Below are 52,436 nucleotides of genomic sequence, written 5' to 3'. Positions count from 1 at the left end.
TCGGTACTAACCTCCTTACCAATCCGTATATAAGCCAATACCGATTGGTCATAGACCAATCGCTCTCAATCAGCAAAAGTCTACTCGTTGTTACCTTAATAGGTAACGACGACTAGTAGATGATAAATCGCTATAACCCAGCATCATGTAGCGATTGGTTTATTAACCAATCGTCATTTCCCTATCACCCTTTAGCGATTAGTTAACAAATCAATCGTTATAGTCTCACGGGTAAGTAGCAATTGGTTTGTTAACCAATCGCTATAGGGTGTTTGGGAAGTGGCAATTGGTTAATAAACCAATCGTTATATGCTAATATAATTAAAAATATTTAATTTAATAATATTACAATACCTAATATAAAACCGAAAATTAAACCATAACCATAAACACCAAACCATAAATTGAACAAAAATCATAACCAATGTTATTAAACAAACACAATCAAAGTATTACACCAACATTAACCAAAATCATAACAAAAGAAGTTCTTAACACATAATAAAAGTACTACACCAATATTTGAAATCTAACTAAAATCATAACAATAGTTCTTACTTACGCGTCTTCCCTAGAATCATTGTCGTCTTATTGTTGGGACTGCACGGGTGGAATTGATGTTGATGACCCCTTGACACGATGATTGACCGCCAATATTAGTAAATTGGGCAAAGAATATGGGATCTATTGATCCACCACCGGACATAAACTATGGCATAAAATGCATCATCTCGCTCACTCTCTCCATCCTCATCCTCTCTTCCATTTCAGTTTTCCCCCTCCTCATCCTCTCTTCCATTTCAGCCTTCAACTTGTTTTCCATTTTGTCCCTCTCGGCCTTCTCTACGTCCTTCTGAGCCATCATCGTCTCTTCCATATCATCGAGTCTTCTTTGAATTGTCATAGTGTCTTGACGTAATTATTTTTAGGACGGTGTTGGCCCTCGAACTTGGGAAGCTAAAACTGATCACATCCCTATAATCTTTCCCTTGTCTTGAGGGCCAAAAACTCCTTCAACCAAATCGACATCAGAAATGCCGGAACATTTAGTTTGCAAATGTCTTAATTCATCATACAACAAAATATGTTAATGGCAATAATAGATAAAATGTAAAGTAAACATATTTTATATTTACCACTTTCTCTAGTATGTGTGGATCAATAGTTTTATCCTTTTTGGTCCTAGCCGTAAAAAAAAATCTTCATAGGTTGGAATTGATCATTCTTGCACTTCCTAAGATTGTAAATTAAATTTTAATTTATTTGAAAACAAAGTTAAAAAAATAAGTTACATTTCTCGTTACGGCTGTGTAAATGATTTGCTACCAGACCAATGTGCATATTTTGATTTATTTTATTTTCTATGCTAGTAGCGCTTTGTTTCTGCAACTAATATATATAATGTTAGATTAAAAATGTTATATTAAGTACAAAATGAATGAAGAAACTTGAAATTTATCGGTAAAGTAATGGTTTTCAAGTAGTCACTCCCAATCTTGTTGGGTCATTTCAGTAGGCTTATCCGCCCTGGTTGCTTCCACATTTCCTTCGTGCTTCCTTAACTTATTGGCATTTATGTCGTACCTCCAATCCTCCCATCTTGTCTTCATGTGTCTCAAGGCGTTGACTCGATAATTCTCAATATCATTTAAATCAAATTTATCCTGAAATAAAACGATTTATAAGAAACAAATGATTAATTTCAAACATAAATGTATTAAAAATAATTAACTTACAATAACGAACTACCATAGAGTATATAAGGCGGTGGGGGTGAGGTGGCGTCAATGGACTGTGCAATGTGGAATAACATTATTCTCTCGAACAATGACCCCCAAATGCCAAATCCACATGCCCCTATTTTTGTAGCACAATTTTCTATTAATTGGGTCGAATGTGACCCGCACCTTTTCTCCATTAGCTATCAATTTGCCAATTCAAAGTTCTTGTTGCTACACCGCCTTCTCTAGGGGCTAGAAGACTCTATATTTATGCATTCATTAGTCGATGGTGTGGGATCGTCTAAATTTTGCACATTCTCATCAGTGGATGGCCGTGTAGGCTCAACAAATTTTGCTCCTCAGGGAGATCCTCCACGGGAGTATGCGATAAAAAGTCACCCAAATTCCTTTTTTCTTTCTAAGGAATTGAGTTGTGACTGCAAAAATCCTGGCTAAAAGCTCTTTGGAGGTGTCATTTATACCTGAATGAAATATTTAAACATCAACATCTAAACAATAGTGAACAATATTGAAGAATAGTGAACAATAGTAATATCATACATTTGACTGTTTAAGATTTGTCTTTGTTATAATATTTCAACCCGGTTTATTATCAATGTCTTTGGCATAGAATATTTGTTTTGCTTGGGTTGCCAATATAAAGGACTCATTTTAATATTGAGACTTTCGTTAACGATTTAGGCTAACAAATCTATATTTAGCAGTTTGAAGTCTTGTAGCTCTGGATTGCACATCATACCAAATTCACTTAAATACAGTAGAAACTCGATTATTTAATAAACTCTCTAAGATAATATTTTTGGTCGGTCCCAACTCGGGGATAGGGTGTTAAATTAATAATTCGCTAAAATTATAAGATAATACATTTTTGATAATTTCTTTAGACCCCATATAAAATATAAATTAATAATTCCTTATATATAGCATATTACATTAATGATTTATGAAGGTTTTTGATAAATGACTCAATTGTCTTTTGTTTTTTGTTGAAATCAATTTCCCCTTGAATGTCGTCTCTAATTTTCCTTAGCATAGTAATCTTTCATGAACTTTTTCGCCTTCTCGATAACTAGTTCACCTGTCATATTCACGTGTTCTTGATATTGAAGAATCCATTCATAGAGAGATTTTTCTAGGTCAGGAAATTTTGTTGGTTTGTGTCGCTTAACATTGCCTCTTTCGGGAGCAAATGAGAGATACTCTAAAGACCGCTTAACTATATTCGATATTGTTGCTTGACTCACCAATAAAACATAGTTACTATGAACCCATTCTTACAATTGTTTTTGAGTGAGACTTGGATTATCCTTGTTGTGCTTGCATAATGCTCTTCGAATCTCGTCTGTCATTGTTGGTTTTTTTTCACACCTTTAAGATGGGAAAGCCATGTTGTGTGTATGATTTATATGTGTTAACCTACAGTATTTTGATCTTTTTTTATATAAAAAATATTTTTAATGTCCATAAAGTGATACATTGAACACAAGAAGCATAATAAGGTGGGAGATTGAAAGTTTCTTTCAAATTGGGTCATTCATTTGATATACAGTACATGCATTGTATACAATAATTAAGTGGAAGCTTAAAGGTGTTTGTAAACTAAGTATTTTACTATAAATTAATAAAATATTAATTAATATATAAATTATTAATTATTAATTTATCGATTAATTAATGACTCTTTTAATTAATAAATTTTGGTCGTCCCAAGTGTATTATTTTATAGAGTTTCTACTGTACGACAATTCATTTACCACTAAGGTATTGCATTTTAAGTATATATTTGTAAGCACACCATACTAATTTCGTATTTTCATGCCATGATAACCAATCACGAGTATTCCACTATTCTAAGTCTTCAATTCAAGGTCGTGTCTTCTAGTGGTGAATTTATGTTCATTACTTTACACCAAAAGTTAACGCATATTGTGTGGGACCGATTCCTAACATTTGTAGCTCAATATTTAAAATCGTCTTAAGGAAATTGTCAAAGAAATTTCACAATAGTTAACTCACTCTATTTTTGAACCATTTGTTATATTCTTCATCGCATCGACCACTTGAGCATTTTTGGATATACTCGCTACATATTGAAATTGAACACGTAATCAATTTTTTGATAGCATTCATACATATAAAAAACTTGAGAACATTTATACCGATAAAATGGCTCACCTTCTTCACAAGTTCTTAACACATATGAATGAACCAATTCTCAATCATCTGATTCGTAAATGTATGTTCTCCCTGATGATATTTTCTCAACATATGAAAATATGGCAAAAGAACTCGGTGGTTAGGGTGACATGTGCACTGAGGAATCTTGAAAATACGTAGCACATAAACTAATACTTTCATTTACTAGGTAACTCTCATTAATTGATGCTTTAGGATGATATTTATTTTGAACATATCATTTCAAAATTCTCATATATTTTTCTATTGAATACATCTATCTATATTGAAATTGCCCTCAAATCATAGCCTCCATTGTTAAATGAACATGTAAATATATCATAATGTCAAAAAATCCGAGCAGAAACATTTTTTCTAACTTGCATAGTGTTACAACAATATCATTCTGAAGTTGTTATAAGTCGGCTTTCAATAGTGATTTTGAATACAACATTTGAAAGAACTTTGAAAGACCCAATATAGCTTCATATACATCATCCTCAAGTAAACCACGTGTCGCAAGAGGAATAAGATACTCTAGTAAAATATGACAATCGTGACTTTTTAATCCGAAAATCTTTAAATCTTTGACATTTATACATTTTCCAATGTTTGAGCAAAACTCTTCTAGCAATCTTATGTCTTTTAAAAATTTACACAACTTCAATTTTTTTCATTAAGCAATGTATAAGAACCTGTTGGATATTGAAGAACACTCTCACATCAATTTTTGCATTTAAATGATGACGTATATTCATGAGCTTCAAAGCTTGACGTACTTTTAAATTATCTTTGGTCTTTCCTTTTAGATCCATGATGGTTCTAAGGACATTATCACATATATTTTTTTCAATAGGCATTACGTCTAAATTATGTCTCAACAATAAATCTTTCCAATAAGATAATTCAAAGAAAATACTCATCTTATTCCAATTGTCACCCCGATTTTGATGATTCACAATATCTTTTCTAGTGGGATCTCGAGTGAGAACTCTATCTTTCAAATTCCGTACTTGTCTAAGAATCTCACGTCCCGATAATAATTAAGGTGCACTTATCGATTCGATAGTGCCATCAAACAATTCATTTTGTCTACAAAATTTATGATTTGGTGGGAAAAATTGTCGATGACACATGTAACACTCTTTATTACCATTTGTCAATCTCATGGAGCAAGTGTTCTTATTACAATATGGCATGCCAATTTTCTTTTGTACTTCATCCAGACAAGTTTGCATAAGTAGGAAAGTTGTTTATTGTCCACATTAAATTAACACACAATTTAAAGTTCTGAGAAGTTGAGACGTCATAAGTTTCTACGCCGGTATTTCATAACTCATTTAATTTGTCCATTAGCGATTGTAAAAATACATCAACTACATCACCTGAAATCTTTGGACCCGGAATTAACATGGATAGTATAAAATTAGAAAGTTCATGCAAAGTGTCGGAGGAACGTTATAAGGAATGAGGATCATATGATAAATGTTATACGATGTTTTTCCATTTGTAAACGGTTGAAATACATCACTTGTGAGACCAAGTCTTACATTACGAGTTTCAATTGCAAAATCAGGATAATCTTCATCAAATGATTTCCATGCCAAAAAATAAGTTGAATGTCGCAAAACTTCATCATCAACCCTTGTATCTATTGCCACGTCATTAAAGGAGCAGTTTTAGAACACATATAATCTTTGCAATCTCAGTATTAGTGGGAAGTATTGTAGCACCTTATTGGGGATAGTTTTTCCAATCGCTTTCTTTTTAGGTTCTCCACTCGATTACTTAGTTTTCCATCGAGAAACTCCACACATTTTACAAAATTCAAAATTTTGTTATCTTATAATACTGTATACAACTATTTTTACAAGAATCTATCTTTTCATAAGAAAGACCAACATCTGTAAAAAAAACTTCTTACAATGATAATATGAATCGGGAAGATTAGAATTCATCGGTAATATTTATTCCTTTAACAATTTTAACAACATGTTAAATGAAGAATTTGTCCATTTCCCAACATTTTTGAGGTAAAGTAATTTTAATAATGTTGATGCCTTTAAAATTTGAGAGCCTTCATACAATGCTTCATTTGATTCATTTAAGAGTCTATAGAATTTTTTAGCATCCTCATTTACCCCATCTACATTTGCCTCTTCCTCATTTGATGTATCAACACCACATGGATATAAATCGTTTATGACAATTCAAAAATGTATAGCTCTTCCTTATTATATATGCTTTGTTTGTCTAAATATTCTTTATTACCACATTTAACGCATGTACATGCAATGTTGGTAATTCGGACAGAACTCACAACAAAACTAAGAAAAGAATCGACTCCTTGAATGTATTTAGGAAGATGTCGATCTTTTTTCGTATACATCATCCATTTTTTATCATGGATATCCATATTTGAACCTAAATCCATATTAAAAAGTCATATCTCTCAAAAAGTCATATCATAACCTAAATTAATATCTATAAAAAATGCAAATTTATCAAAAAATCATATCATAACCTAAATTAATATCTATCAAAAATCCATATCTATGAAAACCTAAATCAATGTCAAAACCTAAATTCATATCTATAAAAAATGTATATCTATCAAAACCAAAATCAATGTCAAAACCTAAATTTATATCTCAAAAATTCATATCTATCAAAAACCTATATCAATGAAATAAGAATATCTTACTTGGAGGAAGATGATGCTTGCGGCGAAAAGATAGCCTAGAAGACAATGGATGCTAATTTTGTAGTATTTTCTCTCCTTCAATTTTCTAGAAGCATCAATATATAAAATTGAGAGACTAACATTTAAATTAAGTAAATACAAACAAGTTTTAGTTAATCAAGTATGAGAGGTCACATTCAATAGAAGCAACTTGTGAAATTAAGACAATGAAAGAAAATGTGATAGTTATAACATGCTAATCAAAAAAATGTGATAGTCTATGACTACATTTTTTTTCATTTCTTAACCTAAACAAAAACTAAAATTCCTTGAATTTGCATTACATGTAAACCAAGCTTATTGCACATCTAGGGGAAGTTATCCATTTGAAGACAAAAACATAACTAAGTAAAACATTCCTTGTTCATGATTGTAAAATATCACACAGCCTAGTAAAACCACTTCATTGAACAACTACTCACAAGGTATAAGACTACCTAAGTCAGAATGTTATTGCACAACCTAGTAAATACATGTTATTGTACAAAAGAGAGAGGATTGGAGATTTAATTCAATCGAAACAGACTCTTTAATTGCAGAAATAGCTTCACGAGAATAAAATAATCATTTATCCCACAAACTCAGAATCCGCATTAAAACTGCAAGAAAACAAATCAAGAAAACAATCTAGCATTTAGGTATTCCATGGATTTAGCATTTACAAATCTAGCCTTTAATCAAGAAATAGATCTAGGATTTACGGGTCTAGCATTTACACACAATCAAGAAAACAAACAATGTAGGATCAAATCTTGAAACCTAAACAAAGAAATCTAACATAAACCTAAACAAATAAATTTAATTGATCAAATCTAATCTAGACCTAAATGAAGAAGTTCTAACCAATAATAAACTTACCTAGATGAACAACAGCGAAAGAATCGGAGAAATAGGCGATCAGCATCGGCGATCGGTAGGGCGAAACGGCGGCGAGGGGAGGGAGAAAAAATCGGGAGCAGGGGAAGCTCTCGAGTTTTTTTACGTTTATATAGGTAATACTGATTGGTAGCCTAACCAATCGAGAATATAACTTAAGACTTCACCGATTGATAGCCCTACCAATCAACATTATATAACCTTCACCGATTGGATTCCAAACCAATCAGTACTATTAATGCCTAAACGCGCCAAAAGCTATCGCCTTTTATTCGCGCGGTTTTATGGGGGTATACCGATTGGTTTTTCAACCAATTGGCATTATATCGTACTACACCGATTTGTCTAAAAACCGATCGCTATTAGTCAAATAATAGCGATTAGTTTCCAATCCAATCATTGTTGTTTGAACCAATAGGTGGATATCTTGCGATTAACCCTTTTTTTACTAGTGAAAGTTATTATTTATTCAAATAAATTAATTGATATAATTAATTTTTAAGTATAATTTTTTATAGTGTTATTTACTTATTATTATTTTTTAATAAATTTTATATTTAAATATATAAAATTTTAAAATTGATTAATTATAAATACTTAATTATATATAAATAAATAATAATATATAACTATTACTTTTTTTAAATTAAACTCTTACGATTTTAAGTTTTAAGTTTATAATAACCAACGATTTTATGTAAATTCTAAATTTTAAAAGTTTACCACTAACACGATTTTATGTAAATTCTCGATTTTAACCATTTTGATCAAATCCATTGTTCCACATTTCTAGGTTATTTCATATATTATAATTCAAAAGGCAAATAACTCTTTAGTCTAGCCACCACCATTCCTAGTAGGCCTATCATGTTCCGGTCCATTTGTTCTTGTTGACTCTAGTTTTGTTGGTACATATATATTTTGTCATTCTTTTTTATTGTTAATAGTTTTAGAAATTCATTTTCTCTTCATTTTTGTTCATCAATTTCGTTAGAGCTAGAGATGATTACAAAGATTCAATAATATATATTTCATTAAGTTCAACTTTTTTTCAATATAAAAAATAATTACAAAGATTCAATAATATAGCAATAAAATAATATTCAAAAATGGCAGACGACTGAGATGACTATAAAGTATAAATTGTTGACGGCACAAGTCTATGTAATTGAAACTTTGACCAATATTTGGACTCACCATGACATCATAACATACGCATTGAACCTTAGTATCACTACAATTGCATTAATTGAACGTTACATTGCTTTGAATTTGGACTGATAATTGTAAGCTAAATATTTTTAAAATAATGGAGGATCTAATCAATTATGTTAATAATTTTCAACAATTTTGACCATATTATATTGCAATTGTTTGTATATAAATACATGCACAATTGATCCCATTATCATTACCATATTACTATTACAAGCCATAACACTTTGTTTGGTTAAATTTGTGATCTAGATCAAAATGACCAATTCCGAGAGCCTCCACATTTTCATATTCCCATTCTTAGCCCCGGGCCATCAAATCCCTATGTTGGACATGGCTAAACTCTTAGCCGCCCGACCCAACATCAAGGTCAGCATGGTCACCACAACCAAAAACCTCACCCGTTTCCGTTCCGATATTTCCGGTGGTGCCCGAGGCCTTAACATCGATCTCCACGTCCTCGATTTCCCCTCCGAGGCTGCCGGCCTTCCAGTCGGGACCTCCGACAACTTTGACTCCGTTGACCGCGACATTTGTGGAAACTTCCTCGACGCGGTCATGCTCCTCGAGGCTCAAGCCGATGACCTCGTCAGAGTCCATAGACCGGACGCGATCATCTCCGACTTGTACCTCCCGTGGACCGATAACATTGCCCGTAAGTATGGGATTCCACGAGTCGGGTTCAACGTGTCTTCTTGCTTCGCCTTGGCGGTTACTAACGGCGTGCTCAACTTGTTGTATGGAACCGGCAAGTTAGTGGAGCCCACGACCGAACGGTTCCTTGTCCCGGGGTTGCCGGATGAGGTGTTCGTGACCATGGCGCAGCAACCGAGCCGGTTCTTCAAGAATCTAGACGCCATGGAGTTCTTCATGAAGGTGGCCGAGGCTGAAAGGAACACTAATGGTATAATCTTCAACACTTTTGATGAGCTCGAGCCATTGTATCTAGACCATTACAAACGTACCTCGGGAAAGAAGGTAAAACTAACTACAACCAACGCTAAAAAAAAATCATTTTATGAATTCTTTTAAATGAGTTGCAAATGTAATTGTTTAATAGGCATGGGCACTTGGACCATACATGCTCTACAACACGGAACACACTGACATGACCAACCGAGGGCAAGTTTCCAACATCGATAAGAACGAATGCTTAACATGGTTGGACTCGCAAAAGCCCAACTCGGTCATCTACGTTGCCTTCGGAAGCCTATGCCTTTTCAACGAAGCGCAACTCCTCGAAATCGCGTTGGGGCTAGAGGAGTCCAACCATCCCTTTATTTGGGCTATTAGGAACAACAACAAAGTTGGGCCTGAAATATTGGCACTCGAAGAGAGGGTAAGAGGTCGTGGCCTTATAATCAAGGGATGGGCGCCCCAAGCCCTGATCCTCGACCATTCATCCGTCGGGGGTTTCTTAACTCATTGCGGATGGAACTCGGCTTTGGAATCGCTTTGCTTCGGTAAACCTTTGATTACATGGCCACTCTTTGGGGATCAATTTTACAACGAGATATTGTTCGTTGAACGTCTCAAGATGGCGTTTGGAATTGGAATTGACACGGGAATGGTGTGGGGAGATGAGAACGAGGTCGGGGCACAAGTGATGCGAGACCAAGTTGCATCTGCGGTGAATAGGTTGATGAGTCGTGGGGACTTAGCGGAGGAGATTCGTGAGCGGGCAAAGGAACTCTCAAAGTTGGGAAAGAAGGCGGTTACAAAAGGAGGTTCGTCTTGGGATGGCATAGATGATTTGATTGGAGAGTTTATGGATCACAAGAAAAAAAGACAAGAAAATGACCAACTTTAATTTTAATATGGTAATGCAATTAAAGTAATGTAATGTTTTATAGTTAATTTTGATTGTTTGTTGGGTGTATTCTATGAATATGTCTTGTTTTTTATATAAAATATTTTAAAACTATCCTTTTTTAGGCTTATCATAGCAAATACCATTGTCTCTATAAAAAAAATATAAATTATTTAACCACAAGCCTATCCTAATCATAATCCTAGTCCTTTTAAGATTGATTCATAGCTCACATATTTATAACCTTTTGTTTAGTTGGGGTCAAAGAGCTTTAGTATTTTATTTGAATTCTTTGTAGATATTTTGAAAAAACATGAAGCATGTATTCTTTAATGTTTTGTTTTTGTACTCTTGTACATGTATTTTTTGAAAAAACATAAAGCATGTATTCTTTAATGTTTTATTTTTGTACTCTTGTACATGTATTTTTTCAGATAAATTATGATTGAATTTAAGACTTACAAGTTTCATAGTTGCTGGTAAATATTTTATGTATACCAAAGAAGTTGATTGACATATTTTAACATTTTTCAAAATTGTCTCCTTGATACCGAATCATAACTAATAACAATATTCATAATATTCTACAATACATTGTTTCCATTCAAATTATGGATTTTCGAATAGGGAGAAGACATAAAACCATGGAAACACTCTGCCACATATTTTCCAATTTTGATATTTGCCATGGTATTCTCGATGACTATTGCCTTAAAAAATATTTTGAAAAATTCTATAGAATTTGTAAGGAATATATTGCAAATCATCAATTGTTTGCAATGAATTTTCCTTTTTTTTAAACTAAGGATAATGAATTTCTTGTAAAAAATCATTAGTTAAATTCAAAACAAATATCCATCAATTATTTTGTTTAATTTTGTAGTTTTGAATGATTACATCTTAGTTAAAGTGACACAAATTTTGTTTCAATTTCTTTTTTTAGTTTAATAAGTTAAGGGGGAATGAATATGAGATTCTGCCTAATAATTTCAAACTATGAAATATAATATTACATAAATTTAACTATTTGGTTCAAATTCAAATCAAAGAGACGTACACAATATTGCAATTACTCAGTAAGACAAAAGCAAATTTTGAATAATACTAAAACTATTGTCCAATTATTATTTTGGACCTAACTTATTAAATGTCATATATTTGAAATATATAAATTTGAACCTTACATTACGCAATTTAAAGGTCAACCCCATTCAAGAAAAGTTGGCTAAATTAGACCCCACCTTAAGACTAACTGTTGTTTAATGTTCAAAGTTTCTGCACAATGATAATTACGATATTCGATTTTCATTAAAAACGTCTTTCATCCCGCTGTTGCATAAAAAAGACTAAATTCCCAATATTTAAACAGGAAACCCTAATCTTGGTCCTTTCTTTACTAAGATATCAAGTTAAAACCTAAAAACAACAGACACATCACCAAGAACAGAGCGAAAATAAACACAAGATTGAACAACTTCAACAACAAGAACAAGAAACAAGCTTTGTCCATTGTAATCAAAGTGGGATAAAGAAAAATATCAGTTACTAAATTCTTGTCTGCATAGAAAATTCATAGAAAAATCGAGACATGCAACTAAGAAAAAGAATCGTTTTTCAACTAGGACTATGAATTACTTACTTTTAACTCTGATTTACAATTGAGTCAGTTCTTGACGATTCTCCATTGATTGTCTGAGAATTAACTCAGCCCTCCTTTTCTTATCATCCTTCTCATCATCCCTCGGAAACCAACCTCCCATTTTCGCCAAACCTTTCTTCTTCTGAATACTCAAATCAACAGATTTCCCTAATATCTTTTCACCCATTTTAATCTTCAACTTAACAGGCTGCCTAATCTTCACATTCGGAAGACACCTACTTTCCGATTCGCAAATCTCCCCTCCACTAATTGCTTCAATCGCAGGAATAAACATGTTCAAAGCCGAAACATTTCTCAAATCATCACCAACACCGTTTCTCTCTTCATCTTCAATCGGAGGAGCAGCAAGAAACATGTTATTAGTTTCATCTTCATTTTTTGAAGCTGTAACCAGCCTCTGCTGCAAACTAAGAAATGATCTTTCAGCTTTTCTTCTCTGTCTGGCTAACTCAATTTTATCCTCTCTAGGATCTGTTTGTCTTTCAGACCATATTGGTGTCGATTTATAAGTATGTTGGTCAGGAAATGCAGGTAACCAAGACGGGATATGTTTGGAAACAGGAATCTCACCCAATTGTTCAAAACTTGGCGCGGTTCTACAACTTCTACTAATAGGAAATCTCTGCAATGGCTGAGCGAAAGGAATTTCATCGACTGTTTCTACATAATCTATAATCTCTTTAAGCATGCCTGAATTAGCAAAAGAATGACCAATTTCTGATGCACCAGTAAACCCAGTTGATGAACTTAAATCTTCAAGCCCTTGTACAATATCAACTACATTACAATCAGTTCTACCTGATACATTAGCATAAAATTTCGATGTTTTTCCTAGGTCAAGAATGTAACGAATTGCAACATCTTCTAAAGCTTCAAGAGCTGATTCTCTATAACCCTGAAATCCAATACTATCACACAACTGAGCAATTGCGATTTTCGAAACTGCCCTACTGTAATCGTTTGCATTAATTCGTAATGAAGCGATTTCTTCACCCTTACTATCGTTTGTCACACTAACCACTTTATCTCCATCGCTCATGTTCAAATTCCAGTATCATTTATCCCACAAATCGTCAGATCAGAAATCTAGTTCAAAAGTAAAGCACAATTCTTTCTTCGACAAAACCCTAATTGCATTTTTGATAAAACGTTGGAACGCCGTAGAAGAAAGTGATTGGAATTACCTTACGATGATATCTTGCTTCTTCTTCTTCTTCTTCGTTGTTAGATCATTCTCAGAGATTTGAGCTTTCCAGTGGCGAATCAAGAAACAAGACAGTAACTTTCTTGAGAGATATACAATGTTTGAGGGATTAGAGTAGATGAAACAGTGAGAAAATGGGTATGGAATAAGGGTTTGTGAGATTACTTCAGGATTGCGAAGAACATCTTGCAATAGAAATTGAAAGATTGATGATTCGAAATGGAAGAGTCTTTGAGAGTGGTGTAAGGAATTCTTTATTTATAGAGAAGATTGAGAAGAGAAGCGTATTATAACATTTGTTCTGATTTTAAATGTTTATTATCACCCTCTATTTTATTTTAAATATTCAATTTTACCCATATATTATTAAATAATCAAATTATAGCCTATTGAACTTACCTACAAATATAAATTTATAAAAACAATAAATTTAGTTGTAAAATATTTTAAAACTATCCTTTTTCAGATATATATTATAAGAGTGTCAATTTATAATTTCATTTATTTTATTTGGATTTAATTAAAAAATGAAAAATTAAATTAAGTATATTATATATTTTAATTCAAATTATTTTAAATTAATTAGATATTCAAATTCAATCCTAATTAAACTAAATTTAAATTTAATCTAATCCAAACTTCATCTAGTTAATCAATTTTTGTAATTCGAATTCGGTTTGAATTAATAAGTCAATCTCAAATGATCACTTTAAGATAATCCAATTTCATATTTTCTTATCTAATTACTTAATTTTTATTTAATTTAATTATATAATATTTATTATGTTTAATTATAAAAATAATATTATTAAAATTTTAATATTATAATAATTATTTTTTATTTAAATAGTATTTTTATTTTTGCTAAAATATTTAATTAGTTACTTTCTAATCTTTTAATTGATTAAAAATTAGAAATTTAAAAATATATATTAAAAAAAATATATTTTATTTAGATAGTTTGGATAATCTTAATTCGATTCGAATTTAATTCAATCAAAACTTAATCCAATTCAATCTCAGTTTAATTCGAAATATTCAATCTTAATAAATATTTCATATTTGAATAAATATTTCATATTTGAATCAAATTGAATTTAAGATTAATCAATAATCAGGACTAATACTCCTTCCTAAGTGTGACATTTGTAATCATGTATAGCATGAAGTGGAGTAAAAACTGAATTATCCGGTTTAGAGATGGTTTTTCTCCGGTTTAACTAATAATTGGTCATAAATGAGATTATATTTATGTCGCAAATCGAACACTAATAAAAATTATGAATATATTTATTTATTATTCATATTTTATCTTAAAACGTATTAAATTGAAATGAATATTATTTATAGTGGTGGAATATCATACTAGTTTCCAACCTTTAATATTAATAATAACCTAAGTGAATATTTGGCAATTGAATTAGTTAAAAAATATAAGTGTGTTTAGAAACGCATAGTTTAGTTGAACGAACAAATATTATTAATAACATTATTTCATTTAAATTAATATCCAATAAGATATTTAAAACAAAAATAATTTTTATGTTAATTTTTTTTTAAATCGTTAAAATCTAGCTCCAGTTAAGGATTTTAAGGAATCATATAAATAATGAAACTAAATATGACATCAAATCAATTAAAATATTAAAGAAGAAACAAATATTATGGCAAAACATAAAATAAAAATAATGTTTACGAAGATCTTCAATAATCACATATTTTTTCGAACGAAGGTATGACGTTATAAATATTAGGTATCAATCTATTACAATATACAATCACAATGAATTTATTATGGAGTCAATGTTACATTTCTATTTTGTTTCAGTCCGGGTTTTTGGTGTATTTGATGACAAACATTTTTTTTCTTTTATGTTAATTAATTTCTAAAATAAAAAAATTAAACTTATTTATTTATAATAATACAAAATTTGCAAACAAGAAAGGCCGGCCCAGTCCATTTTCATTGGTCCATTTATGAGAAGCGGTTTAACCAAGAAGAAACCTTTGTTTTCATCTCCCCGTCGCCGGAAAAGACTCAGCACCTTCTCCAGTCGTAACCTATAAGCAATCTTACAATGGAATTCTCATTATAGCTTCAAAAACCAGAGATAATCAAAACGATCAAATCGCCGGCGACCGGAAAAGCAATGAATTCTCCTCCGTTCATCTCCATTCTCATCCTCGCCGTCGCTACAACCTTACTCCTATCACAATCCACAGCAGAAATCCGTTTTTCAAAGATACATAACGACGATAGATCAATAATCCCCTTAGATGACTTCGGTTTCACTCACACAGGTCATCTAAACCTCAATTTCTCCATAATCTCTCATTCAAATCCCACCGCCGATCTATCTCTCATCGGATTCTTCCTCTCAACTCGCGACGCCTGGTTTCACGTCATGGATCAGTTACAACAACACGAAATCAATTGCGCAATCAATTCACAATTCATCAAAAAAGTCATCACGTTCAACGAACTCAACCAACTCAACGAAGATCAACAACAACACTACACAAATCTATCAATCTCAGATTCAAATCAGTACACTATCGTATTCTGTAACTGCATCAAACTAAAGATCTCGATGAATATCCACACATCTATGTACAATCTGGATAGCAAATCAAATCGCGATTACCTCTCCGCCGGCAGAACAAATCTCCCTACAATCTACTCATTCTTCTTCATATTATACGTATTCGTTACCTGCATCTGGATTTACATCATCTATTCAAAACTCCTATCGGTTTACCGTATCCATTTCTTCATGCTCGCCGTCGTCATTCTCAAAACATTAAACCTCCTCTGTGAAGCAGAGGACAAATCATACATAAAGAAAACAGGTACATCACATGGCTGGGATATAATCTTCTACATCTTCAGTTTCCTAAAAGGAATCAGTCTCTTTACATTAATCGTATTAATCGGAACTGGTTGGTCATTTCTGAAACCCTACCTACAAGATAAGGAAAAGAAAGTGTTAATGATTGTAATACCATTACAAGTGATGGCGAATGTAGCTCAAGTTGTGATTAGTGAAAGCGGTCCGTATGATCAAGAAGCTTATACATGGAAACAAGTGTTCTTGTTAGTGGATATAATCTGTTGTTGTGCAGTTCTGTTTCCGATTGTTTGGTCGATTAAGAAATTGAGAGAAGCGGCTAGGGTTGATGGGAAAGCGGCGGTGAATTTGATGAAGTTGATGTTGTTTAGACAGTATTATATAATTGTGATTTGTTATATATACTTTACTAGGGTTGTGATTTATGGATTGGAGACGATTACTTCGTATAGGTATCAATGGACGAGTGTTGTGGCGGCGGAAATGGCGACTTTGATGTTTTATGGGTTTACTGGGTTTAATTTTAGACCTAAATCGCATAATCCTTATTTTGCTATTGATGATGATGAAGAGGATGAAGCTGCTAATGAAATTTTGAAGCTTGAAGATGAATTTGAACTGTGAATTTGATAAAGATGGATCTTTGTAGTTCGATTAGCCAGGTTTGTTTTCTTCTTCTTCTTCTTATATTTCAATCGATTGGTAGAAATAAGAAAGGAATTATTCATTCTTCTTCATCTTCATCTTCTTCGTTGGTTCAAAAATTGACTGTGTAAAGAAGTATAAGTGATTTGAAAATGGATTTGTTCTTGCTCAAACATTTTATTTTTTATATTCCTTATAAGAAAAGTTTTTTTTTTTTAAGTTATATTAAAATATGTAAATAAATTCTATAACTTTTTCAAATGAAAAATTGTTAAAAAAAATAAAGTCTGATGAGGATCGGGTCAATGAGATTTCGGAGAGAGATTATTTATTGTTAAAGTTATACTAAACGAGATTTTGTGATATTGAATTTCAGCAAATTAATAATTTAAATACCGAAATTAAGATAATTGATAATAAAAAAACATTTAGTTAGTTGTTAGGATTAAATTAGTAATATTTATATTTTATTTATTTATAAATTTTACGTAGATAATTAATTAGTAGTGTTAACTGAAATTATTAAAACAAAATTTCTCGTTATTTTGGCCAGCTTTTCTTTATTAAAAAAATAAAAATAAAATAATAAGTAATTTAAATTATAAAATTTGAAAAAGGAGTTTGAAATTTGGTAGTTTTAATTGATAAAAGTTAATTCTCAATTAAATCAAATAAGAGTCCCATAACATTTTAAAAATTAATTAGTAAATAAGAGAGGATAACGTCTAAAAAAAATTAATAATGGTTGATTTTGATATCAAATTGCATAAATAATTTATAAAAATTAAACTACCAATAGAAAAGATTAAAGAATTTCGTATTTTTGTTGAGGATTCCTCCAAAGATGAACTCATTTGAGTTTTTGAACGATGACCATTGAAATAGAGCAAGCCGAACGAACTAATAAAACGATATCGGAAGAATCTCTAACAAAAGATTTTGAACAGCAGTTAAAATTATCTTTAACCGAAAGTTGATAAGCAACACTGAAAAAGGTCCGGCCAAATGAAAATAAACAATCTACATATATGAGCAAAATAATGAAAAATTCATACAAATAATTCCTAATGGGAATGGAAATATACTTATAAGAGGTCTCTCATATGAAAAATCAAATCACGTAACTTTTTATTGAAAAAATGAAAATTAACTTAAGATATGATTATTTTGTCTCTTATGTTGCTAAAAAAGGGAAAGACGCGGCATCGAGAAAAGATCAACAACACAATCAAAAGTATGAACAACAAATGACACACCGATGATTGAGAATATTATTAAGACTATAAAAATCCAAAATGAAAAAAACAATATGATTAAATAGGATGTAAAATTAAACAAAATACAACATCAACTCAAATCTGAATAATGAAAAGAAAAACAAGGTTCTACAATGCTTTAAATAAAATTTATTTTTCTAAATAGAGAAAATAATTTTAATTTGACAATTAAGTCTTTATGACATTCAAAATTACTTTTACAACTTAAAACTAAGATTTAATAAATTATATATTATGATTAATTTTTTTTTACCAAACTTTGTAACGACATAATTTAAAACAAATTTGAAACAGACTATTATTTTGAATTGATAATTTTACACAACACTTGTTAAAACAATCTTCATTAAAAAATAATGATACAATCCTTAGTCCTTATCAATACAAATTTGTGAAAACAAAATGTGAAGTGTAGAAATATAGTAGATATAAGTATAACTAGGACTAATAGCAAGATATAATTTTTTTTTTTATAATTTAAATCTAACTTAGATAGGGTCCATCCTTAATTTTGGGCTGCCCAATAGTTAGATCTTATTAAAAAAAAATTGAATAAGTTTATCCCCAATTAGCATAAATAATAGTTTGTCTTTTGAGATTATAAATAAATACAAAATATTTTATTGGGCCTTTCAAATAGTTATTAGTATAAGGTAGGGCTAGGTTCACGGCGTCCCTACTTTAGTAGTTCGATTATTATATCTAAACCCTAATAAATCTATATCGTACTTTATTTTTATATAAAAGTTAGGCTTGAGTTAATTGGAATTAAAATTATATTAAAAATTTTATATTAAATTATAATTCAATTTTTATATTTAAAAAAATATATATTAAAATATTAATTTCACAACATATTATATAGAGTTCAAGTTTTGAGAGATTTATCTACGGTTTGATTCTTATTAATTATCAGGTTAACTTTTTAAATAAAATAAAAAAATCATTTCTATATGTTAACTTCAAATATTTAGAAAAACAAAATATTGTCCGTCATTTTAACTTCTTAAATTAAAAAAAAATTATATAAATTCAAAATGTTAAATTACTAAATTAAAAAGAATATTAGTTTGTTAAAAACCGATTGAACATGTTGTAAATGATAAAATAATATGATATTTTGTTTGAAAAATATAAAAATAAATAAATATTAAAATTACAATTTCGAACTAAGTGAAAATGAGCATTATAAAATTGTAGTTAAACGAAAATATAAAAAATCTAGTTAATCTAGTTTATATATATATATATATCAATGCATTTAATAAATTTAATAAGTTAATAATAAGCATATGAAGAAGGAACAATAGTAAAGATTAACATATAATAAATATGATTTAGCAAATGCAAAATTGGAACCAACTGATTCAATCAATACCATGATTCATTGATGAAGAAGGAAAAAAGTAGCAATTTCAAATCCATTTTAGGATGGATGTTTGTGGAATGAAAAACAACGATAACTAAAAAAACTACACATTTGTATCCAGCCGACTTGAAAAAGACTCAAAACGCCATTCGAAACTATCCTCTTGTGATGAATAACTCATAAGAACCCTTGTCTATAAATATAGATAAATATATGATTTGGGATGATAATATATTAATGATAATCAGCAAAGCTTTCTCAAAGAAATACAACAAACGAAAAGATTTCACTGCATCGGTGCGCGAGGAGGAGCTCGTGGTCTAACAGGAGTCTTCGAAGGGCTCACCCTATATAATTCAATCATCAAATAAGTTATTATCGATAACAAACTATAAACATTTGATCATATTCAGCTGAAAATTAATGAACCTTATTGCTAGTGAACCCAAAACCGCGCCACTGCAATTCAGAGCTGCAATTGCACTTTCGGCCTGCAGAATCAGACCTTATGTTTGTTAATAAGCACAATGAAATCAAAATCACTTTACTTTAATATGGATCATGCTTCAAAAACAACATTTTTTTATACCATAATCTCGAAACAAAATATCAGTTTTCAAATCATCTTTTATTTTACATACTATATAGTATACAAGGATCATATTCCAGGCCAACCATTACTCAAATTTTAAAAATGATCAAGAATGGTAAAAAGCAACTATGGAATGAACACACAATTATATAATTTTTTTTTTAATTAAGGAGAACTAGCATGACATCCCACTGTTATGACTCTACGTTTCTAGTGGGAATCAAACTCGTGACCAAAAGGACTCTTAGGTCGACTATTTCCACTGAGCCACTCTAGTGGGGTCTGGGATGAATACAAAACTATGTTCACAAGTATTTGAAAAAAAATAAACAACTGTGAGAATTGGCTTGTTCCATTCATCATAACTAAGGATATTACACATTACAACATCTCATGATAAATACTGCATAAATTTTTTGAGTTGGCGTAACAGTGACTTAATTCATAGTCTTGAAGATTAATATAACAGAATAAAGCACAAAGGCATAAGAATTATATTCATTTGTCAAATAAATCACTTGGCTGGTGGAATAAAAATGATTTTCCAAATTATTCAAGATCTGCACTATGTAACTCTAGGTTACCAAGGAGAAGCTTACATAAACCAGTATATCATACAAGTGAAGTTTAAAACTTCGAAAGAAAAATTCAAAGCACAAAGATCATGTTCAATCTCTTCAAGTAAATTAATGAAATTATGTACCCATCTCCAAAAGGTTGTAGTTCTTTTAAGTGATTTTAGTCAATAAGTAATCTCTTATTTAGGAATACTATTATGATGTAGTAATTGATTTTGGATAATTTCATGCGATTAGGAATTAACTTTCTACCTAGAAAAGAATCAGTGTTTTCTTTTGGAATATAAGATAATGATACTTAGAGCATATGTTCCAATGATCTCTTCAAATGAGAATCATAAACCAGATCAAGAAGAAACATGACTATGTATAGTGATCTAAAATGAGTATTTTAATTACCATGACAAACTCCACAAAAGCAATACGGGTTGAATGATGATAGTCACCCAGCAGCCTCAATCGATAAACCTGTAGAAAACAAGATATCCCATAACTTACTGGAGATGAAATAAGAATAAAATTAGCTCTAATGTATGAAGTTGTTGTTTGTGCTGATTAGGCTTTATTTGATACTTTTGTATAGAACTGATGAAATCCATGATGTATATTTTGCCTTTATGAAAATGAGAACTGAGCATATTCAACATCTCATTATACGTTTCATTATTAATACAAGGAAAAAACTACTAACCTCGCCACAAAAAGACTCGAAAAAGAGCTTAACATCAGCTTGAGTAATCTGCACCATAAAGAGAAAACAAATTTAAGAGGTTTGCCAAACAACGATGGCTGATAAACTAAGACCTAAGTTAGAAGATGAATGACCTTCTTGTCAATGTTAGTACAATATATGGTCCTAGAGCACATCTCTCTTTCATCTTCAGACTGGGGCATCAAAAATCAGTTAAGCCATGGTTAAATGCAATTATTTGTATTAATCATGAACATGCATTCAATTTCAAACTAACGCTTTCCAATTTCTATCAATAACTTATTAGAAGAAGCAATAACATCATTTTAACATCATACTCGTGGCAAAAATGTTGGATTAACGGGTGCAATTGCAGTTTTGGATGGCAAGATTCTGACTGGATAATAACAAAGCAAAGCACCAGCCATACTCAAGGCATTCCTCGCACCTTCTGCATTTATTGAAAAAATCTATATAAGCCAACATTAATTGCATTTCCATAAACATAAGTAGACATTTAATTTTGCAATGAATGATGTTACCTTCATCAGTAAACTCAACAAAGGCAAAACGTAGAACAGATTTAGGGTCACCACATATACGACAATCTACCACCTTGAAAAAATAGACAAAGCAATTCAGAATCGAATTATCAATCAACATATAGTCTGTCTATATCACAAGATTCAAATTACATGTCCACAGGGAAGGAAAAATGTTGCAAGCTGTTCTTCTGTAACCTGGTAAGATTAGGCAATCGCATTATTATATGTCGAAACACATTTTTTATGGAAGAATATACCTAATTCAGCAACAACAACAACAGTTTACCTGATTATGAATGTCGGATACATATACTGTCTTCCTTATCGCATCTTCTTGCTGAGCCATGCTTGTGCGACTATTCGTAGTGCGTTTTCCATTGCTGTTACTATTCTTCTTCTGATAAATGGAATTGAAAACATGAGCTCAGTTTTTGTTCTTAAGATTCCAATAATCTCAATTTCATACAGTTATCTTGTTCTTACCCGTCTAACAGTGTTTCCATTGACAATAACAGATTTAGGGGATTGCATCAGATAATTGCTAGCGAAAGCGAGATGAACACCGGCAGATGGTTGTGCTCGAGGTGTTGTGAGCGACGGCGGGACAAATTCCTTAGCCAAAGGATTTAGTTTAGAGAACATTTCTTCCAAATTCATCATCTCATTCTTACAATCCTCTCCATTATCATCTCCTCCTCCATTTATCTTCATCTCGTTAACAAGTTGGTGATTCTGAACACCGGTCTGAACTAGATCCACCGGTTTTACATCGCCGTTCGAGTGAGAAGTCGTCTCCGTCTCCAACTCCGGCGGCGGCGATACGTTATCCTGCTGCTGTCGTTTATCCTCCTCCTCCGCCTCAGGAGTAACGATCACGTGAAACTTCTCCGTCTCGTCATTTGATCTCAAAGGAGAACTACCGTTCAACTGCATCACAGTAGTGCGATTTATATGAGCCTGATCAATATCGTTTGATGCGTACGATTCCGCAGGGTTAGATGAAACAACATTGATTCCAGCATTCTCCACAATCGCCATGGATAATGTTTCGACAGTGGAAATCGTTCGAAATTTCTAACTCAAGAGAAAATAAGGAAGAATCGGTCAATCTAACATCATATTTTCGTCTATAAACAATCAAATCAAAATCTATAAACGATGAACAGATTAATTGATATGCATTTTTGCTTAGAATCTTCAATTATAGATTGAAGATTGAAATGAAGATTTCTTACTTACATCTGTTGTTGTTCTTGATGATGAGATGAAATTAATCCATGAACAAAGGCACCGCTTCTTGAAGAAGATCAAAAAAGACAGAGAGAGAATTTCTCAGTTTATTATTATCAGCATTTAATTTTACTGATTCAAATAAAATTGACAGATCAATATTTTAATAAATTAATTCATTTAGAAAAAATAAAATAGTTATTTCACATTCATTTCTATCACTCTCTCACCTATATGAAATTATTTGAAAACTATAAATTATTATTTCAATCAAAATTTGTTATTAAAATTATTCTAAATGATTAAATCATAAAATAGTTTATAATTATTAAAATTATTTGATTACATTGACCATTTTTTAAAATAAAATAATGAATTAAATAATTTCATCAAATTATATTATGAAAAAAATAATTTTTTTAGTTAAATTTATTTGACGTGAGTTGTGTGAATTATTATTAATAATTTCATTTTGTTGAATTAAGAAAAAAGTTAGGCATGATCTAAACTTTAATTTAGAGACTTGTTAGTACAAATCTTAATGATAAGAGATTTTTAATTTTCTGAATTATTAAAATATTTAAATTGTTTAATTATCTACCAAATTATTATAATTTATTTATTCATTTTTTATAATATTAAATAAAATTTTAATTAAACTTTCTAATAAGCTAATGTAACATTTTGGTTATTTGATGATTGTTTTAATGAATTTGTAAAAAATAAAATAAAAAATCATTGAAGTAAGTTATTTGAGTTTTTTATTTGTTAAAGTACTATCATAATCTTTTATATTTAATTTTTTTAAGTTAAATAAAATTATTTTAATATTTAAGTAGATAAAATAAGTGATTTAATGGTTAAAATGATAATGATGTGATAAGAGATAATACATTAAAAAAATAGTAAAATTCCGAAGAGTTCTAAGATATAGTTTGAGATAGGTTTTAAGATGTTTTTAGATATTACTATGATTATTTCATCTATCACGGTATAATCATTCTAACAATCAAATCACCTTCTCATCGACTTAAATACTAAAATAACATTATTTTATCTTTAAAAAAAAAATTTTTTAAACATAGAAGGACATTATAATAATTTAACAAATAAAAAATTTAAATAACTTACTTTTTCATCTAACAATAGTATGTTATTACAGAATTTTTTAAAAAAAAAACACAAATAACCAAAATGTTACAAACCCTAAATCAAATGTCACCTTAACTCCAAAGTCTAAACAAAAACAAATAATGAGAAAAAAAAAAGTAAAGACCTTCTAGAGGGATTGAAATGTCTTTGTTGGTGCATTTAAGTATAATATATTGATTGGTTCTTTCAAGCAGTGGTGCCATTAGATGATTTTGAATCATTTTTCATAAAAAAAAATAAAAATAAAAATAAAATAAATTTTTTATATTATATTTGATATTTATTTATTTTATAAAATAAAACAATTTATAATGATGAGTTTAAATGACGAGCAATCAAATTATTATAGCAACTAAATTAAATTGAAAAAATATTCACTATGCCGGATATAAGGCGGTATATAAATTTTTGTATTATATAATGATCAAACTAATCTTATTTATACTTAAAAATATATTAATTAAAATTATAATGTAATAAACAAATTGATAAATATATTAATTTAATAATAATCTCTTAATAATATTATTATGTTTGTATTTTAATGAATTTTGTTTATTAATAACAAAATTAATTAATTAATTTATATATTTGTAAAATTTTGAATTATTTAAAAAACAAATTATAAAAAAGTTAATGCATTGATATAATTATAAAATAATACAAAAACACTTATATTTGCCTTGTATTCAGACACAAAATACAATAAAAATAACTATTTAAGAGTAATAATAAAAATATAAAACTTTATAAAAGATAAATGAGTTCATCGTCTCTACCAATTTTCAAGAGAAATCACTCTTACCTTAACGATTATAACCGTTGTGGAAAAAATGAATCGGTGACCGCAATCACTAAATTATTTAAAATATAAAAAATATATATATATATATTTAATATATATATATATATATTTAATATATATATATATTTAATATATATATATATTTAATATATATATATATTTAATATATATATATATATGAGGCTAAAATTACATTTATGCTAGAAAGTGACACTTTTTCAAATCACCCCAAACAATTATGATAAAATATTATTTATTTATAAAAAGATGACGGTAATAAATTAGAGTGGTTAAGATATATAACCATACAAATATTATAAAAACACGAGTTTTTACATTGTCATTAAACATACCCGAAACACAACGAAATTAATCATTTAAAAAACAATAACAATGTAAACAAAAAAAATTCACCAACAAATAAACAAACCTGACATAAAATATAACATTATCGAGCTCAAAAATTCTCAATAAGATCAATAAGTTCACCGACTACCTTCACCGATTTTTCAGAAAAAAATCTCTCATATTAGAGTTTATGAACAATTGAAAGAATAAGTAATATGAAAAGAGAGAGCAAATGAAATTTTAAGAGGAAATATACTCTATTATGACTCTGGGCCATTTCATTTATCTTTTATAGTGTTACACTTTTAAGATATGAACAAAAATACTTTAATAACAAATAATAAAATCGCTACAAACAAATTAAACTAATATCAGTTATATAACTTATTTTACGGCTCATTTACAACTCATAACTAAATTTAATTCCTTCTTTATTCAAAAACGAATTAGTTAACCACGGGTCCACGATTATTGAACGTTCTACAATATCATTTTAGTCAAACAATTCAACAAAAAAAAATAAAAATAAACTCAATCAAACCGAACTCATTTATATTTAAATCAAATAATAACATCTTATACCATTTTCATATCTTTAGGTGGAACTAGTTTTGGAAAAGAATCAATTGAAAAACAACAAATTTGTTTGGAAAAATTCGTAGTCCCATACCCAATTATTTGTTATCAATTGACCCACATTCAATCAATAGTATTATCTTTGTTTAAATAATAAAAGTTTTTTTTTTTCTAAAAACACTTTAACCAGTTATATAATTTTAATTAAAAAAATTATATATAAATCATAAATTAAAATTAAAAAAATATAAAATATTCAAGGATATATTTGCACAATTAGAAAAGATAAGGGACTTTCTCGGTTATTTTCATATGAAAATGAATGAACCGGTAGTAGGGTTTACCGGTTCAACATATGCCGACATTATCACACATTCATTAATTAGTATTCAGATAGATTCGATAGGGTTTCACCGCAGATCGAAGATTTGTGAAGAAAGCGTAACCCTAGGTTGACGACGACGACGCAGAGAAGAAAGCCAATCCAAGAGCCGGCGGACGGACTTATCTCTCACTTAAAGGTGTTTCTTTGATCTTTCTCTTTCTCTATATTCTTATCTCTAACTAGGGTTCTTCCAGACTTGATTTGAGGTCTTATATACGAGTTTATCTCGGTAAAGCTTCACAATATCTGGTTATCTATTAAGAATTTGAATATAGAAACTGGATTTGTTCAGAGATGCGGACCATGTGTGTATACATTGCTTGTTCTTATAGATGTATCAGTAGTAGCCCTTGAATACATATGAAATCTTCATGGAATTATTTGAAAAAAATCAAAGATCTTGTTTAATAATAACCTATTTTTTGGGGTAAAACTACTAAAATGTTATTTTATGTTTAAATTTATAAAAAGTAAAATAAGGGTAATTTAGTGTTTTGGATTATGTATTAAGTGATTTGATAGTTGATGTCATAAAGGGTTTTCTTTGCAATCAAGCTGAAGAGGCTAACCGCTAAAGAATTCCAATGTATAATTGTCCGATTTATGAAGCTCATTAATGACTGATTTTAGGCCTTGTTTGGAGTTGCTTGCAACCAAAATCATCTCTTGATTTTAATCAAGGCCATGGCTAATCCCTTAATTGACATGATCAGAATAATAGGTTTGTGTTGTAAAGATCTTGATGTCTTTTATTTTATTATGATGGTGGTGATGGTATTACTCGATAGACAAGGCTATTGTAACATTTGTGGTTATTAATTGTGTCCAAATGTCTTTCGTTAAAATTTCTCTTTGGATGTTTACTGATCAATCTCAAGAGACTTCATTTAATTTCCATCAGAATCATTAAGTGAAAAAATAAGTAAGGATCAGTTACCATTATCGTTGTGCTTGAGATCTTTTATTTTTCAACGAGAAACTATATTCATGATGTTTTAGCGACTTCCTTGAAACTCAGGATACACTGGATACACCTGTATTTATGGTTTTGCATGAATGCAGTTGTATAATGAGTTAACAGTTCTGTAATTCTACAGTCATTGTAGTTCTGTGAGTTCTTTTCATATCAGTCAGTTTTTTTTTTCCGGTTTCATGCAATTCTTCTACTGCATGTGTGTTTGGGATCTTGGTTTGAGCTCTATTTGTCATCTAGGCAATTTTTTCCTAGAAAGTGTCTGAATCCTAGGGTCCTAGAATGTATTTGTGTTGCATGTGGGCTGCATAAGGAGAAGACCTCACCACACTTTCACTCTTTCCCATAATGACTAGTTCTGCTTTGTTCAATAGGCATCCTAGTCTTTTGGACATATTGCATATTTACCCATCATATTGAAAACAAAGATTCAATGGTTGAGGTAGATGCATACATCAATGAGGATCTTTCATCTTCTCATAACACAGATGCTTTCTTTATGATAGATGTCAAGCGCTTGGACAAAAATGAGCTTTTGGAATGAATAGGGAATGTAAATGGGGAGTGGGAGAGATCAGGGTGGAGTTTTGGTTGTTTGTTTATAGTTGGAGGTTCTTGATCACTCTAGAAGATCTCCATCTGCAAAATTTTAAAGATGATGAAGAGATTGATTTTTTTTGAAACAAATTATAGCTGTGGAGCTTTTTGGAGAATATTGCCAATGGAGCTTGTGCAGCACTGCTCACCTAAAGGATTGCTCTCTTGGTTGGCTTAATGGTGTTTGTTTTTCTAAATTCAGTAATTTCAAAAAAATTAAAGGGCTACAAACATTGATATTAATAATATATTTCCAGGAAAATATTAGATTTTTCTTGTTAGGTTTGTGTTTTACGAAGTTATGAATTCTTTGTGCAGGGGTTAATATTTGCTCAATAGCTGAAAATGAGCAGCGGTCGCTTTTCTAGGATGATTTACGTTGGAAATCTCCCTGCTGATATAAAGGAGTGGGAAGTCGAGGACATATTTTACAAGGTTTTGATCAAACAATTCTGTTGTAGTACATTGTTTCATCTGGGCTTATTACTAGTTATGATGTCTTTGTCAAATCAATTCTATCATTTGGCATGGTTGGGATGCAAAGTAACCTATGACCATAGAATAGCATGTCATGTAAATTACATTTTATTAGTTCATCATTGTCATGACATATGTTGTTTAAATATGCATTATTCATACACATAGTTCTGGAATAAAGGATGCAAGTGGTGTCAGTACAATTTTGAATTGTGTTATTTTGAATCAATATTGCATATGGAGTTAGCAAGTACCATTAACTTGTAATTTGAATTAGATAAGATTAACTAGCATCACTAATGAATTTGACCTATTGTTCGGGTAAGTTCCATTATAGTTTATTATATTTGTATCTATGTTTAAAAATCGATCAATATTATTCAAGTAATATTCCTTCCATTGTTCTTAGGGAAACATCTTTGTATATAAATAATTTATTGCAATATAGGATTTTAAAACATATAATATCATTGCTGTTGTCCAATGACTGGAAAAGAAATGTTGTTTTCTTAATCTTAATTTATATTGCAGATGTCACATGTTTGAGAAAATGATAACATGATTTTGGAATTGGATCTACAAAGGAAAGCTATCATTAAGTGTAGATTATGTTATGTATTGTTTACAATTTGTAATATCTATTCTCGGTTGAAATCAACTTCTTGATTTTAGTTCTAACCTTCCATTTTCTTTATTATGTTCCTTTATCCTACAGTATGGCCGCATATTGGAAGTTGAACTAAAAATCCCTCCACGTCCTCCTGCTTATTGTTTTGTGGAGGTATAGCTCTCTCAGTTTAATATTACCTCAGTAGAAGTGCATTTAGACCTATGTGAAAGGGTTTCCTAACTTGAGTTGGCCCCTTGCTTGATAGTTTGAGAGCTCTAGGGATGCTGAAGATGCAATCAGGGGCCGAGATGGCTACAATTTTGATGGTTGCCGTTTGAGGGTAATTATATCTTCAACTGTTTTTTCTTTGTTATTGTTGTAAATTATCTAAGTAGTACTCTTGACTTGTCAATTTCTTGCACCTGTTTTTAAGGTTTGTTCTTCAAAAATCTAACAGATCTTTCTTTAACCTTCATTCTTAATTAGGTTGAGCTTGCTCACGGTGGTAGAGGGCCATCCTCATCGGGCGATCGTCGTAGTAACTATGGTGGTGGTGGCGGAGGCGGGGGTGGAGGTGGGGGTGGTGGAGGCCGTAATGGCATTTCACGCCACACTGAATTTCGAGGTGGAGCAATTGTTAATAATTTGAATTTCAGTTATAATTTTGAATGACCCTTCTCTTTAATGCAATTTTCTATCTTACTATTCATATAGTTATTGTTCGGGGACTTCCTTCATCAGCTTCCTGGCAAGATTTGAAAGTAAGGCTATTTTAATATGTTTCTATGACTAGTATTATTCACATAGTGAACCCTGAGGTTTTTGACATGAATGGGATTATTATTTCAGGATCATATGCGAAAAGCTGGTGATGTGTGCTTTGCTGAAGTTTCTCGTGATAGTGAGGGTATGATGCACTAATTGAGACATTTTTCTAGTTGCAATTATATCTTTCATTCTTCCTGTGTTCCATTTTCTTTATTTTATGAAAAGTATATTTATGGATTAAATACTTTTTCTTTGGACTTCAGTGGTGCCTGATTGACATATCAAACATGTATTTGTTTCCTTTTATTGTTTCTCCAGGAACATTTGGTCTAGTTGATTATACTAATTATGAGGATATGAAGTATGCTGTAAGTTTATACTTCTGTTAATTTCAATTTTTTTTTTCATGTTCCTTGTTTTTTTTAATCATAAACTGTAAGCTCCTTGTTCCGAGCTATTTCACCAGCATGTGGTATGACACTATTAATTTGGTCCATTCTATCGGTTTTGCAGATCAGGAAGTTAGATGACACAGAGTTCAAAAATCCTTGGACAAGGGGCTATATCCGGGTATTCAAACTTCTAAGTCATTTGTTTTGTTCGTCTTCTTATTTTTGTTAGAGTTTGCAATTTTTTCAGCAAAAAGTACAATTACAGCATCTGTTTTTGCTTCCACCTGTTTTCAAACATTCAAAACCTGTTTATTAAATCTAGAGATTAGGATTTGGTTTGATATAGATAAGTAACCCTTGATCTTTACCCCTACTGAGGCAATTGAATCACAAATTCAATCAAAGGGGCTAAGAGATTCTGTATGTGATGGCATGCTTATAGATTCTGGATGATGACAATTTCTTACATAATGAGGTTTTTGTGTGTTGGAAATAGGTGAAGGCATATGATAGAAGTCCATCACGAAGCAGAAGCAGAAGTAGAAGCCGAAGTCCAAGGAAGAAGAGAAGGTATATACAGCACACTTATAAACTTTTTATTTGTCAGTTTTGCGTTGTTAGATTTTATGGAAGTATCTGAAATTTTGAGTGGTGAATATAAATGAATCTTGCAGCAAGTCTTTGGAACGATCGGTTTCTAAGTCACCATCAAGATCTAGATCTGCATCTCCTGTCAAACCGGCCAGGTAAGGAACTTTTGCACAAGTTCAATTTTCACGAAATCTGTTGTTGAAATTTTGGTTCCTTTACAGACTAAGGTCCAAGTCTAGGTCCAGGTCCAGATCCAAATCGAGGTCCGGATCTCCTCGTCAGGTGGCTATCCCAAAACATAACATAATTTATTTCAAATATTGCGATCCATATGATTTCAGATATAATTATGCGGTTTGTTATTGCAGGCTCGGTCAGGGAGTGCTTGATTGATGATTCTAATAATTGAGGTGGTGACAATTTAGCTATTACTTAAATGTGGGCACTTTTTGTGAAACCTCTAATATTATTAGTCTTGTTATTTGTGGTGTTTTGGAGAAACCAGAACTTAGACTACTTAAATTCTTGTTTAGAAAAATATATTTGTTGGTTGAATTGCTAGTATGTTTTGTTTATTGAAGAATTTGAGATTTATCTTTGTTTTTTAACAATTTTTTAGTACCACTAAATTTCTTTCACCATTATTAAAATCACAAATATTATGTTTGGAAACACCCAAATGTGGGCTAAAATAGTTATATTTTTTTTAATGTATTTCGTTTGAATTAGATAATATTTTGAAATATACCCTTTTAAAAATATTTTATGTATATTTGTGTAAAAATTGTTTGTCAATTATTTGTTTTTGTTTTTTACTTGCTCTATTCTACTTAAAATTAATTTAAGTTTTCCTTGTTGAGTTTTTCGTTTTGTTTTTTAAAGACTAAATTGTATTAATATTGAATGATTAAATAATCTTTTTAATTAATGATTTATGTGATTTTATTAATTAAAAATTTGATTAAATAATGTTTTATTATAGTTACATTAAACTTTTTTAATTAAATAAAAAAGATCTCACTTATATTAAGGTAAATATGTTTTAAAAGTAATTTTTTCATATTATTATATTATGTTAAGTTTATCATTTCAAATTTAGATATTTATGCTCACTTCAATGATGGGTGATGTTGATAATTTTTATTTTTTTAATAAATTATTTAAAAATATTAATGTATAATGATAAAAAAAAATATTTTAAATAATAATATTTTAAATAATAAATTAAGTGATATGATTAATAATTTTTTGATGAAATAATATTATGAATTTAAAAAAAATTCTTATTGAACATGTTATCAATCATTTGAATTTATTTTAAAAAGAATTAAACATATTTGCTAAAATTGATTTTAATCCTATAATAAATGCATATATATAAATAAGGAAAATGAATAGATAATCGGTTGGAGATCTATTCGGATTATGAGTTGGGCAAATTGAAAGTTGGATAACTGTTATTAGGTTAGACCTAAGCCTAACAAGATATGATAATGAAATAAAGTGTAAGGATTTTGGTATTAGAGGCAATCAATCAATTAGTGGCTTATGGTTTTGGTATTTGTCTAATCATTTAATTACACCTTTCTTATTCAACTCTTTAATACCCTACCCACATTCTACTATTTATATCACAATCCTAATCTTTTTTTTTATAAATATTTTCGTTAGGAGTTGAACGATGTTTTAAGATGGTACGCAGAGTCGATACTGAGTTTTTGGCTATCTATGTAAATAAAATGTGATTTTTTTGTTGTCCTAGATTAAGTTTAAAAGATTGATAAAAAATTGTTTTTAATAAGATTTGAGCCTATAAACAAATACAAATTCTTAATTTTTATCTTAAAACATTATACTAAAACAATAAATTTAACTAAATATTATATATTTTTATTAAATAGGTTGTCTTAGGGCATGAATTGTCCTGCCCAAGGGTTTGCTAGATCGACCCTGAAAGTATGTTAAGTATAAAGAGTTTTATCTAAGATATCAAAGTCTTTTAACCGCCTTAGAAAAAGAGATACGACAACTATTTAAAAAACGTGGATAAGAATTCACATATTCTTTTGGAGGTGAATGATAAATCGAATTATAGCCACTACATTAAATTAGGCGAAAAACCAATTAAGTGGGTAATTTAATTCTCATTAAGAATGGTTAAAACATGTTTAATTATAAATTTATTTGACATTTAAAGAAAAAGTATATTTCCTTATTCTACTCCCTCTATTGGAAAATAGAGCCAACAAGATTTAGGAAACATGATTGTTATGGGTGGGGGTTTATTAGTGGGCAGGATGACCTAATACATACTATTAATATATTTAATATTTATTCCCTAAGATGAGAATAAGGGTTAAATTAGTAATTAAAAAAAGAAAGAGAAAAGGCTTAGATTAGTATTTAATAGATCATTGCCTCATTGGATTCTAATTACATTATGAATTTTATTTATCTTTTTTTATTATTTATTTACTTATCATATGTTTTTAACAATAATATTTTTCATAAATTTAATATACATTATCTCATGTATTTTTTTAACTAACAAATCCATTTCATTTATTTCATATTTTGGGATATTTTCCTAAGATTGTAAGATTATCTCTAATTATAAAAGTAATATTAAGAATTCCTATAATTAAACATACATTATATTTATATTTGAAACCCAAATGCTAAAAATATCTAAAAATATCTACCACTTGTTGAATTGGTGATTGTGTTATGTTCCTGATGTTACATTTACCTGCCCAAACCCAACTTAATTATTAATTATTGTTATTTCTTTTTTTAAAAAATGTATAAAGATTGTACTTTTATTATTATTAAATATAACTTAAAATTAAGTAAAGAAAATTATAAAAGGTACGTTTCCAAACAACTGAAATTAGAATTAATATTGATAATGAAATTCAAATTTAAATTCAAATTCGACGAGAATTGACATTAACAATTCAATAACATGTTTGGAAAAAATTATAGATTCGTAATTTAATTCAAATTTTTATGTTTACAAAAATATATAAAAAAATAATTTAAATATATATTATTTGTATTATTAAAATATTTATTTGACACAATTTATTATAATAGTTCTAGTATCAATTCTTTTTATTTAATATTTACTCTCATTAAGATTTTTTTTAACCTCATAAATTAATATATATATATTATCGACATTTTAATTTCTTAAATTAAATAAAATAAAATGTCAATATGAGATATTAACCTTCTAAATTAAAAAATACCAGTTTAAAAGGTTAATTTATTAAATTAAAAAAAATATATATACATATCGATTCAAAATGATAACTAACTAAAATTTAAAAAAAAAAGTTCAACATTTTAAAATTTATCAAAAAAAATAAAATTTAAATTATCGGTTGAACACATTTATAATGCTGTAAAATAATAATATATTTGTTGTGAAAAAATAAACCATTAAAATTACCAATTCCTAGCTTAAAGATAAATAATTGAGAATTATAAAATTATATATTTTTAAATTTTATTGGAATTTAAATTTATATTTCAATCCTTAATCTTAAATAATTTATTAAACTTGAAATTAAAATGTATAAATTTGGATATTAAACAGTTGGGACAGACAATATAAAGTTTTAAAAAAATATAATTTTGTTTAAAATATTATATACTATAGGGTAACTATTGTGTTATATTAAATAATAAAAATTAATTTATATTTATACAGCTGCACACACGTGCTAAAAAATGAATTGTTGCCTAACACGTGTACTTTCCATAATAGATACTTCCCCTAATATAATATCTTTCTTTTCCCTCCCTTAATGGGTCCCACTTCTAAGTAATTAATGGCCACAAAATAAATCCAAAAAAATATATTAGACATCTGACGTGGCCAATGTGGGTCCCACTGTTCCAAATTGTTAGGTCTTCCTTTTTTTTACCGCCATTATTTCATTTCACAAATATAGTGGTCCCCACCCCAGTATGAAAGAACGATGAATAAGAAGCCACGTCATCTATTTTTATAAATGGACGGTGGATGACTTTTTTAACCAAAAAAAAATATCTCAGTCCGTTTGGCGAGAGTAAACTGAATCTAAACTGTTCGTCTCTTTCACAAGAGAGAGAAAGAGGAGAGAGAATGCGCTGAAACTGTTTCCTTCTCAAGTTGTTCATCATTCTCTTCATTGGCTCTATTGCTTTTACGATTTGTACAGTTGAAGATATTTCAGTTTCAGGTAGATTTGTAGCGAAGATTGTTAGCTATGGGAGACGGAGTTCTGAGCAGTAATGTAGTGAATTCGGAAGCGTCTGAGAAGCGGGATCAGGTTGAAGTGGATAATATTGGAGGAGGAGGAGCTGCTTTCGAGTCTATGATGCGATGGGAGAGATTTCTTCCTCGTATGGTTATGAGAGTATTGCTGGTTGAAGCTGATGATTCAACTCGACAGATTATCGCTGCGCTTCTCAGGAAATGCAGTTACAGAGGTCAGTAAACGTTCTCTTCTTCTCCAAGTTCATTTGTCATTCTGATCTCTCTAGATGATTCATCGATCACCTAATTTGTGGCGAATTAGATTAGCCGCCGGAGAGCTTGATGACATGTGGAAATTTTGTTTAGATCGGATCGTTTTAAGTACAAAATTCGGTAGAAGGTTTATTATCACACAATATTCTGGATTCAAACTTCTTAAACAACTTGATTCAGTTCTAAATATCAATGTAGTTATATAATTGAAAATCTCCGAGTTCATTTGTGGTTGTGATCTCTCTAGATAATTCATTGATCACCTAATTTGTTGTGAGATATCTAAATTGTCTTTAATTCAAGTCTAGAAATGATTAGATTAGCCGCTGGAGAGCTTGATGACATCTGGAAATATTTGTTTAGACATGACCTAATAATTGAATCGGATCGTTTTAAGTACAAAAAATCGGTAGAATGTTTATATTATCACACAATCTTCTGGATTCAAACTTCTTAAACAACTTGATTCAGTTCTAAATATCAATGTACTTAGTATAATTGAAAATCTCCGAGTTCATTTGTCGTTGTGATCTCTCTAGCTAATTCATCGATCATCTAATTTGTTGTGAGATATCTAGAATGTCTTCAATTAATGTCTAGAAATGATTAGATTAACCGCCGGAGAGCTTGATGATGGAAATTTTTGTTTAGATATGACCTAGTAATTGAATCAGATCGTTTTAAGTACAAAAAATCGGTAGAACGTTTATATTATCATCATCTTCTGGATTCAAACTTCTTAAACAATTGAATTCAGTTCTAAATGTCAATGTAGTTGGTATAAATGAAAATCTCTCAAGCTAATTCATTGATCACCTAATTTCTGGTGAGATATTTAGAATGTCTTCAATTCAAGTCTAGAAATGATTAGATTAGTCGCCGGAGAGCTTGATGACTTCTGGAAATTGTTGTTTAGATATGACCTAGTAGTTGAATCAGATCGTTTTAAGTAAAAGAAATCGGTAGAAGGTTTATATTATCACACAATCTTCTGGATTCAAACTTCTTAAACAACTTAATTCAGTTCTAAATGTCAATGTAGTTGGTATAATGAAAATCTCCGAGTTCATTTGTGTTCTGATCTCTCTAGCTAATTCATTGATCACCTAATTTCTGGTGAGATATCTAATTTTTTTCAATTCAAGTCTAGAAATGATTAGATTAGCTGCAGGAAATCTTGATGACTTTGGGATTTTTTTGTTTAGATTAGACCTTGTAGCTGAATCGGATCGTTTTAAGTACAAAAAGTCGGTAAAAGGTTTATATTATCACCATCTTCTGGATCCAAACTTCTTAAACAACTTAATTCAGTTCTAAATGTCAATGTAGCTGGTATAATTGAAAACTCTCCTAGAGGATAACACAGTACGTTTTTTAAGCAGTTGATGCGGTTCCAGATGGACTGAAGGCATGGGAGATATTGAAGGAAAAACCTCGTAATATAGACCTCATTTTGATGGAAATTGATTTACCATCTATATCAGGATTTGCTCTTCTTACTTTGATCATGGAACACGAAATATGCAGAACCATTCCAATCATAAGTAAGAACTGATATATTCAAATTTCTGTAATTGTGAGCAGGTCTCTAGCTAGTGTTAACTTTTGAAATGAACTTTCATGGTGGTTTATTAGTGATGTCGTCGCAAGATTCAATGAGCATGGTGTATAAATGCATGATGAGAGGAGCTGCTGATTTTCTAATGAAGCCTGTGAGGAAGAACGAATTGAAGAACTTGTGGCAACATGTTTGGAGGAGACGGACTGTATGCGTGCCTACCTTCACATTTTAGATTTCTCGAACTTGAAAGATTGTAATCTTACTCACTTCCCTCTTGTTCATTTTATTAATATCTCATCAGATTAACTGTGGCGGATATGGTCCTCCAGCTGAAAGCGTTGCTGAACAAATCGTCGATGCTGGATCTGAAAGTAAAGATGCTAGCAACGATTCGAGTTGTTATATTACCTCTAATCAGAGAAACAAAGAGCTTGTCGAGAAACTGAGTGATGTTCAGGTTGGTTTCATTTTCAATTGATACTAGATTGTTGCGGGTTTTCGTTATCCAATTACCTATATTTTTCTTGACAGAGCTCTTTTACAAAACCAGACCTACAAGCTGATGAAATGTGCCCCGTAAATATTCATGAACTCCCCAAATCTAGAGAACATTTTCTGTCCAACAAGAAATTACAGACTCTTGATGGTAAAGCTTTTGCATCTTATTAGCCTATTCTGTATCAGGATTCAGAAAACTCGAAAAAAACACTTTCAATTTTGTTTTGTGGAATTTCCAATTATAGCAGTGATCCTAACCTAAATCTAAACCGTGACAAAATAGATGTTTCAGAATAGGCATTATAGTATACATGTTTCTTTTCAATATTTTTACATTATAATATTTTTTTTATTATTAATGATCAGGAGTAGAGGTAGCTGCCAGCAAAAATACCATGATAATAACAGAAGAAAAAGATGAAGCACCTAACAATCTAATATCTGCTAGCCACTCCAAAGAAGCCATTGATTTAATTGGAGCTTTTGATAATTGCTCCAAAACTATTTACAAAAATTCATGTTTTAATAATTACACTGACAGAGTTGAAGATTACTCGATGCTGGATCTTTCCTTGAGAAGGTCTTGTGCAAGTGAAAAAGACAGAAGATTGGATTCCTCTCCCTTTTCAAGGTCAAAATCATACTTCTAAATTCTAGTTCTATCGTTCCATTTGTTCGTTTTTCTCCATCATAAACAGGCTTTCTTTAAAATACTGCAGGTATGCTAACAAAACATCGATAGCGAGTACCAGTCATCCCAACGAAGATCATGAAAGTCAAATTTCCAACCACATCAAATACTGGAAGAATACAGTGGTGGTGGCTCCTCAGAAAGCAATATTTTCTGGTTCAGTTTCATTCAGAGGTGAAAGGCTCAATGATCTAACACACCCATATGAACAATCAAACATTCAAAGAAGAAACTCTCAGGAGGCTTGTAGTAGTAAACCTACAACAGACCAACAACAAGCAAACAACTCAAAGAACCGAACTGAAACTGAAGAAACTCCATCGACGAACCAAAATAGAATCCTCCAAAGGTCTGTTCAGAGAGAAGAAGCCTTAAACAAATTCCGTCTCAAACGGAAAGACAGATGCTATAAGAAGAAGGTATAAATAATACTTGACTTGACGTCGGTTATCTGTATTCGATAATAATTCCAAGGACATAATAAATTTTGAAAAATGAAAATTACAGGTGAGGTATGAAAGCCGTAAAAAACTGGCAGAGAATCGCCCTCGTGTGAAAGGACAGTTTGTTCGTAAAGTTCAAACAGCACCACAAGGTAACTCACTCGACGAAAGTTAACACATTCTTTAATCTTTGACCCGAGTAGGTGCAGGAAACAAAATGAAGATTGTACATGAATTCATTCCAAGTTTTCCTTGCCTTCCATGAATTAGAATATATATAACTAGCTTTATAGATGAAATATTTTCCTGCCTTTCTTAGGTTGAGTTTTATTTAATCTATTGAAACCCGCATACTGATTTTGGTTCAATTGGCTTTTATCATTTAACTTGCAATACTAAATTGAACTAAGAGATGTACATAATCAATTACTTAGATTAGGGGTAGGTGGATTATTCATTAAGAACAATAGATCTTGCAAATCATTAAACAAACAGATATGAATGGATGTTTTCTTTCACTATCATACACAAATGGAGAAGAATGTTCATCTCCTTCCCCCAACCAAGCAAAATATTATCAAACCTTGAGAAGCTGCATTTTGTTAGAGAATCCAATGGCAATCCATTCAGGCAATGCAGAAGACCATTGTAGCTGATTAATCTCGGAACCAGCAGAATACATAGACATCGGATCAATCCCATTTGGACCAGCAACAGTTGGCAATTCCCAAATCAAAGCCTGAGTATCATCTCCAGCCGAACAAATATGCTTACTACTCTGGGGCGCCCAAGCTATAGCGTTCACACTCGCCTTATGCCTCTCAAGCTCCGCCACAGGCATTGTAGGTGAACGTATATCCAATATCACAACCTTATTACTGTCCATCAAAATAGTCGCCATGTAAGTCAAATCCTCCTTATTCCAAGCTAACCTAAGAAGCGGAGTATCTGGTTGAGGACTCTCGTAGATTATCGTCGAGTGTTCCTTATCTCTCAAATCAAATATCCTCACCGATCCATCGGCCGATACAGATGCGAAAACTCCTGCACCAACCCAAGCAATGTCGTATACTTCCTTATCGTGGGCAATAAGCTGCGTTTCCACAACTCCTCTCTCCACATCCCAAATGGTACAAGTCGTATCAATGCTGGACGTACCAATTCTCCTTGGCTCAAGCTCGTTCCAATCGAAGGAAGTAATCGGTGCGCAGAATTCACTTGTTTTACTGTTGTTGAAAAGTGAGACTAGTTCAATTGAAGTCTCACGGACGTCCCATAGACGGAGATAATCACCGGAAGAAGCGAGTAAGTCGGAGGATTTGCGAAGGGAGGATGCAGGATTTGGATGGAACATGAGTTTAGTTGGAGGATAAGGATGGTCGAATGAGAGAGATGGTTGAGATTTGAAAGTTAGGTTTTCGTCATCGAAGGTTATGATATCGACTCGATTGTTGTATTCTTCTATGAAACTGCCGACGGCGATGCGGTGGCTGTGGGCGGAACGTGTGGAGGCGGAGACGGCCATGGCGTATAGTGGGTGAGGAGATTCATAGGTTACGGAGCTTTCGGATCTCAGGTGAGATTCTTGTGATGAATTCTCCATTGGTGTGGAAGAACAAGGTTGATGGTAGTGTGATTAGAAGTCTAGGGTTTTTAGGTGAGGATTTTTATGAGGAAGGGTGGTTGGGAAGAAGAGAGAAATGCAGATCTCAACTAACTAATGAGATGAGAATAAGTCAGATAGCCTGCCATTATTGAAATTGAACCTACCCTCTTCCATTTCAATTAAAATATTCTACCTCTTATAACTATATCTTAAATTAATAAAATATTCTCCTATTGAAATCCATTTTGACTAATAAATCAGCTAAATGAATAATAGAATATATCTAGATATTTAATGTGGATGAAACCACAACGAAAAAGACTTTGAAATTACTTGTAAATGTTAAGATTCATCAAACAAGAGATGAAAATGGGTTGACTAAATAAATTAGCGAATCATGGACATTGAATACTTGATGTTTGTTTTGAATGTTAAGATATATCCGACAATGGGATGATAATAAGTGTCGTTCCGAAGATCGGGATGCCTCAGCTTTAGGGTGGAAAAACTTTTTGGCTGCACTAATCTTATTTTTTAAAATTTTTAATTTTTTTTTTTTAGATTTGAACATATAACTAAATAAAACATTTTACTCTCCACCTTAAGCAACTATGTTACACTTGTATGTTAAAATAATTAATAAATTTAGCTAAATATTTTATTTTGTTTTATTAAATGGGTTGCATAACTCGTGGGTTTGTCGGGCTTATACTAATGCCGACCTGGATGACAATGGGTTGACTATATAACAATTAAAGAAACTAGCAAAAAAAAAGTTTGTGCGTTTGCACGGAGGTAAGTTAACACATATATTAACTAAAAAATATGTAAAAAAAATAAAAATTAACAAAAAAAATTACATTTTATGGTTTTTTCGTCTTAATAAATCGTCGTGTTCGTCAAACAATCACTAAATGCTTGTAGTTGTCCACGCTAATTAAATCTACCATTCAAATGGATTCCTTTGTGTTATTTTTTGAGATTCTAATATCAATAGATATTATAATAGTTAGTCTAAGTTGTAAACATAAAAAAATATATAAGATGAAATAATAAGTGGAATGAATATCGATAATTGGACAATTATTACTATATTTTTTTAAGGTTGTAAGGATCGTAATTGGAAACAACACGAGAAATAAGAAGTTCTAATTTCTCAAAATTTATGACTATAAATATCATTTAAAAGTCCTACCAATTTGAGACTATAAATATTAAACAAAACTCTTATTCATAGTGTCGATTCAATCCAAACTTATCCAAATTAAATTACATAGATCAATAAATACGATTGAAATCATATCTTATAAGGATTTAGTGATTTTACACATTCAAACAATAAAATTGATGTTCGAAATTTCTCTTTTTATGTTATTGTAGATAATTTTATTTTAAATGAAATAGATGAAAAAGTAGTAGAGAATGAAAAGTATAATATCAAAAGGTTAAGAGTTTGATAACCTTCTCAATAAGCATCTTATTATTTCAATTTAAAATCAACAAAATATAGAACAATGACAAAAAAATAAATAAATTTATTACCAAATTATAGACAAATACATATATAAATACCAAAATAAAGTATATATTGAACAACTAGTAATATAACATTAAAGTTAAAATATGATAAAAAAAAAAAAATAATAATAATAATAAAAATAAAGTATCCATTGTTTATGAATTTATTTGTACCACCTAAATAATTTGTCTAAAATTTTGTAAAATGAAACTATTTTTTTTTTTTTTGTTGTTGAAATTCTTATAATTCAATTTCCACAATATTTACATTAATTAGTCATGAATTATGGCTAAAATAAACTGAAGGGGTTTGTTTTGTTTGATGTTAATTATTTAGATAAATTATTAATATATATGAATTGAAGGTTATAATAATATTTATTATTTTAATTTTATTTTCATTAATTAGTTATAAATTAAAATGAACCTAAATGATTTATTTTATGGATGGGAGGTTATAATAATATTTATTATCAACATATTCAACATAAATATATTCTTTTATAATTTAAATTTCTTAAATAGTTTCATAATTAATATTAATATTTAATAAAAATTTCAATAATTATAGATGGTTTTTTAGATGAGAAGGATTTATTTTAGTTGAATTTATTTATAAATAATTAAATTATTTAAATGAAATATTTAATAAAAAATATTAATATATATGGATGGTAGGTTATATTTATTGAATTTATTTTTACTAACATTTTTTCTTTAAAAATAAGAGTATAAAAAATAAAAGTATTACCATAAAAATAGAAGTTGCACAATAAAATTAAATTCATAAAACACATTATTATTTCAATAAAAATAGGAACATTAAACAAAATACTATCTTCAATTATTTCAAGTTAATGTATACATATATGAATATACAAATCTATAACTAAACACAATTATCTCAAAATTAAAGTATTTTAAGTGAACAAATATTCAAAAGTACAATAGTTTGCATTCAAAAGTATAATAACCTACAATGACTGAATATACCTGAAACCAGGGGCGGAGCCAGGATGAAAAATTACCTGGGGCTGACTCCAACTTGCTCAGAGATTTAACTTTTTTACGTTCCGCTTTTTTTCCAATAAAATTTCCACGATTATTAGAAGATGGAAACTCGTCATGCCCTCTCAATGCAGACGTTTGCAAAGTGAGCCACCGAGTGCTTTCAATAGTTGTTGTAAGCGGTAATCTATTATTTTGTTTTTTATCTAAAGACTGTGCATTTAGTACTTTGTCAATATGACAAAGATATTCATTAGATTATCAAGATATTCAATTGCCCTATTATGTGGTGAAATATAATATCCTATATGCATAACAAAAGAGCATTTATCTTCATCATTCACTCGTTTTCAATATTTGAATTCATTTATTGTAAATGTAGGTTTTTTTTGGGATTGCTTATGTTCAAACAAGAAACATGGGAAACAAAAAAACAGCATCTTTCAAAGGAGAGTATTATAACCAAGTAAATTTCTTAAACCAATGACTTTGGAACCGTCGATTTTGATTTCCAAATTTGGTCGGCGTGTACTCATCATTAATAGGTTGATATGACTCCATCTTGATATAAGCTCGTCTAATTTCATCCCTTTGATTAAAAGAATATATTTCCATATCAGAATACGTAATGTTGGATCAAGTTTAAGAGAACTTACATCAACATCAATTCTAGGAGATTTGTTAAGTTTTTGAGTAGGGATATCATTAATAGGTTGATATGACCCCATCTTGATATAAGCTCGTCTAATTTCATCCATTTGATTAAAAGAATATATTTCCATATCGGAATACGTAATGTTGGATCAAGTTTAAAAGAACTTACATCAACATCAATTCTAGGAGATTTGTTAAGTTTTTGAGTAGGGATATCAAATTATTTATTTTAACTTGTTTATTAATATTAATTTATATTTTCTTATAAAATTTTAAAATAGTTTAAAATTAAGAAATATAAAACACTATAAATAATTTGTATTATTAATTATATTGAAATAAATAAAAAATAATGTATAATTATTATTAGATAAATTAAAGTGAGGCCAGGATATGATCACCTGATCTCATATTCACATTTCAGTGACATAGCCAACTGGGCTAAGAGGCACATGTCAAACACATTTATAAAATTTTGTCTTTTAGGATTTTAATTTAGGTGGGGCTGGAGGCCACCCTAGTCCATGGGTGGCTCCGCCCCTGCCTGAAACAAACCAAACAAAATTAGGAATTAATGCAATAAAAAAATAAAAAAATCTTTTTATAAACCAATTTTATGATAAAATGATCAAAGTTTCACTGAATAATAATTTTTTTATAATTAATGTAATATGATAACTCTTATTATTATTATTTTTTTTTCAGTTTTTTATAATTAATATTAAACTTTACTTTTAAAATAATTAATAAAAAAATATTAATATATATATATATATAAAAGTATATATATAGAAGAGTAACCGACATAGAATAATTAACGATGAAAACTTTAAGAATTGATGAAAATATATACAAAATTAGGAATTAATATAATAAAAAAATCAAAAAATCTTTTTATAAACTAATTTTCTGATAGAATGATCAAAATTTCACTGATTTTTTTTATAATTAATGTAATATGATAACTCTTATTATTTTTACAGTTTTTTATAATTAATATATATAATATTTTAGATGAGAATTATTAGATTTACTTTTAAAATAATTAATAAAAAAAATTAATATATATGACATAAAATAATTAATGATGAAACGTTAAGAATGTAAAAAAAAGAAAATATCTATGATGATGAGAATCATTTTGGAGAGTGTGTTATGAAATAATAAAAATAAATAATTAATTTTTTTTTTTAAAAAAATGGCGATGATTAAATTCAGACTAAATCATATTATAATTAATATAATATGAATATATTAAATAGGATAATCAAGATAAATATAATAAAATAATGTGAATAATAAATAAATTAATTAAACGTTATAATAAATAATAATAATATTTCAAAAAAAAATAGAAAATAGTAAAAAATATTAGATTAAGAATATAGAGATCATATGCATTTAACTTTTTATTTTATTTTATTAATTAGTCATAAAATTTAATCATTACTCATACTTTGACCATATCGGATTCAAAAGAAGGTCGATGAAATGCGTAGGATGTTATTGCAGCTGTCTAAAACGATCGGATTCAAAAGAAGACCGATGAAATGCGTATGACGTTGTTGCAGTTACCTGAAACGATCAAATTTCTGAGAAAAATTGCAAAATAGTGAACAACAGATTGTTGAAACATAACATAATACAAATTCAATTATTGAAAACATTATATTGATAGAGAAATTGATAAGATTACGAGTCGATACAGAGATAACACACTTGGAGACCGATGATGTTGTTGTAGCTGCCTGAAACGATCAAATTCATGGAAAAAATGCAAAGAGTGAACAACGAATTGTTAAAACATAACATAATGCAAATTCAATTATTGAAAACATGATATTAATAGAGAAATTGAGAATATTATGAGTTCATATGAAAATATCACTATTCTCTCTTCAATTGAACCTTGTTGATCTAAGATTATTTATAGGAGAAAATATTAATGGAACTTTGTTGATTTAAGATTATTTATAGGAGAAAATATTTGAGTGGAGAAGAAGATGAAAAATCGAGTTTGATTTAATTGTAGTTATATACGTTGATATAATTAATAAAATAATATAAATATATATATATATATATATTAAGGAGTAACCGATATAAAATAATTAATGATGAAACTTCATTAATAGAATTCACGAAAATATATATATATATGGTGAGGGAAGGAAAAACAATTAATTAATAAAGATAAATGAAGAGAGAGAAATATGAGAAAATACTTTATGATAATGAAGATCATTTTGTAGAGAACATTTTTGAGAGACCTTGATGTACACATTCAACATTTTAAATTAAACGTAATTAGATATATATATATATATATATATATTAAATAATAGTTATTTAAAATAATTTCAATCCATCTCTTTGGCAGAGCCGGCCCCGAGTTTGGGCTGCCCCAGCCCCGTTAGAAAAATGCTCGATATTTTTTTGTTGCCCTAGGTTGAGTTAAAAAATTTAATAAAAAAATAAGTTTAGGTGAGGTTTGAACCCATAACCAAAACAAAAATTTTAAGTTTTTATCTAAAATCACTATACTACAATATCTTAGGTTCAAAATTACAATATATTTAATTCAAATCTTACTATTTTTAATAGCCGAGGTTGGTTTGGTTATTTTGAGATATTCTCACATAATTATCATTTAATTATATTATTTTAATTATTAATTAAAAAAGTATATATATTTTTATTATATATTTATATTTTAAATGATTTTTTATTCAAATAATGAATTTTTATAGCTAAAATCTATACATATTATAACAAATTAATCACTATTTTAAACATTAACTATCTAACATTAACAAAAACACTACAATTTGACAAAGTAAAATTTGACATCATTTCCCTTGTAAATCAATAGATGTATTTTAAACAGATTGTAATTAGAAAGAAATTGTGATACAAGGAAAATAAATGAAAAAACATATTAAAAAAAGAGTAAACGTAAAATTGTTAATAAAAAGTTGTTAAATATATACGGAAAATTGAATATCAAATAAAGTTTCATTTTCCCTAAAATAATAAAAAAAATCATTTATTTTAATAGTTATCATTCTAATAAAAATTAGTTGATTGTATATTATATAACTTTATTGTTCTAATTAGTGACATTATTACCCTTTTATTATTAGAGAAATTGGTTAATTAGAAAAAAAAGAAAATAAAATTAATTATTGCATGTCTCACTTTTTCTTTAATATTACTTTGTTTGACCGAATAGTTACTTTACATTTAAAAGGTTCCGCCAAGACCAAATTGAAGTTCCACTATAATTTATTTTTATTTTTATATAAAATATGGTTAGTTTATTCAATTTATTGGTATAACTAATTATTTTTGACAAGTTTGATAGCATATTTAGAGTTTTATTTCGATTTATTTATTAAATTTTCTGATACTCATTTATTTAAGCTTTTGTTCGTAATAATTTTTTTTATCAAGTTATTATAGCAACTTATGCGGCACATATTTATCTATTTTTGATAAAAAAAAAAATAGTTCCATTTATTTTGGTGGAAATAAAATTAGATCCAAATTTACTTTCTTTTTCTTGTAATACACTAATTATAAAAAAATATATAAGAGCTCAAAAATATAAAGACTCTTTAATAAAGAAAGCACATTGTGGGCAGGCTTTAATAAAGAAAACAATGTTTTTTTCTTTTCTGTTTTTTCTTTGGATACCACTAATTTAGTAGACCTATATAAGATCTATAGATATCCAAGGTTCTTAATAACCAAATATATGTAGATGTTATCTGAGTATGGTGGGTGCAGGCTTCAATAAAGAAAGCAATGGTTTCTTTGTGATATTTCCATACTTTCTTTCATTGAGGATTATTGATTGTAACCTCTCTAATGTTCTTAAGAGTGCAAATTGATGTTTTGTTTAATTATCATCAACAATTAAAGTTACATGATGAATTTCACGTCAATTACTTGATTTCTTAGCATTAATGGTATAACATTCATGTAACCGCAAATTAAGTGATCGGCGTGAAATTCATCGTGTAACCGTAATTGTTGATGATCGGTTAAACAAAACATCAATTTAAGAAAATTGGAGGGTTGCACTAATGCTCAATATAAGAAATTATGAAAATATCAAAGAGAAGATTTTGAAGGAATTTTTGTCTTTACATATCCTTGAAGTTAGCCTTGATGTGAAATATCGAAATTTATTTTACGTGGGATATCTAAAATATCTTAGATGCTTAAAACGTTTCTGATAGTACATAGATAACAACATTATTAGATAGTATTTGTGATCTTTTGAACTTATACACTTTGAAATTCAATGAGTGTTTTAAGTTTAAAAGTTTGTCCATAAATATAAAAGATCTTATTAGTTTACAACATCATTCACATGTAATGGAATTCTTGTGTCCTGAAGTGGATCCAAAATTCCGGAGCTTGATTTGGTGTCACATTTGTTTGTTGTGAGTAAGGAGAATTTTTTTTATGATACTCAATATGGTGGCGATGGACAAAGTACTTTGATTTGATTTGATTTATGAACATATGCATTATTATTATTATTATTATTATTATTATTGGTTTGATTTATGAACATTTGCATTATTATTATAATTTATGTTTTGCTTACTTGTAATGGTTTGAAAATTGTATTAATGTTTTTATGATTGTTCCTTGTATTTTATACATGTACTTAATTTAGTTGTTCTACCAACATATATCTAGCCTTCATGATTTTTTTTGGAATAACCAGCAATATATTTTCATCAATTACTGATCATTCAATAATTGAAGACTATATATATATATGTAACTTTAAATGATAACTGGATTTTCCCGGAAAAAGCTATTTCTAAGCACTTTATTATGTTTGGAAACACTACTTTATGTCTTAGACCCTTTAAACATAAATAATCAAACACAAAACCTAGTACATGGAAGAGCATTTGGGCATGGAGGATGAAGATATTTGGTGAACAGCGTATAATTACCTGAGATTTCGAGAAAAGGAGAAGGGGAGACAAGAGGAGGAGTTGGTAGAAAACAAAATCATCAATCCTAATTACAAACCATGGTCAATTAAAGATCAAAGAGCACTCGCATGACTCTTCTCTGCGCTCTCGAACCAGATCCGACAACAATGTACTAGAGGTTCTTCTTTACAAAAACTTTTCATGATTATAAAAAGACTTAGGCCACACAATCCAATCCAAAAACAGACTTTTACAATTGCGTAATCAACTTCAATGTTCATAAAGACTTTTGCCATTGCAGAATTTATCTAAGAACTCAAAAACATAGTTCATTCTTTATGTCCTTTAGACATGATCTATCATATCAAGATCTTCAACCACATCTCTTAAATGGATTTCTAAGGAATATGAAACAATGATATGCATTCTTAACTCATTTCGTTCGACGAATTGATCATCATATTATTTAATAATAAAATTCGGCTAAATATCAAATGGAAAAATTCATATGTCTTCTCTTAAGTGAATTTCTTGCGGCAATAGAAATGGAAGGAGAGAGGGACATGGGAGCAGTAGCAGGGTTATTGATCACGTATAAGGCAACATCAAGATTTTTTCAAATGATTAACACATCAGGTCTCACTAACAATTACTCTTAACATATCCCATTCCTCATCTAACAAAAATCAAGTGACCTGATCTCAATCTGATTCCAAAAAATACAGTTCGTTCAGAAAATAGATTTATTTTCTAGACAATATAATAGTTCATTGTGTACTTTGCCATCAATCGTAAAACTAATTTTAACCCACTGTGTGCCAGATTTGTAATGTACAGGGTCATAATGCTCCCAAAATACATCTTTACCAAATCATGCATATTGCTTTTCTAACAACATAATCTAACATTGTTGATCCAGCCTAATATCCTGATTATGGTGTTATCGATCATATAACATTCGATCTTAATAACCTAAAAGTCAATGTTTTTATACAAGTATAGAAACAATTAAAGTTGATAATGGTACACTTTTAAATATTCACTATATTGACACTTCCAAAATCGCGAGTTTTCAACGTACTCTTTATCTACGTAATATATTATATACACCAGAAATCATGGACATTGAAGGTTGGGGTGAAACAATAACCAAATAAATTCTGAAGTTATTCGTGAGTCTTGAGATCCATCTAATGACGGGATAACAATTTGTTGCATAAAATAAAACCATTAAAGAATGTACAATTTCATTGGCATAGAATGCTAGAGTGAAACAATATCTGAAAAGAAACTCATCCTATGATGAAAGTGTGTTAATTTAATTATAACAAGTAAAGAAACACATATTATTGAATTAAGATCAATCAAATTATAAAATTATTAGCATTGACTACTGAAATAAAACAACAATTAAAACTAAAACACAAAATATGATTACTTAACAAAAATATATATATATATATATATATATATATATATATATATAAATATATAAAAGAGCATCAACATAAGTATTTGAAACAAAATATATTATTAAAAAATATAACAATAATTATTGAATTAAGATCAATAAAATTATAAAATTATTAACATTGATTATGAAATAAAACAACAACTAAAACTAAAACACAGAATATAATTACTTAATAAAAAATAAATAAATAAATAAATAAGAGCATCAACATAAGTATTTGAAACAAAATATATTATTAAAAAATATAACAATGACAAAGCACCTTTGTAGAGCGTCATGATACAGCGCCTTATATGGGAATTCATGTAAAAAAAAAATTAAAAATAATATCAAGTCAAATTATTATCTCTTAATTTTTTTTTAATTTATCTCTCTACTTTAATTTTTTTTTTAAAATTTATCTCTCTACCTTAATTGTATTTATCTTAGTTTTTATTTTAAATTATTAAATAAATGAATCATATAATTAAATCATAATTCTAATTTCAATTAGGTTAAAATCCCTAACCAAAATAGCCTAAATATTTTTCTTTTAAAAACCTAACAACAAATATAAGTGGTTTTTCATTTTATATAGAATTTAATTCAAGATTAAAGTAATAAAAACATAACATGATTAAATTTATTTATTTATTTTTATGCTTTGTCATGTATGAATTATCAAAATTTAATGATACATTAACCATCCCACATGAGCAAACTAGTTAGTGTACTTAATTTACTTGTTAGTATGTATAAGTAATAATGTTTTAAACTAAATGTTTTTCATTAGTTGCACACTTAATTCAAAGAAAAGAAAATACAAAATGTAATGACAAAATACATGCTAATGTAAAAAATAGAACATCACTTGCACACTTGTATTCATAGAAAGGACCATACAAAATGTAATGACAAAAAAACATTAAGTTAATGCAAAAATAGAAAAAAATATAATAACACTCAAAATCTTTTGAACCCATCAAAAAAAAAAGTTCAAACATTAGATTATAAAAAACAAGAATACTATTAGGGTAAATATTCTTTATAATCATATTTTAAAACACTTTTAATACTCTGACATTATTTTTTTAAAGATAGAGAAAATAAGTAATAACGAAGATGTTTAGTAGAAAGAGAGAGTAAATAAAATATAGATATTATTATTATTTTTTTTTACATGAACATTCCAACTAAGACACTTTTGAAATTACTTTGTAACGGGTGTTTTATATATTATTTCCCTAATAATTATTATAATATTATTAAATTTTTTTGTCAATATCTAAAATAACGAAAGACTAGATTTTGTAACTTAAGAACAAAACTTTAATTTTAATACCATGTTAGAATAGTGAAAATGTATTAAATTATTTATTGAATTAATAGGATATATCTATTATATAGAAATTATTGACATTATAAAATAAAATAATATTTAATATTATCACATTTTATATTATTATCTTGTACAAACATTTTGGTTCCGGTTGAAAACGTAGTCAGCCGTAAGGTGAGATTTTTGTGTTGAATTCTTCATTGTTACGGACCACAAGTCAGTCATCAATGGTAGCCTGCATGCCTGCCATTATTGAAATTGAACCTACTATCCTTTCCATTCCAATTAAAATATGTACATTAATATGTACCTCAAAATAATAAAATACACCCATTTTTTTAAAATTTATACTAATTATATATATGTACATATATTTTTGTATATTAGATAATATACGAGTATATTTATTAAAAACACATTAATTAAAGTGTTTATGGTCCAAATCTTTGGGGTTGGTTTATTTTAGTTTTGATTGAACAAAATATATTAGAATACTATGAGTGTGAAATGATGTATAATTTATTTTATACAACAACAAATTTAGGTTTTAAAAAATACTACATCATATATTCAAGTTGTATTTAACCTTGGTTATAATATTGGGTTAATCATGTAATTACTTTCAAACTTCTATAGTTTTTTTTTCTAAACTAAGTGAACCGTTACAAATTTTGTGAACGGGTCAACTCGCGAGTTAACAATTCGTTTAAACTCAAATAATGAGTCGTGCATTAGTGGTGCGAAATTTTCTTTATTTATAATTAGGTGTTATTATATATGGAGACAAATATTTTGTAGATGGTTAAACTGTGAATTAATGCCTTGTTTTTACTTAGGGATTGACGCAATGGGTACCCATAAATCTAATACCCAGTGGTCGGGTCGGGTATTTTAAATCGGGGTTGGGATCAAGATAAAAAGGAAGAAGATTATCCGATCGAGTTCGATGACAGAGAATGTGTCAAACTCGAAGCCTAATACACAACTGTATTAATATTAAAATGAAATAAATTACAAATTCTAAGTTTTTGTCATTAACAATATTGTCTGGTAACCGTAACCGCATCTCTCCTCGGCGGCTTCTCATGAAGATTAATCATTCATATACGAAGCAAACAATGGACCCCGGCAGAATATAATCTAGAAAGAATACATGTCTCTGTTTTTTCAAATAAACCATCGAATCAAATCGATTGGAGTATGGGTTCAAACGAATCCTTGTTCAGTATTTGTATGAGACTTCTAACAGTTCTAAAGAAATAACTCTACCGAAGATAAAGGCGGAAGAAGTTGTCATATCTTTCATTTTT

General features: G+C 29.3%; 7 protein-coding genes across 11 annotated transcripts; 4 read left to right on the top strand and 3 right to left on the bottom strand.

The window, feature by feature from the left end:
• The first annotated feature begins 8,960 nt into the window (after window positions 1-8,960).
• Window positions 8,961-10,673, top strand: LOC124942631 (UDP-glycosyltransferase 73C12-like). The gene is made up of 2 exons (XM_047483170.1): window positions 8,961-9,729; window positions 9,812-10,673. The coding sequence occupies exons 1-2, from the start codon at window positions 9,010-9,012 to the stop codon at window positions 10,559-10,561; spliced, it is 1,470 nt and encodes a 489-aa protein (XP_047339126.1). The 5' UTR covers window positions 8,961-9,009; the 3' UTR covers window positions 10,562-10,673.
• A 1,343-nt stretch (window positions 10,674-12,016) lies between these two features.
• Window positions 12,017-13,665, bottom strand: LOC124941715 (transcription initiation factor TFIID subunit 8-like). Its single transcript, XM_047482064.1, has one exon. It carries the CDS (start codon window positions 13,258-13,260, stop codon window positions 12,214-12,216), a length of 1,047 nt encoding a protein of 348 aa, XP_047338020.1. The 5' UTR covers window positions 13,261-13,665; the 3' UTR covers window positions 12,017-12,213.
• Window positions 13,666-15,433: 1,768 nt separating this feature from the next.
• LOC124941736 (protein CANDIDATE G-PROTEIN COUPLED RECEPTOR 7-like) lies at window positions 15,434-17,075 on the top strand. The gene has a single exon (XM_047482085.1). It carries the CDS (start codon window positions 15,576-15,578, stop codon window positions 16,896-16,898), a length of 1,323 nt encoding a protein of 440 aa, XP_047338041.1. The 5' UTR covers window positions 15,434-15,575; the 3' UTR covers window positions 16,899-17,075.
• A 2,487-nt stretch (window positions 17,076-19,562) lies between these two features.
• Window positions 19,563-23,322, bottom strand: LOC124941405 (polyadenylate-binding protein-interacting protein 12-like). Its single transcript, XM_047481725.1, has 11 exons — window positions 23,211-23,322; window positions 22,455-23,045; window positions 22,258-22,368; window positions 22,122-22,166; window positions 21,969-22,041; window positions 21,765-21,877; window positions 21,561-21,620; window positions 21,427-21,474; window positions 21,135-21,203; window positions 19,995-20,056; window positions 19,563-19,912 (listed from the first exon to the last, which is right to left on the bottom strand). Exons 2-11 carry the CDS (start codon window positions 23,007-23,009, stop codon window positions 19,852-19,854), a joined length of 1,197 nt encoding a protein of 398 aa, XP_047337681.1. The 5' UTR covers window positions 23,010-23,045; window positions 23,211-23,322; the 3' UTR covers window positions 19,563-19,851.
• A 3,133-nt stretch (window positions 23,323-26,455) lies between these two features.
• LOC124942250 (serine/arginine-rich splicing factor SR34A-like) lies at window positions 26,456-31,486 on the top strand. Of its 5 annotated transcripts, none has more exons than XM_047482713.1 (14): window positions 26,463-26,603; window positions 27,947-28,205; window positions 28,356-28,472; window positions 29,230-29,295; window positions 29,390-29,464; window positions 29,611-29,749; window positions 29,839-29,885; window positions 29,974-30,031; window positions 30,211-30,260; window positions 30,406-30,462; window positions 30,781-30,854; window positions 30,959-31,030; window positions 31,097-31,157; window positions 31,244-31,486. In XM_047482713.1, the coding sequence occupies exons 3-14, from the start codon at window positions 28,383-28,385 to the stop codon at window positions 31,262-31,264; spliced, it is 810 nt and encodes a 269-aa protein (XP_047338669.1). In that variant the 5' UTR covers window positions 26,463-26,603; window positions 27,947-28,205; window positions 28,356-28,382; the 3' UTR covers window positions 31,265-31,486. The 5 variants fall into 5 exon arrangements, with proteins under 5 accessions (XP_047338668.1, XP_047338669.1, XP_047338667.1 ...); XM_047482711.1 differs by having other exon boundaries at window positions 27,947-28,217; XM_047482715.1 differs by having other exon boundaries at window positions 26,476-26,603; window positions 28,134-28,205.
• A 3,503-nt stretch (window positions 31,487-34,989) lies between these two features.
• On the top strand, window positions 34,990-38,966 carry LOC124941417 (two-component response regulator-like PRR95). Its single transcript, XM_047481739.1, has 8 exons — window positions 34,990-35,354; window positions 36,777-36,938; window positions 37,030-37,160; window positions 37,257-37,412; window positions 37,487-37,601; window positions 37,820-38,084; window positions 38,173-38,563; window positions 38,652-38,966. The coding sequence occupies exons 1-8, from the start codon at window positions 35,132-35,134 to the stop codon at window positions 38,760-38,762; spliced, it is 1,554 nt and encodes a 517-aa protein (XP_047337695.1). The 5' UTR covers window positions 34,990-35,131; the 3' UTR covers window positions 38,763-38,966.
• A 39-nt stretch (window positions 38,967-39,005) lies between these two features.
• Window positions 39,006-40,332, bottom strand: LOC124941418 (protein TRANSPARENT TESTA GLABRA 1). The gene has a single exon (XM_047481740.1). It carries the CDS (start codon window positions 40,188-40,190, stop codon window positions 39,165-39,167), a length of 1,026 nt encoding a protein of 341 aa, XP_047337696.1. The 5' UTR covers window positions 40,191-40,332; the 3' UTR covers window positions 39,006-39,164.
• Between the last annotated feature and the right edge of the window lie 12,104 nt (window positions 40,333-52,436).

This window comes from Impatiens glandulifera, chromosome 6 (assembly GCF_907164915.1).
Source record: "Impatiens glandulifera chromosome 6, dImpGla2.1, whole genome shotgun sequence".
NCBI classification, from domain to species: Eukaryota; Viridiplantae; Streptophyta; class Magnoliopsida; order Ericales; family Balsaminaceae; genus Impatiens; species Impatiens glandulifera.
This window is presented reverse-complemented; position numbering and strand designations above follow the sequence as displayed.

Coding starts and splice junctions, on each gene's coding strand:
- LOC124942631 (XM_047483170.1), top strand. CDS start 9,010: ATGACCAATTCCGAGAGCCTCCACATTTTCATATTCCCATTCTTAGCC. Junction 9,730..9,811: donor AACGTACCTCGGGAAAGAAG/GTAAAACTAACT, acceptor ATTGTTTAATAG/GCATGGGCACTTGGACCATA.
- LOC124941405 (XM_047481725.1), bottom strand. CDS start 23,009: ATGGCGATTGTGGAGAATGCTGGAATCAATGTTGTTTCATCTAACCCT. Junction 21,878..21,968: donor TGTTGAGTTTACTGATGAAG/GTAACATCATTC, acceptor CAATAAATGCAG/AAGGTGCGAGGAATGCCTTG. Junction 21,204..21,426: donor TCGAGTCTTTTTGTGGCGAG/GTTAGTAGTTTT, acceptor TGTTTTCTACAG/GTTTATCGATTGAGGCTGCT.
- LOC124942250 (XM_047482712.1), top strand. CDS start 28,383: ATGAGCAGCGGTCGCTTTTCTAGGATGATTTACGTTGGAAATCTCCCT. Junction 28,473..29,229: donor TCGAGGACATATTTTACAAG/GTTTTGATCAAA, acceptor TTTATCCTACAG/TATGGCCGCATATTGGAAGT. Junction 30,032..30,210: donor AGTTTCTCGTGATAGTGAGG/GTATGATGCACT, acceptor TTGTTTCTCCAG/GAACATTTGGTCTAGTTGAT.
- LOC124941736 (XM_047482085.1), top strand. CDS start 15,576: ATGAATTCTCCTCCGTTCATCTCCATTCTCATCCTCGCCGTCGCTACA.
- LOC124941715 (XM_047482064.1), bottom strand. CDS start 13,260: ATGAGCGATGGAGATAAAGTGGTTAGTGTGACAAACGATAGTAAGGGT.
- LOC124941417 (XM_047481739.1), top strand. CDS start 35,132: ATGGGAGACGGAGTTCTGAGCAGTAATGTAGTGAATTCGGAAGCGTCT. Junction 37,602..37,819: donor GAAATTACAGACTCTTGATG/GTAAAGCTTTTG, acceptor ATTAATGATCAG/GAGTAGAGGTAGCTGCCAGC. Junction 38,564..38,651: donor ACAGATGCTATAAGAAGAAG/GTATAAATAATA, acceptor TGAAAATTACAG/GTGAGGTATGAAAGCCGTAA.
- LOC124941418 (XM_047481740.1), bottom strand. CDS start 40,190: ATGGAGAATTCATCACAAGAATCTCACCTGAGATCCGAAAGCTCCGTA.